Genomic DNA, 60,948 nt, shown 5'->3' on the forward strand with positions numbered 1-60,948 from the left:
GGGCTTTGTTAACTTCTGGGGCAGGCAAACCCTGACCTCTCGTGCCCCCCCGCAATAAGAACAACTGCTCGTTCCCACTCACTAACTTATTATTTGCTGCCACTGAGCTGTGCCTAACCTGGCTGAGCTGTGCCTAACCTCGGTCACCTGCGGGGAGAGCCAGGGGGAGCGGGGCCAGGTAACTCGCCCCTCGCTGTGGGAGAGCAGAGGGGAGATGCAGCCTGCCTGCATCCCCCAGGAAGGGCTCAGTCCTGCAGCTGGATGCAGTGTCGGGATCAGCGAGTGCTGCTGCAGCACGGGGGGGCCGAGACTCCCCCTTTTTGCTCCCAGCTCTGTGCTCCAGCTGTCAGAGGAGGAGTTTGGGCACCAGGCTTGTTTCTGGCACAGGGGATGGTCACCAGCACCTCTCCTCCCACTCCCTACGTGGCTCGCAGGGGCTGCAGGGGCCTCCTGCAAAATTGTGTTTGTACCAGCAATTTTAATAAAGGATTTGGAAAATAAACAGCTAGAGCAGCAGAGCACAGGGGATTTTTAATCCCAGCAATGTCTGCCTCAGCACTGAAACCTGGGATGCAACTCTTTGGGCAGCTCCTGAGTTTAAATTTGGGCTGTCTCCTGCTTCTGGACACCACCTTCTTTGCACCAGCCTAAAACCAAAGGCGATGTGCTCATCAGATTCATCTGAAAACTGATCGACACAGGCAGTGCTGGGATCCTCTGGGAAGAAAGGTGACAAAACCCCTCTCTCCCAGGAACAACGGTTAATTCATAGACCATTTCATGGCCAAGGATGAGTCCCTGGGTCAGAGCCCTGGCTCTGCTCTGCCTTTTCCCTGCGCTGCCAGCTCCTTCCCTGCTTTTGGCACCAGGAAAACCGAGTGCCGTCCCCCGCAAAGCCAATTGCCTGGTGCCCACCGGTGTGGGACCTGCCGAGGCAGCAGGGCTGAGCGAGGGGAGCACGGGAACAGAGCAGCGATGCACGGGAGCAGAAGGGCATTAATCGCCTCGCCGTGATTAGGGGCTCACTGAGCACAGGCTGCCTCAGGGCCTTTCTGCTCCCTCTGAGTGCCCCAGTTTGCCGTGCTCTCAGACAGATGCAGTCCGGGCGCACGCATGAGCCCTCGGTCCAGGGAGCACCGGCTGGTTTGCATTCCCCCCACAGGCTCCAGCTCCTTCCCACCCTCTACCAATTGCTACGGGAAGATGTGTCACCATGGTGGAGATGGCTGTTTCTTCATTGCTTTTAGTGCTTTGCTGCACGGGAGACCAGTAAAAGCAGAGTCTGCCTTCTGTGCTGTAAGTCACCTTTCTGGGCTGAAACTTTAGCCCAGCCCTGGGGACCGGAGCCTTCGGCCCATTCCTCATGGAGCATCGAGGCAGCGACAAGGGCTGAACTGAACACCAGGGAAGCAGGGCTGCTGGGAAACACCACGATGGGAGAGGCACATTGCACCACCGAGGGAGAGGGCAGCTGAGGCCACATTGTCCTGGGTTGCCCACCCACCTCAGAAAGTCAAGTGTCAGAGGATGCAGAGATGCTTTTTTTCCATCCTGGCATACACAAATTTATTCACTTGGAGCCATCCTTTTATTGCATGGAGATGGATGTGTACACACACGTTATTTTAACTTCACGGCTCTCCCATCCGTACATAAAACAGCCCAGGGAGCCAAAGTTGATTCATCTGTTTGCCACAGAAGATGGATCAGTTAGCAAATTATTTTATTGACCCGCAGCTCTGCTCAAGGTCATTTGTTTCAGTGGACAAGGCAGCATGCCTGGCATGGCAAACAGGGCTGAGGAGGGAACCTCCATATGAGATATGCATATCCAAGCCCCTGGGAAACTGGCCTCGTTGCGAAACCTTCAGCATCATGCTGGACCCCTTGCAGCCTGGCTGTGCTCGCTGGATAAGCTCAGCATTTGGGCTTTAATGCTGCAGCTTTCTCAGCTGTCTCGAGGCTTTTATCTCCGGCTGCTGCTGGGAAAGAAAATCCTTCCTTCTTCACCAAAATGTGGTTTGAAATCTTTTTGCTTTGTTCTTTAAGGACAATGAAAATAATTTCTGATGAGGAAGGGAGGAAATAGAATTAAGTAGCTCAATCCTCATCCAAACTTATCCCAGGTCCATAGCCCACAGAGACAAGACATGCACAGAAAACCACACTGCAGAAAAGCCAGGCGCTTCCCAGGCTGTTGATCTGCACCTAAAATCAGGCAGGGATTAAAATGTAGACAGCCTGGGGGTGCCTGAGGGGTTTCTCTGGCGAGGGCAGGTTTTGTGAACATCCCTGCTGCCCCACATCCTTGTGAGGTCCCACCGATGTGCAGAGACCCCTGGCTGCCCCTGCACATCTCCCCCTTGGCTCCTGCACTCAGTGTCCTGCTGCCCCGCGCGCCTGCCGGAGCCATCCGTGCTCCAGAGCATCTCTGCTTTTCGCTGTCCTCTCCGAGCCTCCGGATGAGCTGGGGCCTTGCTAACCTCCATGCTAACCTCCATTGACTTCGCCTAAACATTTATTAATTGATCGCTGCAGGGTTACCACAAGCTTCTGCTTGTGTTCGGGGGAGATGAGATGTCCAGAGAGTATCCTCGCATGAACTCCCGCCGTACCTCCATCCACACACGTTCAGTTCTGCATCTGCTGCTCTTGCTGCTGAAGTGGCTTTTAACCAAAGACATATGGGGCCCATTAACACGGTTTTGCTTGCTTGCAGAGCCCAGTCTTAGGAAGAACTGGCTGATTTCAGCTCATAGTTAAAAATCTCAAGCCTAGATAGAACTGGGTGCAGAAGCAGAGACCAGAGGACTGGTGCCAACCCAGCAGCTGGCTGTCAGCATCACGCTCAGGACAAATGCAGATGGGGTTGAATCTGCAATGGGCACAGACTAGATTAATTATAGCAAAGCCATTGGTGTTTCCTTTTACCCCACTTAATGCTGGGCCCTTCCTACGGTAGGTCTTGTCCCACCTGCAGCCCGCTCAGATGGTGGGGAAGGGAACTGGGAGGAGCGGATGGGATGCAGGGACGTCCATGTGGCTGCAAGAAAATTATCCCGATCAAAAGTATTTGGGCAGTACCTCTGCCCCTCACCTCTACCTCAGGAAATGGATCTAAAATAAAAGCTGGGCTTTCTCCATCTGGAGCGCCACCCTGATCTTCACACTTTTTTCTAACTTTACAAATGTGGCAGATTTTTTAAAGAAACAACAAACAAAAAAAAACAAAAAGGGAAAGTAGCACATCCCTTTGTGCAAGGCTTTCTTAAAATCCCTGTTAAGTTCCTGTACATGCTGACAGTTTTACAATTTACATGACAGCTGGCTTGCTTGGAGGAGATCTCTGTTAATTAAAATAACACAAAGGGAAAGAAGTGAAATCGTGTCAGCGGATAATTAATTCAGAGCAGGGCACCAGGCTGCACGCTGATCCCGCTAACAAAACTCTGCAGGAATTCACAGCTTTACTGGGCCTCGCCCCGCTGAGCCTCCCGGAGCTGCGCTCGCTGCTCGGTCCCTGTCCTCCACACTGGGCTGGTCCCATGCCCGGGAGGACACGTGTCCCTGCTTCAGAGCCATCGTCCTGCTGTGCCCTGGGTGCAAGGTGCTGCATCCCAGGGAGGTCAGAGCCATCGTCCTGTGTGCCCTGGGTGCAAGGCGCTGCATCCAGGGAGAGCCAGGATTCGGATATGTGCCTTCCTGAGGTGTCCAGGTCCAGTCCCAGCCCTCCTGCCCTCCTCGTCACTGGGGCTCTGCCTCTCCAAAAGGGATGTGTTCTGCTCCTGCCCCTTTTCTCCGAGCCTACAGCCATCCCTTGTCCCACGCGCAAAGGCTGTGGGAGAGCATCTCATCACCTCCGCCGCTCGATGCCTTTCCAGGGCTGCGAGCAGCCGGCAGGGACCCCGGCCAGCAGCCAGCACAGCCGAGGCCAAATCATTCCTGGCGGCAGCCGGGTGGGTTATCTCCGCGCTCCAGCCCCGCTCAGCCAGGGAGGCCATCAGAAATGGCTCCAGAGGCAGCCGCAGCCGTGCTGATGGAGATGAGGATGAGCTCTGTCCCTCTTGGCCCAGCGGCAAATCTGCAGCAAGATGAGCCGTTTCGGTGCCTCCCCAGCAGGATGGGATTTACGTAAGAAGCGAGGAGTGGGTGTGCGAGGGGAAGGAGGGTGAGCGAAGGGGGCTTCAGTGAGCCCCGGGTGGCTTCGGGGAGCCCAGGGGGGCCAGGGGAGCAGGGAAGGAGCTCCTGCAGGGAGTAACAGGATTTAGTGGGACAGAGGGAAGCAGAGCCAGCTGAGCCAAGCCCTTGGCTGCCGGCCGTGGCCCTGGGGCGCTGGCTGGGTGCAGACTGTGCCGTCGCTGCACTCAGCTCCCCTTCTTGCCACCCTGGTGCCCGTGGTGGCCCCTCGTGGTGCCACAAGCTCCGGGTCCCTGGGCAGGGACGGCGGTGGGCCACAAAACCGGCCACTCAGCAACTCGCAGCTGAAGTTCTGCTTAGTTAACTATTCTGCAGCTCGCTCTCGCTGCTTTAGTGTGCTGATCAGGCGGGCTTGGAGATGGGGAAAGGAAAAAAAAAACACAGAAAGGAAAGAGAAAGAGCAGCCCAGGGCTCCAAAGCAGCTGAGGTGTCAAAGACAGAGATTTAATGAATGTGCCTGCGGTTCACCTGAACAGATGAGCACAAGCTAGAAGGAGAGAAGGAAGAAAATGGAAAAAAGAAGGGATCATTTTTCAGATTGGCAGCTCCCCTCCCAGACATCTTTTAACAAGAGAGGAAAAAAAGGCTTTAAAGGGCCAGCCAGCTGCTTCCCTCCGCCGCAGCGGGGACCCGAGCACCCTGACACCTGTCACAGGGGTCGGGCTGGATTGGTGCTGTGGCTCCGAGACCCCTGTCCCCCTCTGGGGACCGGCTGCTGCTGGTGTGCAGGAGGAGCAGGGTGCTGTGGGGCCTGCGGCAGAGGAAGGGCTGGAGAGGCGACCTGCAGAAACGGCGGCGAGAGGAGGCAAACCTGTCAGCTCATCCATCACCCTGCGCCAGACCCTGTTTGAAGGCAAGCAATAAGTGTCTGTCTGCAGAATAAATTTGTGCGCTGAACATGTTAATAAACAGAAAGGGTTTGCAATAGCCAGCCTAGGTCAGTGGCACTCCACGCCGTCCGGAGCTGCCCGGGCACACCACAGGCACTCACACAAGCCCAGGCAGAGCCCCTGGGACATCCCCATCCCGCACCACCCCGTGCTGGGGCTGGGCTCCGTCTGCTCCATCACTTGGTCCTGCCTCGGGAAGTTGCACAGGGAGCCTGGGAGAGCTTCAGTTCTGGAGGTTGTTTGCAGTTTACCAAAAGGGAGAATTTTTCCCCCAGTGGCTCCAGGCAGCTCCTTTTCTGTTCTCCTTTGTAACCATTTCCCATGCATAAACCTACTCTAATCATGTCCAAGCAGTTGGCCATGGGTTTTATCCAATGTTTCTTTTTCAAATGTCTAGAGGGAACTATTTTAATAGAATTGTATTTAATACAATTGTCTTAAATTGTGTTAAATACCACGTGTAAGGTATCCCGAGCCAGCAGCTTCCCTCTGCTCCTTCATCCCGTGAGAAAAAAAGAAAAAACCCACGCAAGAATGTCCCTTAGAAAAGTCACGGCCAGCTGGCACAGGATGGGGAGCTGGGGGCACCCAGTGGGAGAGTGGGCAAGGACCCACCGCCATCCCAGTGTCCTGGGCAGTGTCCCCCTCTGAGGGCAGAGGAGGAGCCAGGGCTCTTCCTAAAGTCCCAGCAAATGTGGGATGAGCTGTTCAAAACTGCTTCATAAGAAGTTAATGCCTGTTCCCAACCGGGCCGGCTCCGAGCGCTCCCTAACCACGGCAGAGGAGGGAGAGATGCTGGCACCAGGCAGGCGATGGGCAGCGTTTCAGGTGCTGGAGGCAGGCAGGGCAGACTCCTGCACCTGCTGCATCCCCTGCCTCCCTCCGGAGCCGTAAGCGGCCGGAGCAGAAATGCTGTGCAGGTGATGAAGCCAGGAATGCTGCCTGGTCCTGGGGCACCACGGAGCAGCTGGGAGCAGCCTTGGTCCACACTGGGTTTGGTGCCGTGGGTCCCTACCAGGGTTCTTCTACAGGACGTGATAAAATCTGGCCGTTCCATACTTGAGCAAGCAGGTGGCTGGTGTAACGCAGGGTTAGCTGCGCTAAAACCTGCACAACTGGCTCTGGTGACTGAGCATCCCACCCCAGCTTGCAAATTAAGTAACAGGAGATTCAGGGCTTATTTTAACCTGCAGCCCCTGCAGCTGCATGCACAGGCATTGTTGGAAGAAGCTGCTTTAAAGGTGGTCACTGCAGACCCTGCCCACCCTTCACACACGGTGGCCCGTGTGGACCCTGCTCGCCCTCGCCCACCCTTCGCACGAGGACCAGCACCATGTTTCTTCCCACGTGCACACCGCTCCCAAGCTCTGTGGGCCTGTAGCAATGTGGGTAGGAGTACTCTAAAGTAAAATAAAGCAAAGCCAGCGTAGCCCTGGTGGTCCTGTCCCTCCTGGCTGGGTGCTGGGACCTCGGGGTCCCCCCCAGCCCATCCTTGGCTGCATGGCCAGCGCTTGCTCCTGTGCTGCGCCCAGCACTGTGCGTGGCTGCCGCAGTCAGGGCTATCTGGGTTTCTTCGTAGCTGCAGGACAACATTTTTGAAGGCAGGACTTTGATCTTATTTCCTAAGAGTTTCTCTTTCTTTTCATGTGTGTTTTCCCTGGGTTTTGTCTCATTACTCAGGTGAAGGCTGATGTCCCCCAAGGCGGCCGTGCCGCAGCCACGGTCCAGTCTCGCCCCCCACCGCAGCCTCGGCCGCCGTGACCCGGAGGCACAGGGATGGGGCATCGTTTCCTCATGGAGCAACTTTATCTATGGGCTTCTCCTGGGCAGAGGCTGCCAATTACGCTCCATATGGCGAGCTCTGTCAGATCAGGTTCTTGTCAGGGAAAACGCCGCACTGGGGTCCTCCTTCCCCCCTTTTTTTTTTTGCCTGTGGTTCCTTTTTTCTTGATGCTTTTAATGATTTTGTCAGGGAGCCCTAACGGTGGAGATGAGGGTGCTGCTCTGGCTCCCAGCAGCACCGCCATCCCCAGGGACTGTCCCCTGGCGAGTGCCAGTCACCCTCCCGGGCAGGCGATGGGGATGGTGCTGCAGCCTGGGGATGTGCCATCAGTGGTCCAGGCAGCTGCAAGGAGGCTGCCAGCCTCTCGGGATGTGCCATCAGCTCAGCCCCGGAGTATCAAAGTCAGCCCGGGTAAATAAGTAAATCTCGTCCCCTGAACATTAGCATTTCTTCTTAAAACAGGCCCAGCCTTCTCATAGCTGTAATCCTCCCCAACACCAATCTCTGATTAAAACTCCGGTGCTGAGTGAGTCGTAATCCTTGCCACCTCAGGGCCATTTTATTATTATTATTATTTTTTTATCCATTAAAACCTGTTTTCTCTAAATGAAATAAAATAGGGGCAGAGATAACAAAACTCATTGCTTTTTCAAATATATATAAAAGAAAGAAACATTTTGCATAAAAAAAAAAAGTTAATAAATGGCCGAGCCCCAACAGATGGGGGTGTGTGCAGAATTTGCATTTTTCAGATTAACATGCACGAGCGAAGATAGAAAACGCACTTGCCCCGGGGAAATAATTTGAGAAATCTTTGCATATTTTATTTAAAAGCATGCCGCGTTAGGCAGGGTAATAATGCAGAGCGATGGTGATTAGGTTAGGCCTGGAGGGATCGCAGCCTGGGACCTTCCCTCCTCTCTTGCTCCGTCTCATCCCCCCTCCAAGCCCCCCTCAAGCCCTTGGTGTTACACCCCGGACCCAGCCCAGTGGGGGGGTAGCACAGCAGTGGATTTAGCCCCATGGATTTGGGGTGGCTCCGTGGTCCCTGCAGCTCCGAGCGCCAGCGGCTGGGCACGGGATGCTCCAGCCCCACTCGAGGAAATCCTCCCTCTGTTCAGCCATCTCGCAGGTGAGGTGCCTCCCTGCGGCTCTGCAAATCCCCTGGGGTTGATGGAATTCTGCAGGGGTGGCTGGGGGGTCCCAGCGCCCTGAACCCACAGGCTGCTTGGAAAATCCCGGCTGCAGAGTTCAGGTCTGGCAATGCCGAGGTCCCGCTTCTGCAAAAGCGTTTGTACTGTCACTCCTGTTTGAAGTCAGGTAGTAAATCAAGGCTCATCCCTTAACTGCATCTCAGCCTGGGAACACCGTATGCGGAATATGCTTTAAAAATGCATGGCCTTTGTTGTGGGGATTCAGGCAGCTTAAAAGAAATTGGGTGATCTCTCATAAACTGCTTCCGCTGGAGCACTAACAGCCTGCTCATCACTTTTATACATCTTCAAACCTCTGGATCTGAAAGCACTTGACAAAGGTATTTTGTCTTCCACCCCACGGCGAGGGAAGGGGAAGGTGAAGCGAGCTGCACGTAGCAAGCCCGGAGCCGGGTGCCAGCGGCCCCCCGAAGCCCCCAGGAGCCATCCCACTTTGGGCTGCAGCGATGGGCAGCCTTTCCCCAGCACAGCACAGCATCGGCTCGTGGGGACCATGCTGCTCCGGTCCTGGGGGCTTCAGATCATCCTTTGGGTTCCTCCCTGCTAATTAATACCTCGCTCGGGCAAAAGCTTAGGCAGATGGATTTGTCCCTCCAGGAGCCCACCCCTCTGCAAAGCTGGAGCGGAGCCTCCGGAGGGTGGCTGATCCTACAGCTCCCATTAACACCGGTGGTGCGAGGCTGGTTTAAAACCTGCGGTGCAGAAGTCTGAAGATGAAAGTCCCCGCAGCTGTGCAGTTTAACAGGGTGATAATTGGGCAGCGGGAGGGGAAGGAGCAGAAATAGGAGGCACAGCAGGGGCAGGGGTTTTGCCACTGAGCTGGGGGCTTCTTCCTTGCTGTATGGGGGGGGGCTCGGCAGCTGCCTCTGCAGCCCAGGGGTGTCTGCAAGGTGGGCTGCTCTTCTGTGCTCTGCCCTTGCTGGGTGGGGAGTGGGCAAATGGTGCAGATCCTATGGGGCATCTTTTCACAGGGGGCTCGTCCCATTCCTGCTGATGGAAAGGTGGATGGAGGGAGAAGCTCAGAGACCTGTCCTGCTCGGAGATGAGCAAAGCTTTGCTTTCCTGTCTGGCTGATGCATGCCAAGCCTGCAGCTTCCTCTCAGGCCAGGGGTACGGGGCTGGGGGCCGTGCATCGCTGGCCTCACTGGTGGATGCTGCAGAAGCTGAGCAGAACCCAGCAGCAAAGGTAATGATGGGAGGAATTCTACAATTCTACCTAAAAGGGATAAAAGCACCAAAACTGGGGCCGCAATGTTGTTTAAACCTTGAAAAATCTTAATCTGTTCTTTAATGTGGGTCCTCTTCATTCTGGCGTTTGAAGCTTAAGGTCTTGTTTGTCAGGTCTCTTTCAAGGCGATGACATCTTGCAATCGTTTAAAAAATTCTTCAGCTGGGGGCTGCGAGGAAGACAGCCCCGTGCAATGCAAGAAAATCTCTTGGAAGTGGCCAAACCAGCCTGGCGGAGAGCTGGAGCGCTGCCCTTCCTTGCTCAGCCCCATCCAGGGCTTCCCAGGTGCTCAGCAAGCCCCAGCGCTCCTTGGAACCAGCCCCAGCCCCTCGCTGCCCACTGGCATCTTCTGCAGCCTCCAGACCTGCCTCCAAACGTGGCAAAAACCCCTCTTCCCTGGCAAAACCTGGCCCTTGGAAAGCTCCTGCCACTTCTCCGGCTTTGAAATCTGACCCAGAGCCTGACTCCCTCCCTGTCTGCTCCCTTTATTAATAAACTTTGAAGGGCTCCCTTCTGTCCTTAATGAGATTAGTGTTATTTTCATGCATTGCTGCAGGGCAAAGGACTGAAAAAGTGGCTGATCTGTAAACTAAAGGGTGCTAATCTATAGAGGGTGGGTCCCCCCGTTCTCATGGCCTCGGGGGCTGGGCGAGAGTAATCAATTAAAAGAGGGGATTAGAGGTGCTGTGGTCACCTACTTTATTGAGGTCACCCTGACACCCTCCCGAAAGCAGGCAGCCGTCCGGGTCCAGGCCTGTCACTGAGGCTCTGAGAAGAAAAAAGAAGCTTTAATCACCAGCCCCTGTTTACACTCTGGACCCAAAGGAGCAGTAGGGGAAAATCTGTTGTTAATATATTAATGGGCACAATTTGCTTAGTAGGTCTGCCTGGGCTTTGTAAATTAATGCTAATTTAAAGCACAAACTCACTGTCTTTCCCCACCCCCCCAACCCCCCAGCTTTATTCAAGCACTTTCATTTTGCCATGAACTTGGGAAGGAAAAAAATATGTAATTTAGCCAAATATGGTATTGCTTTTGCTTTGGTTCATAGAGGTTGTTTTAAACACGGATTATTTTAGGGTGGCCTGGCTCAGGCTGAGCATGTTGATACACAGTTCCAGTGTCCACAGTTGTGCATGTAAGAGATTTTTATGCTGAGCTTTTTCCTCACCTTGGGCAGCTTTGTGCAGGGGTCGAGTCGCTGCCCACGCCCTCCACTACCTGCTGGTTAAAAACAAGCCACGCTGCACTGATGAGGGTGAGTGTGGCACGCTCCCAGGATCTCGGTCCTTCCCTTTGGATTGCAAATCTGCATCTGGAAACAGCCCAAAGCCCTGACCTGCCTCCAGCCCATCGCTGGGGAGAGGAGGCAGCAGTTTGCATGCTGTGGGACTTGGGCACTGACACTAATTAAATGCCTCTTTGCAGTGAGCAGGAGCCTTGGAGCATCCCAGGCCGGAGCTGTGGCTGGGGACCACAGCACACCGGAGCCCTGGCTGCACCCCTCACCTCTCCTCTAACATCCTTCCCCTGGGATGTCCCAACCACCCCTGAGACATCTGCTGACCACGAGCCCAGTGGTGCTTTCCATCCCGGACAAACCGTGCCCTGACTGTGGCTGGTGTGGGTTGCAGGGCTTGGGCAGTGGTGCCCATTCGGAATGCCACAGTTGTCACCTGCAGGCATGGCTCAGTGGCGTTGCGCTAAGGCTCATCCACCCTGAGCGCTGGTGAGGAGCCGGTGGGATCCTTCACAGCTACCATAACGTGTCCCCTGACACCCCACGGCTCCCGAGCGGAATCCAAGCCCCCCCCGCTTCTCAGTGAGCTGATGCTTGGCTCCTCACCGCCATGTGCGAAGGGGATGTCAGCTTGGTTTTCTCCCAAGCCCCATTACTGTCTTGGTGATGGTTTTGGGGTGCTAAAGGGATTAGCAGCCCCTGCCGTCTGCCACGCGCGTCGGGCAGCCACGGCGCCTTGCTCCGGCAGATAACGTGGGAGCAGCAATGCAGAAGCGGAGACTGCAAAAATAATTACCTTAATTTCAAGACCAACTTTAGACAGAGGAGAAGCCTGATGTGACGGGGAGAGACAGCTCCTCTCTTGGGCGCTGGGGTGAATGTCAAGCCCGGAGAAAGGAGCTTTTCTTCAAACAAGGGTGGCAGCCTGCACCAGGAGCTGAGACCATGCTGGATCCTGCAAGGTTGCGGGTCCTGGGGTGCGTGGGGGAACGGCGTGGGAGCATCCTGAGTCACTGGTCCTAGCGGACACAGGACTGCTGGTCTCGGGGGGGGGGGTTGTGTCCATCTCCCCGTCCCTGTCCCAGAGGGGATGTTCCCACTCAATGTAGCCTTGTGGTTGGCACCAGTTCCCGGTGCGGCACCGAATTGGGAGCTTGGAGGCAACAGAGGGAAAACCAGCCGGTCTGGTGGCTCATGGCATGAACTTGGAAGACTCAAGTTAGGCAACTTAGCAGCCGCCATTTGCTATGAACACTTTATAGGGGTTTGTGTAAAACCAGAAGGAATAAAGGATTTCTTTGGGGAAAGCAATTAGAGGCTGGTTGGGTGTCAGCAGGGGCTGTGACCCACTGTGATCGGTGACAGACATTTGTTAAACTGTGTCAGAGATGGCAGCCGTACCCAAACCGTCCCACCGTGCTGAAAGACTCCCTGGGGCACGACTCAGCCCTGCAGCCACACTGTCTGCCGTGTCCTTACCACCTTCTTCCACCCCTTGGTGCAGCTCTGTGATGAAAATCAAATAAATTTCAGATCATTCATGTCTTTGCGCTTTTTCTTTCTCCTGTGTGGCACCGATGGCCTCACTGTGGGTGCCTGCAGATGGGCAGTAACACAGGGCAGCAGCCACTGAGGATGGGCTGGGAGAGCCTCTGGGTGCAAGGTCTCAGCTGTGGGATGTGGCCGGGGCCGGATCCTGCTCTGTGGTTCCCCAGGCTGCCGCAGTTATTCCCTGGAGCTGGAGAGGCTGCTGGGGACCTGGTGGCTTTTGCTTTACCCTCAGCATCTCTGCTGAGCCCAAGAGCATCAATGGGTTTGCATCCTCAGCTGGCTCCCAGCATCCCACCTCCAGCCCCCACAGGGTCCACACCAGCCTGAGACTGGGTGCTGCCCCCCTGGAGAAAGAGGGGCAGCCACCCCCCACTTTGCCTCGCTGCTTCAGCCTACCGCCTGCATCCAGCCCCTGGGAGGGGACCACCACCCTGCAGGGCTCTTGCTGCAGAAAGCCCCTTCTGGTGGGCTGGGGAGGACAGACACCCCTCCGCACCCCCTCCAGCTCTGCCGCTAAACCCTCCCCTTGGCAGCGGGTTTAATCCTCGCAGCCACAGGGTCCGGGCTGCATTGCCATGGGTGCTGGATTAGGGACCAGCCCCGCAGCACTCCTTTGTCCTCCCTATTGTGGAGCATTTTGCTCGCCTCTGCTTTAAACCTTGTAACCATTTTGCTGCCTTTTAAAACTGGGTTGAATAGGGGGTGGGATGGAGAGGGGTGGGGGGGGGAGGGGAGCCGAGGCTTTGAGGTTGAAGAGAAGCATTCAGGCTGCAGCTGCCCCGTCTCAGCACATTCCCCGTGACCCCCATGGGCACCATGGCGGCCACCGAGCATCACTGGCAACTCGGCCGCTCCGGGACAATCCACCTGCTTGCTCAGGACAAGCACTTTCATGCCTATTGGGATTAGAGATTTTAAGTGTCGTTCCGAATTGTGCGGATAAACAGTCTTGTGAAAACTTGTTATCGTGGCGAAAAGGCCCCCGCCACCACCCTTAGTCCCTGGCCTTTTGTTCGGGCAATTTTTATTGCCGGATTGGATTTGATGAGGTTTAAGGTTTATTCTTAGGACTCCATTGAAGAGCTGATCCTTTGTCTCCCGCTGCGGAGCGTGAAGAATATGAAACGTAGGCAAAAATAAATCTGCTTTTCACACGCACTAGCCCCTGGTACAGGCAGGGACCACCAAACGCAGCTGAGAGCAGCAGCATCCCTGTCCCTCTGCCCTGGCCCCCGGGGTCTGCTCCACACCCTCTCCCCGAATCCCCTCAGCCCCCCTGAGTGGGGACAGCCCCCACATGGCGGGTGGCCATGGCCACCCTTCCGAGGTGCAGGAGCCAGGCGAGGGCTGGTGCAGCCAGAATAGAGGTGCCAGGTCTGCAAAGAACCCAAAATGCGGCGGGGGGAGAGCATCCCTTCCTGCCCACCCCCTCCGAGAGCATCCAGCCCCACTGGCAGGTCAGTCCCTTAATCACTTCATTTATCACCAGTGACTTCGGGAGAGATTAATCAGCGGGATAATTCCTGAGGAAAGGTTGCTCCAGGGGCTGCCTTTCATTTGAGAGAAGCTCCCTGCAAGTTTCACCTTTCTTGCGGGGAACCTGCTCCGACACGCTCTGCACCAGCACCGCCGCGGCCACCCGAGCACCAGGGATGAACCTGTGCCCCGGGCTCTGTCCCCACCTTGTCCCCGCAGCCACAGGGCTGCTGTGGGGCACGGGGTGAGGCTCGTGCCCAGGCTTCGAGCTGGTGACTTCCAAGCAAGCCTCCGGGGCAGTTTTGGCAGTACCGGGAGCCGGCGGTAAGCGTCTGGCACGAGCTGAGAGGCTGAGTTTCTGGAGAGCCTGGAGCGGGAGGCAGAAAAATCATGCAAAACTTGGTGGATTGGGCTGGTTCCAAGCAAAAAAAAAACACCCTAAAACAACTAAGCCCAGGGCATGCAAAACCTGAGCAGAGCCAAACCGGAGCAGGGCTGGCCTGGAGGAGCACGGCCAGCTTCGAGCGAGACCTCTCCTGGTGGCTCCCACCATGGTCCCTGGATGTCTCCAGACTTGACCTCTGCCACTGCCAGGTCCCACAGCCGGGGGCTGCCACGGCCTCGTGGCATGAGCTGCTGAGGGGTCTGCAGCCCTGCCTGGCGCACGCCAGCTCACCGCGTGGCACAAGGACTCTCGGGCACAGCAGCATGGCTTCACTTCTCACAGCATCTTTTCAGCTGAGCCTCATCATCTGAATGCCTGATCCTCTAATAAGAATGATAAAAAAATATTTTTATAAGAAATATTAAGAATGATAAAACTAAATAATAAAGTTAGAGGGAGAGAGGGAAAAATGAGTGGTGGAGAGGAGAGGGAGGAGAACAAAGAGACGGCAGGGGAGCAGGTTGGGACACGAGCATAGCATCTCCAAGCATTGAGGATGCGAGATGTCCTCGGTGGGTACCCGCTGTCTGGACATTGGTCCCACCACAACATACCATGTCTGTGGGAGGGACAGCAGAGGAGGAGTCAGATGAAGGCTCTGTCTGCAGGAGGCAAGATGCAGCCACCTGAATTAGCTTGGCTGGGATGCCCAAGACAGTGCCGCAGGCTCCGGACACTTATTGTCACACTGTCCCACCGGGCAGGGCAGGCATCGTGCTGCTGAGGGCTGGTGATCCTGTCCCCCTTCTGCCACATCGCTTCCCATCGCTTGCATCTAGCAAGATGATTCCCTAGATACCCGGTGATGTTTGAGCTCCTCCTGTTTGGATAAAATATCTGTAATTACCCGCATGCATAATTTGAATTATTTCCACAGCACAATCCTAGCGCTTTGGACCTTACTAAGCAACTTGGCAGGAGACACCTTTGTCAACGGGGACAAGTGAGGTGGTGGCACTTCTGCTCCTGGGTGGGTGACCAGCATGGCTATCGGGTGACCACCATGGGGTGCCAGCAGCTCATTCCTGGCACCCAGAGAGGATCTTCCCTGGGGTCCCGAATGTACTTTAGGTGTCTGATCCCATAAAGAGGAATAGGGAAGGAGATTTCTACATCTGCTCTTAGACCTGCCATGGTCATCTCCCTTTTGAACCTTGGGGGGTGCAGGAAGATAACTGATGTGCCCCAGGCCTTTGTTCGTAGCTGCAGAGATGATGGATGCTTTCCCAAAAGCGACGCTGCTGTCAGAAATTGTGGGGCTGGTGGAGAAGGTACCGAGTGAGTTTCCTTGGCCCATGCTGCGCAAGACGTCAACTTTGATTCTTGTCATGGTCGATGGGCTCAGAACTGGGCTTGGCCAGGCAACAAGAACTATTTCATCAAATGTTCAAGGTTTTAAAACTTGGGTTTCTTCCAACGCGCAACCAAACGGAGTCCTTTTGAAAGTTTTCCATGGCGAGCCACCCCTGCCATCAGCGCATCCCACAGGGCTGGGGGCTGCAGGCAGAGCCCACCACGGGCAGCAGCAGCCTCCCCACCACAGGCAGGATGTTTTGAGGTGCAGCCCCCTTCCCAACAGGTCGGCATGTCCCAGCGATGAGCATTGCCAGCCCCGAGCCCCCCGAGCCCTCCCCGCTGCCCTGTGCACCCCGATGGCCCCAATGCCGCTCCGGCAGGTCCCTGCCTGCCCGCTGCCAGGCAGCATTGTCTCTGCATGGCGGGTTTCTTTCTGTGCAGGAGGGTTGTGCATCCCCTCTTAGCTGCGCTCAGCAGCCTTTCACTGTCACATCGCGTTATTTGCTCGACAAGAAGTGACTGGTGAACCTTCCCCCCTCCCCTTCCCCTGCCTGCAAAATTCCCGGTGGCTGCCTGGCATCGCCGAGGCACAGAAAGGGGGATGCTGGGCAAGGGGACCCCAGACCACAGCACCCGTTGCTGCTCCCCTGCCCAAGCAGCATCCGCAGAGGTGCGCGCGGGTGGCTCAGGGGTTGGGGAGGGATATTCATGGATTGGGAAGTAACATCTCAGCTGGGTTTCACCCTCCTGGGAATGGGGTGAGGTGGGCATCTCCCCACCCAGGCTCTTGACTGCTGCTGGTTTTGGGGGCAAGGGTCCAGGCAGGGCTAAGCCCCTTGTCCAGGGCACAGCACCCTCCCCCTGCAACCACATTTCCCCCAACTCTTAATTCGTTCTCCATTATTTTTGTCTTCCCCTCCTCCCCCTCCTCCGTCTCAGCTGCCTGATGAATGAAGGATGGGTTTTTAAGCCTTTTTTACCCCCAAGGCCCGCAGCGCTGGCTTGGCTGCTATCGCTGGGATAAATGCAGGCTTTTCAGCCTGGAGCAGCATTCGGCAGAGCCGCGCCACCCCCCCCGCGCCGGGTTATCAATCCCCGCTCAGCATCGCCAGCGTCGGGCTGGGTCCTCTCCACTGGGAGCCCTTTTCCTACCCTCTGGCCACAAGAAAGACCAGTGTGGCTTAATTCTGCACAGTATCAACACCAAACAGACTCAGCCCAGCACTACCGGCTTCTCTTAATTCGTCTTTGTATTCCTCGTTTGTCATGAATTTTTAAAAAGTTTCTATTTCTTTCCACGCCTCTGTCTTATCCACCGGGTTGCAGTGGGTTTGCTGGGACGTGTGGCATTGCAGCCCCCTCCTCGCCCTCCTGGAAAAAAACAAAGATGGAAAGTCAGCTTGGATCTTCCCCACCCTGGAAAGTTTTTGGATGGCTTAAGAACAAAAATCTCCTGCAGCTCAGCAGATGAAAGGGCCCGCGTGGTTATCAGATCCACTGGGCTCGGGTCCTGGCACAGCCCGGTGGCACGGTGTGCTCCCGCTCGCTGGCAGCAGCCGCTGCTCCCGCCGGCGTCACTCAAACGTGAAAATACAGATGGTGCCACTTGCAGGGCAGGGCTGGAGCCGTGGGGTGGAAGGAGACTTTTGGAAGGCAAAATAAAATGATCTGAGCCCTCGACGGACTTAAAAAAAAAAAAAAAAAAAAAAGTGCATTTCTGTGTTGTTTTGCTCTACTGCAAAATGCAGCCTTCATCCATGACTGGGAACTGGAAGCTGCCTTCTCCCTCCTGGCCCTGTCCAGGGAGCAGAGAAATTAAGGCAGGATAGAGGGAAGTGGAGATTCTAAGATGAAAAACACAGATAGAGCCCGTGAACACAGCCAAGCCGGGCTTGTTCAGAGCCAGCGTTTCGGTTTGAATCTAAACACAGATAAGCCAGGAGCCTCCCTGCACCCACCCCCACCAGAGCCCTCCCCTGCTCCCAGCTGCACGCAGCATCCCCCGGCCCCCAGGGAGCTGGGTGCCCACCCTGGCCATCCCGCGGGGGTCCGCTGCTTCCAGCCGGGCTGAGCCCAGCTCCCAGGGTCCACAGCCCCAGGGGTTCGTGTTGGGGTGGCAGCGGCAACACCACAGTCCCACATGTGTCACAGCTGAGCTGGAGCCCATCCTTGGCAGCCCCCAGCCCCATCCTGATGTGCAGGAGCCCCCGGGGCACCATCTCCTCCATCCCGGCCAAAAGGAGCCAGCAGACCACCGTGGCCAGCCCTGGGTAGGTGTTTCTTGGCCATCCAAGCAGAACCTTTGTTTTTAAGCCCTCGATTAAATGCTCGTGGACAGGCAGCTTGCGTGGCACTCGGATTATTATCCCCTTGGAGGAATAAAGTGCAGCATCGAGGCTCCTGGGATTCAAACCGATGGTTCCAGGGCTCGAGATATTTCAGTGCTGATGCTTAAAACCAGGAAGGCATTCCCTCCAGCCAGACAGCCACTACATCATGCAGGGAACGCTCCATGAAATAATGATGTACAACCGGCCTTGAGGCACTCTTTGCAGCTTGATTGGCCTCGATGGCAGAAGAATAACCGAGAGTTTATTGCTTCTCTTCTAGTGATCTTTACTCCCAGCTGTTTTCTCGGGGAGGCCTGGATCCCCGTGCCTCATCCGAAGAGCCACAGGCTTGGCGAGGTGCTGAGCACAGCCGGTTCCCGGGATGGGGCTCTGCTGTCACGGGGTGGATCCCTGCGGGAAAATCCCCCCAACCGCTGCCCAAGGCAGGCGGTGAGACCTGGGCACATCCTGGACCCCTTTCCCCCTCCTCCTGTGGGTGCAGCAAGCTCCTGGAGCAGCCCTCAGCACCCTCGGCCTCAGCACCCAGCCATACCAAACAAAGAGCACCCAGCCCCTTGGCACCGCAGCCCCTTCACCAGCACCCAAAGCACCCGGCATGCCCGTGCCGCGGTGCCGCACCTGGGCAAAGCCCCTGCGGCTGCAGTGATGCCCGAGAGCCGATTTCTGCCCACCGACATCCCTGCTGCCTGGGCAGGAAAAGGGGGAAAAGAGCATTTTTACGCAGAAAGTTGCTAGCAATCCCCAGCTCTTGGTGCCATTTGCAGAGGGCAAGGGTTAGATAGTTGCAGGTGATTTTTTTCCCCTTTTCTTTTGAGGAGCCATGCCGCAAATAGCCAGATTTCTAAGATTTCTCCGACATTAAAATGTAAATGAAAACAGACACGAAAACAATCTGAATTTCCAGCCGAGTTGCTCTTGCTTAATATTCTACCCCGAAGGGGGATGTGCGGAAGCAACAACATTTCAAAGGGAATCATTAAAGAAGGCAGGCTCAAACTGCGTTTTCATCAGATACCGTGGCAGAGCCGAGCACTCCAGGTCTTGCCCATCCCGCTGCTGCTGGAAAGGACGAGTGGGAAACAGCTCTGGAAAAAAAGAAACGTCCAAGCCAGGGCGAGGAGGACACGCACGCCAAGCCAGGGCTGCACCAGGGCATGCAGCCGCCTGCCTGCCCGAGGAGGGTCGTGTCCCAGCACGGTTCGGCTCCGTGGGACCGTGGGGGCTCCGGCTGCATGTGCATGGGGGCATGGCAGCAGCGTGACCTGCGCCATCCAGCTGGGACGATGCCCAGGTTTTAATGCATCCTGAGGTTTTAGAAATGCCCTGGAAGGGCAGTGGGTTTTGTGATATGTCCTGATGCATTAGCAGTACAGGTGTGAGGGGGAAAAGACCCCAATATTCCCAAACCTGCCTGCAGCCCCCTTCCACGCCGAGCTCTCAGCATCGGTGGTGCTGCTTCGCTCTGTTTCAAGCAGGAAGCTGAAGTGACTGTATTTATACCACCAACATAATGCATTTTAAATTACATTCAAAATATCAGAGAACAGCCTGAAAAATCATGTGAATCCTGGTTCAGTCATGCACCGGAGCACCTTGGGTAGGGAAAGGGCTGAGCAGTGTTGTCTGCATCCTCAGCGTGATACTTGCTGCCCCAATAAGCTGAAATGTCAGCAGCGCCCTGGCTCGGCTGGCACAGAATAGCTGAGTGCTGTGGGGTTTATATTTAGCTTTTGCAGAGGTCATCGACTGCGTAGAGGCTCGCAGGGTGCAGGAGCACCTCATCCAGCGCGGTGCAGGATGTGACCCCGATGCCGGACACAGTTTGTCACCCCACTGAGGGAGAAAGGACATCGGCTTCAGGGCAGCACTGGTGCAGGGCTGTGGGATGGCTTCGGCATCGCTGGTGCAGGGCTGCGGGATGGCTTTGGCATCACTCTGGGACAGTCCCCAAATGCTGCGGGGGGGCGTCCAGCAGCTGGGGTGGGTCTGTCTCAGCAGATGCTGCTGGAAGAGGAGGGATGTACGAGGCTTGGGGCCACACATGAGCCCTCAGGACCTGCCTCTGGCCCTTGGGTGCCCGCTGCTCGGTGCTGCTCTCCTGGGGCTGAAAGAGAACGAAGCCTGGCTGGGCAAGGAGCATCTAAGGGGCAGAAGCAGCAAAGGCATCCCATGCTCAGAGCTCTCTCCTGGCTGCCTGTCTGGGCATCCCACAGGCAATGCTCGCCAGGCAGGGGCAGGACAGGTCCTCTCTGACCCCTGCCCTGGCCCTGGACCCCCTCCCTTTTCCCCATTGCCTCCCCCATCCATGCTTCCCGGCCATCTGAAGGATGCTGCAGGATCCATGCTGCTCCGTGCCAGATAAGGGGCTGCGTGGAAAAGGCTCTCAGCCGCCTGGCTCACATGCCCACGTGTGGGACAGCTGAGCCGTGCCCAGGGCACAGCAAGGACAGAGCTTTTCTGCTCCCCGCCACCCTCCTGGACCTCCCAGGCAGCAGCAGGTGCTCTCGGCACGGTGGCACATATGGATCCTATAAGGGCTGAGATCATCTCTCCAGGCAGCCTCACTCCTCCATACACTGGGGGGTGGTGGGAAGGAACAGTGGCGGTGGGACTGGGGGCACGGAGCCCCTCACTGTGCTGGGTGCTGCCTGGGTGCAGCGTTTAGGGTGAGGGGAGCAGCCCCAGCTGGGGTCACCCTGCCCGCCGAGAGCAAAGAAAAGCCCTTTTCCCGCTGTAAACCGAACACGTGAGATCTGGAAGTCTCCGAGACATAATAAACAGGAGATCCCAGGATGCTTTAAGTGTGTCCCAGTCTGGATCTCTGGATGTTAATGGCCTGAGATGATTAATTTTCTTTTGTACTTTCATGGCATCAGTTATCACATAATTTGATTTTATTTTTAAAGACTTTTTTTTTAAGCCCACAAAATACTGGAAGGAGTTGGGCTGGATTCAAATTACAAGGTAAAATATTTCCCTCCAAAGCTTCATAAATACTTGATTTTTTTTAATGCTATTATTTTAACTTTCAAAGAAAGGCAACGTTTGCCAAATCTTGCTTTGTGCAGTAAAACCAGTCCAGTGTTACAGGGATTTAATATAATAATAACTAAACTTTCAGAGGAGACCTTAAAAACAAAGGCCCCTGTCTGTCGTGCACGGAAATCCAAGCTCACATGCCCTGGGGTCTGCAGCTCCTTTTCCCCCTGTGCCGGGAAGCAACGACATGGCTCCCCACTCCTTCCCAGCCCCACAGAATGGCCTGATCCAGACCCTGCTGGCAATGCTCCCTCTGCCCACCGACCTGGGGGCAGCGGGGGGGAAGAGTTTGGAGCCAGAGCATCTCCTCTGAGCCACCAAGAGCCGTGTTACCCATCTGTGAGCTGATTCCAGCCCCTTATTCACCGAGGCTTGGGAATCCCTGGGGATGGAGATGCCCCCACCGTGGTCCTTGGGCACATCATCCCACTGCATCCATCCTGCGCCAGGCTGGGGCCGCAGCTGCAGAGGGAGCTGAGCGCTGGGTGCAAGGCTGGGTTTGTGGAGTTGCAGCCTCCCGGGGTGTGTGTGCCTGGGGGCTGAGCAGGGCCCTGGCTCCCCCAAGCTGGCCCAGGCTCAGCCTTGCAGCTTTTTGTGTCTTTATTGGTTTTCCCCCTGCAGTTGGTCAGATTTTTAATTAATTCCCAAATCTCATTTGGGCACTGGAGCTTGGGTGGGGTTGTGTGTGTGTGTGTGTAAAAATCTGTCTGAAGTTGATTTTGCAAATCAGCACTGGCCATCTCAACCCAGCTCTCGGGGCATGAGCGTCGGGGCTCCCAATAACTGCGGAGGAAGCCTCTTGCTTGCCGAGCAGATCCGCCACTTTGATCTGCTCCCGCAGTTATTCTTTCATTTCTTGAGCAAATAATCCGGATTTTCACAATATTTACCTTGGAAATAATTATTTGTGTAAAGCATTCGACCAAGATAAACAGAGAAGCGCTGGGTCTCTCTGCAGGGCTGGTTAAGGCTCGTGTTCCCCTAAACCTGCCCCAGCACGCGCTCTGTGGGCAGCGGCTGAGGTGGGAAGGGGGTCTTAAAGTCGAGCACGGGCACATGTCTCAGGGAACCCAGGGCTGGGGACAAACCTCCCGGCTGCAGGACAGACAGAAGTGCCCACTGTGCCCGTCAGGAACCGCTAACCCAGCCCCTGCGTCTGTACAAGGGGCTATTGCATCCCTGGGTTCCCACAGATGCAGAGATGTAAAGGAGAAGCAGGAAGGGAGGAAGGGGAGGGGGAAAGGTGAAGGAAGGTTCAAAGGCCTGCTACAGCTTCGGTTTTTCATCTCTGGTTAATCGCTGCAAGGCCTGAGGCAAAGTCACCTTTGGGTCAATACTCAGGTGTTTTTATCTGCCAGCCCCATCTGCCCGGAGCTGCCCCCCCATCCCTCCCGATTAGCCGGGGCCGCAGGGCAGGGTGCTGGGCTGCCCGGGCAATCCGGTCCCTCCGCTTCCAGCCACGCTCTGCCAGGGCAGGGGGTAAATCCTGCACCTCTGCTGTGCCTCAGCACCAGCTCCACGGCCACAGGGAGGGCAACGTGCTGGAGATTATAAAAAGCGAAAAGGCTTTTAAACCCAGCGTGAATTAACTGCCGGTGCTGGCCCGGCGCATCAGCAGCCCACGCGTGCCCGGGGATGCAGCAGTGGCAGGAGGGTGCCAAGACCCCTGCCCTCACCCTGTTGCCCACCCACGCTCCAGCACCCTGCGGCGAGCACTGCCAGCGCCTGGCGAGCTTGTGAAGGGAAATAAAGGAACAAATCCACCCGGGGCTCAGCTCTTTCACCTCCAAGGCTTTTATTGAGGTGCGCAACATGCCCACGATCACGCGACGGGGATACAACACAGGCAGCAGGCGCTGGACACGAGCGAGGAGGGCGGCAAGGCAGCCCCAGCCTTGCAGGGATGCTGCTGGACTCCCCCGGCCCCCGGCACGGGTTGCTTTGAGCCGTGTACTCTTCCCCACCAAACGTCCTTTACAGAAACAGAGTTTTGCCCATCTCCTCACTTTAGCTACCGGCGGCAGCAGCCCCAGGCGGGAGCAGAGCCCAGTGCCAGACAGGAGGATGCTCGGGCAGACCCTGGCCCCATGGGTCACTGCCGGCTCGGCCGTGGTCAGTTGTGGTGGTGCAGGAGCATCTTGCGGTCGGTGGAAGCTGGGACCTGCCCAGGCTCCAGGCTGAGCCATCCCACCATCCCGCCGCTGCGCCCCGGCAGCAGAGCGGGGTCCTGGCAGAGTCATGGCCACCGCTCAGCTCCGCTCCTCCGACGCAGGATGCAGTTTGGCTGGGGCAACGTGGCAGCTTGGAAATCTCTCGCCACCCTCCCTTTGCAGACAAGAAACAAAATTAGTGCCTGGCTTTGCACAACAATTCCAGGTCCCCTCCTGGCTGAGCACTCCCCGTGCAGCCAAACCGCCCCCGCCGCTGCTCCTTCCACATCAGCAAGTTAAATAGCACACGTCATACTAACACTTAGTAAAATACAGCAAACACACACAGCATCTCCTTTTTAATCTCTATTTAAGAAGCCTGTGCTTTGTACTCCGTATGCAGTCCTCACTGGGTAAAATGCAGATTAGAAAAAAAATATTTTCTTTGCTTTCCAATGATAAATTAATATAGACAGCAGCAGCACAAGTTTGCAAGCAGCTTCCTGATCATGCACCGTGTTAAAGCATCTCCCACGACAGACAGATGTGCACACTGGCTGTGCGGAAAAACCTAAATTAACTTCTGTAATACTAAATCGAAAAAACACATATTGGCTTTCAACCAGTTGACACTTACAGTTATTTTTAAGCATTCTGAGGTGACTTTTCAGAATGATTTTTTTCCTCCCTCTCTCTCTCTCCATCTCCCTTGCATGAGTTTAGATCTTATCTGCAAAGCTTTTACACATGCCTCGGTGCACCGGGGTGCGTCCGGCTCAGGACACCTTGCTCGCACTGGCAGCACAAGACACGTTTAACAGCGGCCGGGCTGGCTCGGTACCGGCACAGCGGCGTAGGTGCGATGCGGGGCACAAAGCGAGTTTGTGCCTGTGCCCGAGCCTGTGCTGAAGGGCTTTGCCCAGGTACATTTAAAAGCTTCGCTGTCCCGAGACCCTCCTGGTCTCATGTGTGGTTCAGCCAGGCTCGTACAAAGGATCATAAATTAGATTTAAAAGCTGAGCCTCGTCACCCTGGGCTCGGCAAACCCCAAGGTCCTGAGGTTTACCCAGCCCAATGCCGCATGGTCCCCAGACCGGCAGGACAAGGTGCAGAAGAAAAATAATTCCCATGCAGAGGGAAAATGGAGATGAATGCTTCGGGGACTCTCAGCTACGCTGGAGAGAGATGGGAAGGACAGCGGGCACCCAGGCGCCCAGCAGGCGCTGTGCACCGGCATGTGGCACGGAGAGGCCACCAGCCAGCCCCGCGCCGGCCGGGGGGCAAGGGCTGGGCTCAGGGGCTGGGGGCAGCCGCCGCGGTGGGGCACGCCGGGCCCTGCTGCATGCAGCGGATCAGCTCCTTGCGGTTATCCAGGATGGTGTCGAAACTCTCCTGCAACCGGTTCTGCTGGTCCACGACTTTCTGTTGGAGGCCATGGATCCAGCGCAGCAGGGCCAGGCGCCGGTACATCACCAGCTGGATGTGGTGCTTCTCCTTCTCCTGCTCCTTGAAGCGCTCCTTGTCCTGGAGGTGCTGCACGGCCTCCGCCAGCGCCGGGAAGAGGGTCCCTGGCTCAGGCTCGGCCGCCCCTGGATGTGGTGGGCTCCCAGGGATGGGGGCAGAGGCTGGGGTGTCCCAGGCGTTCCCACAGGTGCTGTCAGGGCTGTCGATGCTGAGGGAGCTGCTGGCATAGCCGTTGTCCTCCGCAGGGGAGCTCGGGGGCTTGCTGCATCCCCTGGCTGCCTCCTCAGCAGCAGCGTTTTGGTCCCCCGCCCCACCGACCTCCGCTCCCTCGGGGGGGCTGCGGACCCCCGGCTTGGGGAGATGGGGCCGCGCGGCGCCCAGGCTCGGGGCGGCATCCCTAAGCCGGCCCTGGACCATCTGTCTCTGCATTAATAACAGCAGATTATCGGATGGATTTGTCGTGTTTTCACTCCGGCTGGAGCCCTCCTCCGGCGGGGACCCCGGCGCTGGCTGGCTCCAGTTCTCATTGCTGTCACACACCTCTCCCACGAAGTTGGAGTTGGAATCCTGCCCGTGCCCGGCCCCTGGGATGGCCGTGCCCAGCACCGGGCCCCCCCGGAACGGGGTGTTTGGTGGGCAGACGGCGAACATCTTGCCGTTCTCCTGCCTGCAAGAGAGACACGGAACCATAAGGCGTCTGTGGGGCACCTGGGCTGGCACGACCAGGGCTCCGACCAGCTGCAGCGGGATAAAATTGATTTGCTTCTCTTTAGAGCTACTGAACCCAAGTCACGGGCTCATCCTTTCCCGGCATTCGGCTGCTGCTCTCAGCGTGTCCCCAGGCAATATCACCCAGGGGCAACTTCTCACCTGCTGCAGAAGCTGAGGGCAGCCCCCCCCCTCCAGCCCAAACCTCCCCAGCTCATGTGGCCGCCCCTCGGTGAGCACTAGGGGCCATGCCGGGTGCAGGTGCCCACCCGCACGCTTGGTGCTTGGGGTAGGTGCGAGGTATTCAGGGCTGGGGAAGGTTTGCTTAGAAGGAGCTGGTTTTCCGACAGCAAGAAAATGTATTTAAGCAGGTGAGACGGCCTGGGCTCCTCCGCACACACCCTGCTGCGGGCCCTGGGTCTGCTCTCCACCAGCGGCCAAACCAGTAACCCCGCTGGGCTGCTTCCTGCCCTGCAGGACTGGGAGCAGATGGGACCAGTGATGGGAAGGGTAACCCCATGCTCCCTGCCCATCTCTGAGCCCCCTCCCAGCGAGGACACGCTGACAGGGCTCACACGAAGCAAAGCCCAGGGAGCATCCCGGCCGCATCCCAGGAAGAGGCAGGAGGGGCGCGGGACATGGGCTGCGGCTGGCAAGGGCTGGGAAAGTGCACAAGCGGGGTTGGGGGGGGGAACAGCCCTGGCCGCATCCCCCCCGCTGCAGACCCCACAGTGCTGTGCTGATGGCCAGGGCAGGAGGGCTCAGACACAGAGGTGCTGCTTGCAGCGGTGAGGATGAGGATGGCGCATGGAGAGGAGGGCGAGAAGCCGGTGCACAGCCGGGGGGTCCCGCAGGCCTGTGCCCCAGCAGCCCCCCCGCAACCCACCATGCAGCCCCTTGTGGGGCCGGGTGCATGGACCCAGCACCAGCCCCGCTATCACCCGCCCCACACCCCCCCCGCACACGCGTGGGGTCGTGCTGGGGGGGGGGGGAGCGCAGACCCGGGGGGGGGCACCCTCAGCCCCACACATTGCCTGGTGGGGGGTGGGGGGCGGCAGGGCCCCATGCCCGCACTCCGCCGGGAAACATAACGGGGAGCAGGGGGGGGCTGCGACCCCCGGGCCTGCCCGCCCCCTCGGCAGCCAGCAGCTCCGATGTGCCGCGATGGGCGCCCCCCCCCCCCCCCGACCCCCCCGGCAGCGAGCCCTTCCCGGTCTTGGCCCCCCCCGCCCCCCGGCAGCGCGCCCCCCATCCCCCCCGCCCCCGGCAGCGCGCACTCACCGCCCGCCCGGCCCCGCCGCCGCCGCGGGTGGGAGCGGAAGCGGCCCCGCGTGGGGAGGCGCCACGGCCGCACTTCCGACGGCGCCGCCGCCCCGCGCTGCCCGGCCGGGGGGGCTGGCCCGTGCCCAGCGCCGCGCACACGCGATCCCCCCCGGTGTCAGGGTGCGTGGGCTGCGGGGGGGCCGTGGGGCCCGTGCATCCCGCCGCGGGCAGCCCGGCTGGGTGTCGGGCACGGTGACCCCCCCCCCCCGCGCTGCCGGTCGGTCCCGTGGGGCTCAGCAGGTCCCCGTGGGGACGAGGGGGCTGGGGGCGGGGGGGCACGTCCTCAAAGGGGCCTTTCACCCCCCCGCAGCCGGGTGCTGGGAAAGGAAGCGCCTCAGCGACATCAAACGTGTCCCCCAGCGCCAGCCCGGCGCGGGGCGTCACATGCGGCACCACGAGTGTTTCGGGGGATAAAAGAGGCTTTGTGGGGTCGGGGGTGGGGGTGCTGGGGGGCTGGCAGCCGGGGCGGGGGCAGCCGGGGTGCCGCAGAGCCCCTGTCACCCACGGAGGTGCCTGGAGTGGGAGTGGTCCCATCCCTGGGTCCAGCCGGTGTGGCCTTGGCAGCATCCCAGGGTGGCTCTGGGACAAAGGTGGCACAAGCCCAGTGTCAGCCCAAGAAGCCGCAGCCCCCCGAGGGCTCAGCACCTCCCAGCCCCCCCGCGAGGGGGAGGACGGAGGGGATGAAGGTGCTTTCAGGGTGGACAAAGACCCTCTCTGAAGCTCTGGAGTGTCGGAGGTGGGACATAGGGGAGAAACACTGAGAGCAGATGTTCCCCGGGGACTTCACGAGGGTTGCGAGCAGTGGAATGATGCTAGGAGGTGATAAATAAGTTCTTTTCACTCCCCATCTGCCTGCCAGGACCCCAGGGCAGCCTCTCCCGCTCCGACAGCCTCGGATACCTCTCTCATGCAGGAATCGGTGGGGCAGGACCCAGAGGCATAACTGGGGCGCTGGGCTGCAGCACTCCTCCTCGGAAAGCCGGAGACAAAAGAAACAAAACTTTCCCGTCACACAAGAAAGGCAGAAACCAGCTCGGAGGTGCCTGTGGATGGGCAGGAAAGGGAAAAGTTTGGGCAAAGAGAGGGCTGGGCTGCTCCGGGCTGGGCTGTGCGTCGCTCCGGTGTGGGCCTGAGCTGGAGCAGCATCATCCGTGCCATGCTTCACCCGCTCAGCATTCCCAGCAGCTGTGCGGCACGGCGGGGCCACGAGCAGAAGATGGCAAGTTGGACCGAAGTGTGGCTGGTGGGGCAGGAGCGAGCTTTGCTCCCCCTGGGCGCCACACGTCCCCACCCCGTGGGGCTGGTGGGTGCAGATGTGCCGGAGCCCGTCACAAACCTGCTGCGCTGGCTCCAGCTTACTGGTGAGGACATCCACCACATTCGGGGGGGTTCCCCCCAAAAATGCCAGCTGTGCCAGGTGCGCCAAGGGAGCCAGGAGCGGTGCTTGCAAGGCTGGTCTCGCTGGGGTTGGGTTTTGCGCCGGTGCAGCTTGGGTCCAGCCCAGTGCCCCCAGCCCTGGGATTATCCGTATTGGATGGAGAGCAGAGGGATTTGCTGCTTGCAAGGAAAACAGCTCCCTGCGAGCCAGCCGTTCCCTCGGCCCCGCTGCCCCTCACCCTGAGGATGCTGCCAGTGGGGATGGCTACGGGCCCCCCCAGCTCGGGGTGCAGGAGGGAGGGGACACAGGGACACAAGGACACGGGGAGGGCTGGCTGATCCCTTCAGGCTCAAGGGGAAAGGGAAAGTTTGGAAGTGAAGGGGGCTTAGTGATGGATTTCAGAGTCGTCTTCCCCTCCCCTTCCCCAACTTTGTTCCAGAAATAAATTAAAAGCTCTCTCTCCAGGAAATTAAAAATCATTTAAGAAGACTGAGCACGGGACCTGATGCGCTGGGGTTTCAGAGCTGGGTGTCCTGGGTGACACAAGTGCACCTTGGGGCTTGGAGGGGAGCGGGGTGCTGGGGTGACCCCACAGAGCCGCCCCAGATGGCACTGGCACCACATTCCTCCACCAGCGCAGGTCCCTGGTGGCCGGGATGCAGCCCCCTTCCCCTCAGCTGAGCGTCCTGGCTGCGGGAGCCCCCTCCTTGCAACCAGGGGACTTCCATGACTGCTGGGGCCTCACACCAGCGGAGACCCAGCACCACTGCAGGGAAACACTGGAGACGGGGAGCCTGGCACTGGCCGTCGTGGAAATCATCCTTCAAACCCTTCACCGGCTCCCCGTTCCCTGCACTCATCCCGTGCATGGGGCAGGCAGCCGTCTGCTTCTCATCTGCCGTGCGTCCCGCTAACCGATGCAACGTGCCACGGGCTTTGAACAAAATTGGTCCCAGAAGAAGCCCTCGTGCTTGGCCCCGTGCCCGTGTGACGTCAGCCCCGTGTCACGGACGCGGCGAGTGCCCGACCTCTCTGCCAGGAAGGTGGCACCGCGGAGCTCAAACACCTGGTGCAGAATGGGTTGGGGGCTGCAATGCCCACGGGGGGACAGACCCATGCATGGCCACGTCCAGCCCCACCGGCGGGGACCCAGATGGCGGAGGGAGGGGAAAGGGCCTTCAGCATCACGGAGGGGCTGCCTCCTCCTGCCCTGAGGGCAGGCACCCCGCGGCCTTGCCAGGGAGCTGTGGGGTGCCGGAGCAGGCGAGTGCTGGCATTGCTGCTCCCCAGGTTCCACCTGCAGCACCTCTGCTCAGTATGTGTGTGCAACGCATGCACATGCACACCCGCTGCATGCCCACATGCACGCACTGCACACTTGCTGCACACGCAGTGCGGGCACACCAGCGCTTGGGCTGGCCGAGCAAGCGAGTGTTGGTGCATGGGGGGGCTGTGTGCGGAGGGAGGCATGTGGGCTGGAGGCTGCAGTGCTGGAAGGACATGAAATGTTTTTTTGGAGATTTCCACATTCTTCCTCTCCCTGGGCTCCCAGTGGTTCCCATCTCCCACCCTGTCCTGCACTGGGCACCGGCCTGGCTGCGCACCCTGGGAGCTGGGCAGGGTCCCTGGTGCGGGCGATGGCTGTGGTGGGGCTGTGCTCGGCCACGCAGCGATGCTGGGACGGGCTTGGCCAGGTGCCGTCGTGGCCAAGAGCACCCTGGCACTAGCCCACCCAGGACACTGCTCACCCAGGAGCCACTGTCCCACCAGCAGGCTCAGCCCGGGACCCAGGTGCTGAGAGGGGGAACCCGTCCCGAAAGAGTTAAGGGTGATACATTGCAAAAAAGGAAAAAAAAAAAATTACAAAAGAAAAAGTGCCCTGAACCACATGCGACCTAACCTCCCCAGCGGCTCATCTGAGTTTAATAACGGAGGAGGGAAATCTCCCAAAAAGCTCTCAGAGAAATTAAAGTAAACAGCGTGCTGACCTCCAACCCCGCGCTGCCCCGCCACTGACTCGGCCGGCTGCGGCAGCCACCGGTGGCTCGGCATTCCGTGTAATTGTAAACACATTCCGGTAAATACAAGGGGGGTGGGGGGCACTGGGGGGGCCCGGGGGAGCCGGTGGCCAAGCGGGTGCAGCTCTCCATGCAGTATCTGGGGACCGAGCATTGGGACAGCCGGACAAAGCCATGGCCATGGGGGATGCTGTGGACTGATGGCTCTGGGCTGGTGGCAGTGTCACATTCCTGGCCGCGGGTCTGACGTTACTGGTGGGAACAGGAGCCACTGGGACCATCGAGCTGCCCCGTGGCTGCAGGGCTGGGGCTGAGGAGCCTCATGTCAGCAGCGCTGGTGGGTCCTGCCGATGGAGGGAGCAGGAGGGGGAGGATGCTGTAAGGGGTTTGTCCTCTTGGCCTCACAAAATTTAAAAACAACGGTCTTATTTTCATAGATTTTGGTCAGTTTTGCAGGCTGAGGGAAAGAAAAGCAACCCCAGGCTGTACAAGTGCTGGCACTCCTCTCCGGAGAGGGGCCAGCAAAGCCACTGGCCTCAAGGGGGGGAAGCAGAAGCTGAGCCCTGTCCCTTGGCACTGCTCCATCCTATCCTCATCCCTGTCCCCATCCCCATCCCCATCTACTTTCTTGTCCCCATTCCCATCGCCTTTCGTGTCCCCATCCCCATCCCTGTCCCCACCCCCATCCCTATTCCTGTCCCCATCCCCACCCCACCCCCATCCCTGTCCCCATCCCTGTATCCATCCCAACCCCATCCTATCCCCATTCCCATCCCATCACCCTCCCATCCCCATCCTCTTCCTATCCCCATCCCCATCCCCATCCCCATCCCCATCCCCATCCCCATCCCCATCCCCATCCTCATCCTATCCCCATCCCATCCTCATCCCTGTCCCCATCCCCATCCCATGCCTGTCCCCATCCCATTCCCATCCTCTTTCTATCCCCATCCACATCCACATCCCCGTCCTCATTCTATCCCCATCCCATCCCCATCCCTGTCCCCATCCCCACCCCTGTCCTGTGGTGCCCTCCACGCGGCATCCCATCCCATCCCATCCCATCCCATCCCATCCCATCCCATCCTGTCCCATCCCGTCCCATCCCATCCCATCCCATCCCATCCCGTCCCGTCCCGTCCCGTCCCATCCCATCCCACACCATCCCACCCCATCCCCTGCCTTCTCAGGGGTCTTGCTGGGGCAGTCACCACTCAGAGGCGGGGGAGGGGGCAGAGAGGGCTGGATCCTGCGACCCCCCCGCCACTGCCCTGCAGCCCCAGAGCCCGGGCTGGCCCTCACCCCCACCATCTACCTGCAAACCAAACTGTGTCCATCACAACCACAAGCAGCGACAGACGCGCTGGGTTTGGTGAAAAATGCCAGGAATCTGCAGCCGGGTTGGATTTCAGAGGAGCCAGGATTCCTGCAGAGGCCAGACCCTTTCCCCGGGACTGGAGCTCAGAGCCCGCTCCCCCAGCAGCTCCCAGCCCCGAGGAGCATCCCTTGGGATGGCACCATGAGAGGAAGAGGAGGATGTGGAGGAAGGGGAGACGGGCCAGTGCGCAAACCTCCTGCCAGAGGGACAAGCCCCCGGCGATGGGGACCCAGCTCTGCCTGGGGACACGCATCCCTGTTGGGAGAGACCCCCTCGCCAAACCTCCTTCGTCTTTGCTCCCCTAACTCCCCCCAAAGGGGTTGATCCTGGTGGGGAGATGTGCTCCGCCAGGAGAGGGGAGCTGGCGTCCCGCAGGTGTTTCCTCTGGGATTTGTCTGCTGCTGAGCTGCAGAAGGGGAATGCTGCTGCTGCCTCCACCTCTTCCATCGGAGCAGGACCCAAAACTCACCATTTCCTCTTGGCCTGTGAATCACTAATAAACTCCAGACAGAAAGGTCTGATGAGGAAATTGTTTGGGAAATGGAGAGGAAGGGGGAGCGACGGCGCTCGCCGCCTGGGCTGGTGGCTTTGGGTGGCTTTGCCCATTGGTGTCACCTCCCCGAGCTGTGGCATCGGTCCTCGCCTCAGGGTCCCCGCGTCTGCTCCGGCCAAGGGCCCCGTCCCAAGCCCAGCCCAGGGGCTCTCCCAGTCTGGCTGCAAAGTCCACCAGCAGATGGTTTTGTCTGTCTGCGAGGATTTGGGGATGAAAATCACTGTGTACATTTAAGCGTATATTTTTTTCCTTGATCCCTGTCCACTGGCTGTGCCAGGGCAGCGGTGCTAAGCAAAATCTCTCCATCATTTGATACCTGCGGCTGGGCACTCACCAGCCTCTGAGCCTGAGACCCTCAGCTCGAGCCCCCAGCACCCCCAGACTGTCTCCTGCCCGAGCCAGACCCTGCTCACAGCCTGGCCGTGGGGATGCTCCGGGCAGGAAACTCCTGGCTTCCAAATAATATAATAACGGCAACAACGGCTACAGGTTGCAGATTCCTGCTCAGCGTGCATTTGGGAACGGCTGTGCTGTCACCCTCACCAAAAACTAAACATTTCAAGCAAAACAAGCCCCTGCAGCGAGGCTCCTGTTCAGAAGGGCTGCTGTAATTAATTCAGAAGGGCTGGTGTAATTAATTCAGAAGGGCTGCTGTAATGGGACCTATATATATTTCACATATATATATATAAATAAAGCGCCTATCACCGTATCGTAAACATTCTTTGGAACCGTTCTGACCGCAGAGGTAAGAACCTCCTGCAAACCATCCGTGCCGGCGCTCAGGCCAGCACCGGCCCCATCCTGTGCTGGTCCCCAGCCACATGTCCCACAGCCCAGACCCCTTGGCAGTGATGGGACCATCCCCATCCCCTCCCTGCAGATGAAACGGTCACGGCAGCGCTGGTCCAACTGCTGCACACTTGTCCTGAAACAGAAACGCTCCACATTTGGACCTCATAATGCAAAAAACTTCAGGATTTTGAAATTTCAGTCTTGGACACAAATCTGATACATTCCATAAATGCTTTAATTTATCCCTTCGTCACAATATTTGATAAAAGGTTTCGTTTCAGCTGCCCTGCTTTGATTAATAACTGTAACAGATTCTAACCTGAAGGAATCATCTTATATTGCGTTCATGGAAATTAAATGTTTGATTGCACATAGTCAGAATTTTCTGATGCGGAAACTACTCCACCAAAGAACTTTGAACAAGCTCTAATCAAAAAACATTTTGGTGTTGGTTTTTTTTTCTCAGCTTCCCCTTCACCTATAACAAGTCCAAACATCTGTTAAAATTCAATCAGAGCAAAACTGGCTGAAAAAATTAAAATTCAGAGCGTGCAATTAAATGGCCATCCACGTTGCAGCCAGGTGGGATGGCGGCACGCAGGCTCGGCACGCAGGGGGTGGTGTGGGCAGCCCACGCTGTGAGGGAGCGGCGTCCCACGGGGGGTGCCCACCCCCCCGGCCCCTCCTGCCCCCGCCACGTGCGTCCCTGTGTCGTCATACGCCGGTGCCGTCGCAGGGCTCCATGGTGGCAGCCCATCCATCCATCCATCCATCCATCCATCCATTCATCCTGGTTCCCTGCAGCAGGAAGGGCTTTGGCAGCAGAAGGCGCCTTTTGAACTGAGCAGGACGTTTTCCTTATGCTTGGAATCCTCTCCTTTTTAATAAGAATAAAAACACTGGAATGCCGAGGGTGGGTTCATTTTCCTTCCTCTCTCTTCCTTTTTCCACGGCAGGGTGATGGGTTGAGATTTCCCTACGCCATGAGTGAAGGCAGAGGGATGGAAAGCAAGAGGGAGAACCCAAATCCCATGGGCATTTGGGACCAGGAGCACTTTTCTGCAGGGATGGCTTGAGCGGGCGGCCGGCAGCCGCTGCTTTTTGGTGACGATCCCGGCCGTGGCTGGGCTCCTCCATGCCGCAGGTGCCCCTGTGCCAGACAGAGAGCAGGGGCATGTTTTTGAGGTCGGAAAGCAGAGTTTTCAGCAATTAGAGCGGCATGCCAAGATAAACCCCCACTTCCTGGCGGGCCTGTTCCCATCAGCCATCGTCCCAGTGAGACGGACCCCAGCGAGGGGCTCTCCTGGCGGGAACAGTCCGGCAAATTCTCTCTGCATGGGTGAAATTCCCTCTGCTACCGAGGTTATTATCTCCGAACAGGAACCAACAATATCCTTTCATTTAGGCACTAATTTGAACAATGTGCGCTGGCCGGGGGAGGAAGGGCGCTCACTGCTCCGGAGCCTTTGAAAAATCCAGGCGGGAGCCAAACCAGAGGGAAAACAAAACCCTGCAATGATGCGAACGGCTTGGCTCGGCAGGGCCAGTGCCCCAGGCTCCAGCTGTGCCAGCTGGGTGACACTGGGAAGAGCTGTGGTGCCACCAGCACTGGGCATGGCACAGGGACACTCGGGGCACCGAGCACCCGCATCCCAGCTTGTTAGTGGGGGAAAATTAGCATTCAGGCCATCCTGGAGCTCAGAGCCCTGTCCTGGGCAGGCGTGTTTTGCCCACTGGGGAAAATCACCTCCTCTGCTTAACCAGCCTGTTCAGGCTCGTAATTACAATTTCCATAGGGCTGGAGGGTGCAGTAAAACACTTCTAAATTTGTTCTATCATAAAGCTCACACTAGGCACCAGAAAAAGTTGGAGTGTGTAATTGATAACTATAAAAACATTTTAATTTCCGTTTTTCAGAAGCAGACAAGACAAACACAGCAGGGGGAAGGGAGCACCCACTGACAGCACACGCGTCCCCTGCAGCTCCTCACACCACTACTCCAGCAGCCAGGGGCTGGTGGCAGTGTCCCCCTGGCTGCGGCCACCTCACTCCCTGCTGTTTGCCGTGGGACCAGTGTGATTTGCAACTGCTCCCCAACAGGGATCTCTGCTGGCACATGGCCAGCAGCAGCAGCAGCCCCATCCCTGTCCCCATCCCCATCCCTGTCCCCATCCCAACCCCATCTCCATCCCTGGCCTCATCCCCATCTCCATCCCCATCCCCATCCCCATCCCCATCCCCATCCCCATCCTCATCCCCATCCCCATCCCATCCCCATCCCTGTCACCATCCTCATCCCATCCCCATCCCCATCCCATCTCATCCCATCCACGTCCCCATCCTATCCCCATCCCATCCCTGTTTCCATCCCCATTTCCATCCGCATCCCCCTCCTCATCCCCATCCCATCCTATCCCCTTCCCCATCCTATCCCCATCTCATCCCCATCCTTGTCCCCATCCCCATCCCCACCCCCATCCCATCCCCATGCCTGGTGGGTTGCAGCATCCTGTTCCCACTGGCCGTCCCAGTGATAGTTCCTCCTGGGCAGACCCTGCAGGGGCTTGCAGGGGAAGGCGAGGCAGGGGGGGGATTTCTGCTGTATTTACTCTTAGTGTAGCCGTGATGAATATTTACACCCGTGTGGGGAGAGCAGCGCGTTCCCCGACGGGGATATCAGTTGGAACATCATCTAATTGATTACATGGAAATTGCTCCTGGTGGAAAGGGAAGCCCTCGCCTTGCTCTTGGTGAATTAATTTAGCTTTTGCCATTCTTCGCTGTGCTCAATTAATCTTGTTAAAGTGATATAATTTTAGCTCGCACTTCACACACAGGGGTACCGGGGAGGCCCTGGCTGATAACGACGGGAGGTTGGTTAATGACAGGTAACAGGGGCTTGGTCTCATATGGGAGAGGGGCTCCTGCCTGGTGCTGCCGGCCCTGGCTCCCATGTGTGGGATCAGCCCCGGGACCCCAAGGCGCTGTCCCTCCAGCCAGGGCCACCGGGATGCAGGATGCCGGGTGCCGCGGCTGGGACGCGCGGTGGGTCGGGTACCTGAGCTGTCCCCAGCTCCGCGCTGAGACAAAGAGCATCGTCTCCCGCGGCCCCCAGCAGCTGGTGCGGGGGGACGTAATCCCACAAAAGTCCTGCTCTGGGGGGATCAGCGGGAGAGGTGAGGGGCACGCCGCCACGTCCCCGCCATCGCTGCCCCACTATTGACTGCCTAAACAGTTCTTTGGTGATTACAATGTAAATATAGCTTTTCATGGAGTAAAGGCCTTTTATGGGATCCGCACACACTTAACCACTTAACCCCGGCGACAAAAAGAGCAGTGAATTAGCTGTTTAGAGGCTGCTCGTGCAGAAAAGCGGGTCCTGAATGGGATTTGGGGATCTCTGTGTATCAATTGCTATGCTTCAGGGGCCCTCAATGGGGCTTTTGGCGTTCGAGCATGTGCCAAAGGGCTCGCGTGGGTGTGGATGGAGTGTCAATAAAAAAAAAAAAAAAGAAAAAAAAAGAAAAAAAGCAGCTGCTTCTCTCTAATAAAACAATGATTTATTCATAGCGACTTGGGGAAGGGGCGGAGGGGGGGAAACAGGGAAGTGCCAAAGCGATGCTCGCCCTGCTCAGTGCCCCAGCGAGGCTCGGGGGCTGAGCCCGCCTGTGGAGCGGAGGCACAGGGACCCCCAGAACAGCCCATGGGGACCCCCACGCAGCCCAGGTGGCAGAGCCAGCTCCTGCTGCAGCCCCAGCCAGGTGGCCGGGGTGTCCCTGTGGCTCCTTGGGGACCCTTGGGGGGGTGCAGGGGCCAGAGGTGCACCCTCTGCTCCCTCCTTGCCAAGTGGCATCTCTGCAAAGCCAGGTGGCAGCCAGTGCTCCCCCCTGCCCCGGGTGCACTGGAGGGGCTGTGCACAGCCAGGGATGCAGGGACCCACGCGGGGCTCGGCGTGTGACCCCCTCCATGCTGAGAACGAAGCATTTTGGGATGGGCATGGGGGAAGAAGGAAGGCTGCGCTTGGTGCCCTGGGTTCAGTGCGCCCAGGCTGCCATGGCCATCCCCACCGAAGGATGCTGCAGCCGGGACAGGACCCTCGTCCCCCTGGGGTGGGCAGCCTGGGGTGGTGGGGGGTGGCTGAGCCCCCCCAGGCTGGTGATCGAAGGTGCTGGGCTGGTGGGCACATGGCGGGGGCACCGGGCGCAGCCAGCCCCCCAGCTGCGCCTGCTGCCGAACAAGAGCAGCCTTCATGGAGCGGGGGCCGGGGGGAGCAAACTCAAAGCAGATCTGAAATGAATGGCCTGAAACGAGGGGAGGTGGCTGGACAAAGCCAGGGCTCTGAGTGGGAACGGGGGGTGGGGGGATGAAAAAGTGGCAGCACATGGCCAGGTGCGTGGAGGGACAGAGGCCGGCACCAGCACAGGCACCAGTACCAGCACCGGCACCAGCCACGCTTCTTTGCGGTGGGACGCGGGGCCAGGGCTCGGAGCTGGGAACGGCGCCCGGCTGTTTGCTCACATGGAGCAAAACTCAGGGGGTGCAGGGACCCCGGCACAGCCGCTCGGTGTCTGTGGCAGGAAAGCAACACCGGAGAGACACCAGCAGGTCCCGTCCCCGTCTCGCCAGGCCACAGACGGGATCCCACTGAAGTCACGAAGGGCTGACGAGGGAGCAGATCAAGTCAGGCTACGGGCCTATTTTTAAGCTGGTGCAGATGGAGGGATGAAAGAGGAGGGGGGAGGCAGGGTCGGAAGACAAACAAACGCCAAGCAGATGTTGGAGCGCTGCTCTTCCCCTCGCAGGATGCGTATGCGGCTCCCGGCAACACCAGCTCTGCTGGCCTCGACCCCCAGAGCCTGGGGGACCACGGTGGGGACCGGGCTGTGATGTCCCCTCCTGCTTGTCCCCCATTGCCAGGGTTCACACCGGCACCCCAGAATGGTGGCGCCACATCAGTCCCATGAAGTGCTGGGGCAGGCAGCTCCATACCGGGCTCCCGGGGTGCCCCAGGGGGTCGTGGGGACATGTCCCACCATCCTCACCGGTGCCTGGTGATGGGGACAGGCAGTGATGGGCTTCAGGAGCTCCAGGGAGGCTGCCCCGGTGTGGTGGTGCTGAGCCCTGGGGTGACTGGGCAGTGCCAGCGTGCCCACCAGGGCTGCCTGTGGGTCTCACCGGTGGGTCCCTGCACTTGAACCACGAACACCCCGCGGTGCAGCTCTGGGGATGAAGCTGCCGCTTTAGGAAGCAGCTCCGGTGCCCGGCTTGCCCCAGCCACCGCCCCCACCACCCTCCGCTCTGCCAACCCAGCACATCCCACCGTGCCCTTCTTTGATGCCCGATGGTTTCTCCAGGTCCTGCTGGACCAGGGTGAGCACTGGCACCGCCGTGGGGTTCACTTTCTGTTCAAGCCGGAGACACCGGCAGTGCTGCTCACGGGCTTTTAGCAGGAGCCATGGTCAGGACCCAGCCTGCGCAAGGACAGATCTCAACCCTCCAGACTTCACCAGGGTCTGGGGCCGCGGTTCTGGCCGATGAGTATCAAACCCAGCTCCTCCAGCACGGCTTTTGCCCCCTGCGGATGTTCGGGGGTCTTTGCCAACTGCATTGACCCCAGCTAATCTTTTCTTCCTTCCTTTTCTTTTCCCTGTCTGGCAGAAGGGGATGGGATGGGGTGACCGCGGTGGGTCCGCCTGGGGGCTGTTGGCAGCCCAGCAGCGGCAGTGACACCTCAGGAGCTGTTGTCATACCTGGGGGCTCATGTCACCCCTTCGCCGAAGATCACACAGGCTCAGCAAATCCGTAGGTGGAGCAAAGGCTACCAAAATCAGGCCGGCTCTGCCTGTGAGATCATCCCCCCGGATGCCTTGCTCAGAGCTTTGTACTTCGAGCATCGCCCTCACGTCACGCAAAATAGGCAACACATGGCAAGTATAATTGCCTATTGCTTTAATTATCTTCTTTACATCAGCGGGCTGGATGGTTTTGCATTGCCTTTGGTTGGAGCGTCTGCAGCTGTGGCTGGTGGAGCCGGGATGTGCATCCTGCGGGAGGTGCCAGCTGTGCCACCAGAGCTGGGTGACATGGAAAACATCCCGGATGCCAAAACCCCTGGGTGGGTCGCTGACAGGGCTGCCCTGCAGAAGCCTCGAGCAGTGGCACCAGCCCACACCACCACCATGCCAGCCAGGAGCTACAACCAGGAGAAAGCCAGCCGGAGTAGCAGCTCCCGTACCTCGTGTTCCCAGGCGGGGATGGGGGCTGCACGAGGCAGGATCAGGCCCTTGTGCTTCATCCAGGCTCGCTGGGCTGGGGAGCAGGAGGAAGGAAGGAAAAGCCTTTTTTTTTTAATCTGGTGTTTAATTGTGAAAGGTTGGGGGTTTTCAAAGCCCTCCTTCAGGCTTCGTGTAAAACAGGAATGTGGAAATACCACCTCTGCGTATCCTGAGCAGCCGGGGAGGTGCTGTTAGCACCTGGCTGATTAATTATCCTTTTTGCACAGAAATGCGCCTCTGTGAACCACGGTGGCTGGGAATTAGGCAGTGCAGAGAGATGCTGTGGCGCTGGCTCGTGCTGCCCTCCAGCCAGGACCTTGGGGCTGAGCATGGCATGGCACGGCACAGCATGGCACGGCACGGCACAGCGCGGCAGTGGCACGGCACAGCATGGCACGGCATGGTGCAGCATGGCACGGCACAGTATGGCAGAGCAGCCACAACCAACCATGCCAGGATGCAGCAGGGTGCCCGGGCTCTCTGTGGCATCCCCCAGGGCAGAGGTGAGGGCTGCAGGCAGCTTTTGGGGTGCCGGGTGGGTGCAAGGACACAGTGAACGTGTGCAGGTCTTGTCCTCCAGAGGGAACGTGTCTCTTGGATACTGATCCCCCATCACCGCGTGCGCAAACATCGTCAAATATTGAAAATCAATCGGCCACTGTAAGCGAAGCAGCACAGAGCGTGTTGCATGAAAACAGCCCTGAGGAGCAGAGAAAAAATATTAGCTAAAATAAAATTAATCTCTTGCAAAGCTTTAAGATTCGCTTCTCACCCCTCCCCCCTGCGCCGCAATCTTTTATGTCATTTTCTTTAATTACAGCTGGTTTAGATCTCTGCTGCCTGGAGAAGCAAAGCTAGACTTAGCCATAAATTGGGCTTCTGGATGATACAAGAGAAAATAATAACCCCCAAGGACTGAACATCTGTCCACACGGAGCACGCGCAATGTTATAATTAATATTAATGACTAATAGTTAGTATGGAATAAAACTTTTGCTTTACAGGTCAGCTAATACACCCAGCCGCGCTGCAAGTCCCAGAGCGAGACGTTTTCCATGTCACGAGCTTGGCTGGACTCTGCACATCCAGGAGCCCCACGGCTCCGCTCCGGGGCTGGGGGTGCCGGGGAGCACGGCGAAGGGGGGTGCTTCACCCCCAGCAATAAAGCAGCACGTGGGGCATCCCACCCAGGCATGGCCCCAGGTGGCGGGGAGGGAGGATCTTTGCCAAACTTCCATTTCCCATTTGATGTCAGGTCGTTGATGAAGCGCGGGCACCAGAGGTGCGCTACAGCCGCTCTCTCGCAGGAGGAACTTCGTCAGGACCACGGTGCCGGCCGAGGTGGATCCAGCAGCCCCAGGCTCGGCCCTGGCAAGTTAAGGCTGGGGGTCAGTGGCCACAGGGCTGGGTTGAGGAGGGGACCTGGCACCCAGCGTGGCCGGTCTCCCTGCCGGCTCTGCCTGCTCCCACCACACAAGGCAACACCTCGTGGGCTTTTTCCTCCTCTCTGCTGTTATCTTTTTCTTTAGGGAGGAAAGCACTTGCCTGTTAGTAATCTCAGGAAGGTTTGGGTTGGAGGGGACCCTAAAGCCCACCCAGTTCCAGCCCCCTGCCCCGGGCAGGGACACCTTCCACTGGGACCAGGCTGCTCCAAGTCCCGTCCAACCTGGCCTTGGACACTGCCAGGGATGGGGCACCCACAGCACATCCCAGTGCTCCACCACCCTCACAAAAAAATAATTTCTTCCTAATATCTCATCTAAATCTCTCCTTTTTCCATTTAAAGCCAGTCCTATCACTGAATGCCCTTGGAAGAAGTCCCTCACCGGCTTTAATCGAGGGCTCTTTGTTTTCTTTTACTATATTCCTGCATTGTATTTCTGTGTTTTCTTGAATTACCTACTCCATTTCAGTGAGACTATAGACATTGCTGCCCGTTGTTGCTGCTCTGTCTTCTGTGTTTCCTTTTCTAATAATGAAGAACCCAAAGGAAAAGAAACAGAGGCTGGAAACATCACCTGCTCCCTTCCAAAACCAAGCGCGTGCTAAAGACGTTTTCAGGGGCCCAGACCTGTGCCCCATTCATCACTCCTGGAGAAAGGATGCACCAGCTAACGAGCAGGTCGAAAGCCAGAGAGGGTAAATAATTGTGACACCCTCTCCATCCACACTTGCGTGGATGCCTGGGGGGTCTTTGTCCTTTAACCCTCATACTGGGTCTGGGACAACCGATTAAAGGTCCAGGACGGATGAGGTGCGGAAGGTCCGTGCTAAGAACACACAAAACATACAGCACACTCCTTTTCATGTGTCCACTCTGACATAATTCTTCACATGTTGGAAATACAGATGATTTTAGCCTGGGTCCATCTGGTTTCCCAAATAACCTGTCTATTTGATAAATAACATAAATTAAATTAGACAAGACAAACAAATAGTTTTTTTTCTCTCCCCCTTTCAGTCTCTTGGCAAAAAGGAAAAAAAAAAAAAAAAAGGAAAAGAAAACATAATTCAGTGGCTGCCTTGAGCCCCTGAGGAGCTGTGCGGTGGTGAAACCTATGATTATAAACGTGGTTGCAATGTTAACCTTTAACACGGACCGAGGGCCGCTCCTGCCTTTGCTTGTAAGTTCTTTTTTAATTTCTTTACTATAATTTAGGCTCCTAAGAGCTCATTCCCCCTGCAAACTCAGCAGGAAATCCGACGTGCTTCGCAGCTCAGCCTGGCTCCCGCCGTGCAGCCCAGGACCAGGAGCTCGGATCTGAAGGGCTGCATTCCTCCCGCCCCTTGCACAGCTAAGGGAAACTGAGGCACAGAGCCACGGCCTCGTTACAGCTGCCTAAGCTGGATGGAAACCCTGGTGTCCCACCACGGGGCAGCCACTTGTGCATCTCATGCAAAGCCAAACCCAGACATCACCCGTCCCGGCTGCGAATTAGCCCAGAATAGGGGGTTAGGGGGAAAAAGCAGCGAGGGGAGCGGAGGGAGCTCTGCCTTCAGCCCAGGACAGCCCTGCAGAGAGGCACCACCACCCCGGAGACCCTTGTTCCCACCCCCTCGCCCCTCTCTGCCTTGAGCCTTAGTCAATCCCTCCTTCCCACTCCTGGCACTTCCAGCAGCAACAAGGGGGGGGGATTTGTCTCCCCATTAGCACAGCGGCATCGCCTCAGTGCCAGGAGGGGCGAGCTGGATCGATACTTGAAAATGAGAAGCCAAAGCTGAGTTAATGTGCCAGACAGGAGGTGGGGTGGGGGCAGCCCTGGAAGAGCCGGCCGGAGGGATGAGATGGATGAGAGCAGGTCTGCGGCACAGGTGGGAGCGCAGGCAAGGGTCAGCCCCAACGCTGCAGCTCCCGTCCCCGCTGGGGAGATGGATGGTGGCACAATAAGCAGCAAAAGCATCTCAGCTCGTGGTTCAACCCCTCCTGCGATCGGGATTTCAGCTCCTGGCCTCCTCAGGACACAGCATGGAAAACACTCCCCTGGGGTGCAAGGCAGTGCCTACCTGCAGCGTCGCGTGCACCCCGAGCGGGTGTTGGGGGGAAAAAGAGTTTCCCCTGAGCAGCAGTAACCAGAACCCTTCCCATTCCATGTATTTCCATTTATAAGCTCTTCAGGCCCAACAGTGTTTTTCTACTCTTGGCTCCAAAACAAGCAAATGTATTTTGAAGGGAAAATTTTAAAGGGAAAGCAAAACAAATGCCATCGTTGCAGTTAGCGGATGCAGAGGAGAGGCCAGTAAAACCACCAGGACAAAGCCAACCCTCTAAAAGTGCTCTTCAAGCTACCACCTTCTAATGCAAAAGTGCAGCAATTACAAGTCTACATAAATTTAATCTTTCACAGTGCCATAGAGGATGGAAAATTCTAAGAATTTCCCCTTGAGTCAAGAGTACAGTTTAAGCTTTAATCATTCTTCCTTCCCCTTTTTGCTAGAGGAAAAGCATTCTCTTGCTGCTCTCTAGTGGCAGGCATTATTAGCAAAATTAAGAGAAGATGCTGGATTTTGCAGCTTCCAATATTTTCACCCAGTAAATCTGTGCTGAATTAGTACAGCTTACAAATCAGTGCAAATGCTGTGACAGAGAATTAACTGGATATCCAGATATCAAGAAATATCTGATAAATGACCTTTCCTCCTCCTTCATTCTCTTCCCTGAACCTCCCATCCCAAATCCAGGTATACTCGTTATCAGAATTGCTAGAATGAACTGAAATAGGCGTGCCTCGAGACAACAATAAAGGAAGTTTTGTCTAGGAGCAAACAAAATCAAAACTATTGAAGCAGTAAAAAGAAACATTCTTCGGGCCAAGAATTTTATGCAAACCCTAAGCGGAAGACTTGAGAATTTACACTCCAGTAAACACAGGGGGGTTGCTTTTGTTGTATTCCAATATTATTGCAGCTGTTCCTAGTGAAGGGCTTCACTGTGGCTACAGAAGAAAAGCAGCAATAAGGGGAGGGGAAAAAGAAAACCAAAAAAAAGATAAGTAAACATTTTGGAAAACCCCCACATACACACAACTGAGTGAAATCCTGCAAATTAATTCCAAGTGCCTCCAAAATTAAAAACACTTTTTATTGTAAAGTTGCACTCCAATTAGAACCATAGTTCTTTATAAACATAATATACAGTAAAATATTTTACATGTAGCACACCAGGCTTACGCTTATGATGTTACAAAATTTACAGTTCAGGATCCTTCACTGACAGCAACTTACGTGACATCAAGTTCCTTGAAAGACGTTTAAGTCTTACAGAGCAGGCCACTGTGGTACCATTATCTGGTCTCTAACACATTCAGCATGTGATCAGAAATGCCAGAAGTGCTGTATATCCTGTCTCAAGCTGCTTTCACACGATTTAGAATAGTTGTGAATTATGGTTCCTTATTATCTAATTTCCTCGTTCTAGGGAAGCCCTTCGTTACTAGCTGTTCTGAGATGGACGATTTCCCTTGGATGAGTGTAGCTTGCATGAAAACAACAGAACAAATGATTTAAGAATCTTCTGTTGGGCCAAACTAACCCAACTTGGGCTAACTCCCCCCTTCACAAGGCAAATAAACCACTCCAACACACCTCCTTTTCCTCTCCTGCTTCTGTTAATCCCATTCTTCCCCCTCCACACATACACACATTCATACACATGTCCAAGAATATAAACAACAATAAAAACTTGGAAAGAAATCATTATCGTACTGTCTCATAAGACGGGGATCTGTTTTAAAAGTATACGCTTCAAGCATAAATTAGAGTTTCTTGAAATGTCAAGCTAATAAAGGCTTAACGTTAGAGAAGATAAGACATTGGAGGTAGTCATGGCTACCTTTGTACTGCAAGTATAAGCAACATACGTCCTGCCATAGTCAACACTGCTTTCTTCTTACACAAAACTGCAGAAATACTTTCTTCACCTGTGCTTTAAGCTAACTGCAGCATTTCTGCATCATACCTGTCACACAAATGGCATTTTCAGATGGCACCGATACCACTGAAGTACATGAGATTCTGTGACAACAGTATACAGTAGCCTAAGTTTCCTTAATGCTTGGGAAAGACGAAGTTAGCATTTCATTCCAAGCCAGGCATGGATTTTGTGCTCTCATCTGCCATGGAGCACTGAGAAAAAACAAAGGAGAATAAACAAGACCATACCCTGGAAATTACTGGAACTTGTGAATTAAGTGGCAGCACAGGAACGTACAGCGATTTGTTTACCTTCCTGGCAATTGCTAGCAGATTTGCAGAACAAACCACAACTGGCAAGGAGACAACATGCAAAGAGACGAGATGCAAACTCTGGCCCTACACAGAAATATTCAGCTCTCCAAGTACTGGAATATGCTTCGGCTTTGACTCGTTTCCTCGGTGTTGTCTACCTTGGGCCGTTTGGCCAGAGACGTTATTACTGCAGTAGGACCCCTTTTCTTCACCTACAGGGGACAAAGATACATTGGAATATACAAAATCTCCAGAAAGTTTAAATTCAGAATTATGAGGGAAGTATTTGGTGTGAGAGCACATACTAGGAAATCACAGAGAATATTTATAACAGCAACGCTCTTAACTGCTTGCCAGTGCTTAGCGCTTGTACATTCAAATAATCTGCACAACTGGCAGCACATTCCACACAAACCTTTACCTGAAGTTTTGATTTCTCCTTTGCCTCTTCACTCTTGTCTGGGGAAAGCGTATGAAAGACAAAATTCCTTGAATTTCGAGGTGCGTTTGGATTAAGATCTGACATTGCTGCTAGTTTCTGAAGGACGGCTTTAGGTCTGTTCAAGAGAGACCCATTTTTTATCTGAAAAACAAAGAAATCCGTGTTAAACCATCGCATGAACAAAACACTGCCTAGTAGGTTACTCTGAACAGAAAAACTACTCCCTCCTAAAACATTACTCGCTACCACACAAACCAGAGATGGGCAGAATCTGCTGTGTTCTACAGGTGCAGTTTGGAAATACCATTTTTCAGAACCATTACCCACCTGCATGTCACTGGCAGGTCTGAATGTTTCAAATGGGTTCCTGGGCAGTAGCACCGTGTCTTGTACCGCTACTGCTGGGCTTGCTAGCAGAGACCAAGAGGAAAACGTCAGTTTCCAAACTTCACTTGAAATAACATAATTTTATATCAAACTGAAGAACTTAGAATTGACAACAGACAATAAATACTGGGGGGGAGGAACCTGCACCAAATTATACTATGAGCCATACAACTGATAGATGACTGGCAATTAGTTCTATTAGTCAGAAGGGAAAAATCTGGTTTTGAAGCAGCTTTGCCCACTTGAAGGCATGTTTTTGTCACAACCAAGGAAAACTTAAATTTATTTTCGCTACATTACATAGTTTTTCCTGAAGTTACAAACATCTGGAGAAAATGCTGAATGTCACTTACAGTCCACTTCTCTGTGACTTAAAGGCAAGCAAAGGAAGAATGAAAGACTAAACAAAGATGCAGAAGAATTTATTTCCACTCTACAACATTGTTTTCAAGAAGTAATATACTACTTTATTAAAAAACGCACCAACTATCATCAACCTTGCAGTTGCATATTTTCAACACTTTTAGAACTTTTTCAAGTTCTGGAAGACAAGAGCTCAGACTGGTGTAAGAAAATGAGACATGAGTTTTCTGATCCATGGGCTGCTTCACTGAAGACCACAAGTGACAACTGGAAGTTAAACTTTGTTTGTCACTTCAATAAAAAGTAAGCTTACCTTTCTTCTGTAGAGATTTAGCAGTTACTTTTTTTGCTAGTTTCATGAATTGGCTGTCTTCACCAATTTCTTCCTCCTCGTCTTCATTTTTTTCCTTCTGTAGCACAGAGAAGACACTTCAAAAAAGTTCGTATTAAGAACGAACACTTAATTCGGTATTTTAAGTAGACCAAGTCTTTTCATTATGTAAGTTAATATATTCAGTTTTATTTACTTTCAACTGTAAGAGTTTATTGCAATTTTAGATACTTATAATCCTCATTCTATTGATGAGCAGCAAACCTGTAGCATCACATTCAGCTGACAGCTGACCTAATACTGAAACTTCTAAAACTCGTAGTTATGCTCCCAGCACAACAGACTTATTCCACCTTTGAAGCTGACTTGTTTCAGAACATAGTTGTTTTGCCTCTCCCTTCTGAATTAGCTTCTCTCTCTGTACAATACTTGTAGAAGAGAAAGAACAGAATTCGTGATGAAAAACAAAGATACATTTATGAACAGTATTTTTTCCAGATGAGGAACTAACAATCTCACACCTAGCAATGGTATAGAGTGAGCAAGATACCTTTCTTGAATCTAACTAATACCTGCTCACGAAGCCACTGTTCTCGTTCAAATCGCTCTTTCCTCCACTTCACTTCCGTCTCATCAAGCTGTTCATTTTCATCATCATTATCTGAATCTCTCTGAAACAAGTCAATCTGTGAAGCATAATCTGGACAAAGAAAAAAATGATTTAGCTGCGATTTTGAGAGGCATAAAATATGTAGGCTAGTAAAAAAAACCCCAAACATCACAAAAAAAACCCAACCAAAAAGACACACACCCTAAACCAATTTATGTCTGAAAAGACTTTAATCCTGAAGGACTACTGAGTGCTATTTCATACACACACACTCTCTTTCCAACCTTTCATCCCTATTTACTAACTACAGATCAGAAAGGCACCTATGTTTTTCCATCTGAACCTCCTCATTCTGCCAGGGCCATCACTATGCAGGTCACCATCAATGAGGTATTTCTCCTGGTACAAGCGTAACTGGCGCTTGTCATCGTCAAGCATTGCCTTCCTATCAACACAGAAGAAAGGGAGCAGGTTAGTCCAGACGAGATCCAAGAGCCATGACTTCACAGGCAAAAATATACCCTAATACTGTCACTGACAGGTGTAGTTTCTGTACTTGATTTCCTAATTCCACTTCATTAGGGAGTTCCTCGTCAATAATCTCTTCTTCATATTCATCCAGGTCTTCACCATCATATTCATCTTCACTGCCCACATCACTCCCTGATAGCTCTGCCTCATCTTCCATGAAATCCTGCAGTTTTCTACAAAAGAACATTAAAAGAGTTCGGTTTGGTAGACCAATAATCATCACACGCATCTTCTGAAATCCAGGTTTATCTTTTGACACAAAATTAACACTATCATCATTTCTCATTTAGGATATGTCTTTTCAAAAATTGAAGATGTAAGACTTTAGTTCTCACACGTTTACATACACAGCCTGCCAACATACATCAACTAAAATTATTGTCATCCAACAGATTCCTTGCCAGTTACCTACCAAATGTGATGGCAATGATAACTGCCAACTAGACATTTTACTTACTAGAACAAATATATATCTTAAGACATGAGGAATGACAGCAATACTCTTGGCACCCTTTATTTTGGTGTTAAATAAAATTTGCATTCCTTTCATCATGGCCTTTTCATTTCTATGAAAAGAAAAGAAATTCATCTATAATGAAAATTATACTGGAAATCCTCTATAACCCATCAGCAACATAGTTAGACTCACACAACATGCCATCACCAAAGCAAAAAAACCCAGCCAGCGTCAACACCAAATAAACATTAGCTACTAATACTGTATGGTGAATAATTGCAGACTAAAATTCTAGTGCTATTTATATTCTGACTGGCAATTAAGATACAAAAAAGATGTACTTACAGCTTTTTCCTCAAGCCCTGTCTATGTCTCAGCAATTCTTCTTCTTCATCACTTATTTCTGCTTCTTCAGCATCACTATCTTCACTTTTTTTATCCTGTCAAAGAGAAAGTTTTCAGAAATTAAGGAATTTCTGAAAGTGGATTGCTTTGTAACAGCTTCTTCGGTTCTTCAATCAATAAACACAGACCAGAACACCAGAGATTTTCCAGAGCTTTTGCTATGCCAAGATGCATTATAAGATATCATAATATTAAGTTATCATAACACTAAGGAGATGAATGATCCAAACATTGCTTTTAAAAACGTTTCAGTAGTTTGTTATGGAAGTTGCAACACTTTGCCTTATAGTTGTATTAAAAAGAAAAAAAGCCCTATGTAGACAAATGGAATTCTTAGTCAGAATGCTGTAGCAGTCTCCTTGCTCCATCAGTTCATACCTCTTCACTATCAAAGGCATCATCATCTGTCAAAAGCTGAAAATCATCAAGTTCTTGCTCCTCCTCACCTTCTTCTTCCCTAGGGGAAAAGTAAATGAAAGAAATACACGTTTTCATTTCACCTCCAATGACGGCTTCACAGTAATTCAAGGCAAAATTTCAACCACCACATCAGCTGGTCTCAGACAATTACAGTCTCCCAACAGCATTTAGCTTTACGTGCCCAAAATCCCCATTAGCACCGATTTTTAAGACTTCAGGTCTTCACTTGCAGAAACTGTGGGACAAGTACTAATGTCTGAGTTTATTTTCCTCTAAAATTCCTCTTGGATCTTCCTAACATTCCCATTTGAGAAGCCTCATTATCCTTTTGTCAGGCACCCATACAACTTTCCAGTTTAATCAGTGGAAAAAACACAAGTACCCAACTTACATCGAGCTATGGTTCCCGTAGTTTGGCAACGGCCCAGAAGAGAACCCCAAAGTCCTACATTCTAACAACCTTCCCTCAGTTTGATGAAAGCTCCTCAACACTTCTTTCACTATCAGTGACAAAGAAGGATTTCTCTTTACAGTAGCTGTGGGCAACAGTATATGCTGCCAACTTAGAGAATGACTGCTAAGCAATTTGCAATATTCCTCCCCTTCACCTCCCCCCCAAAAAACAGGCCACATTTTTGCTTACAGCATTTTGATTTTGAACAAGAAAACACATTAAGAGTGAAATGAGACAACTACCACTGTATGCTTTTGTAAGTTTTAGGAAGAACAATGCTAACCTGTCTGTGGGAAAGGAGCCTGAACAAAGCGCTAGAGCTTCTGCCATTGGATCTTCTATGTCACTGTCTTTTTCTGCCTTGGAAGATACTGAAGATGCCCATGTTGGAGAACCTGCTACAAAAAGTAATAAGACGGCAACTTATTAGACAGATACATTTCTACTCTTAAAATGTCAGAAAGCATCCTAGTTAGCACACTCCCAACAAAGGCAAGAAATTGTTAGAGCGCTCAGAAGTCTTGGAAGTTCCACATTCTGCATCAGTGCCCAGAACGACCCAGAAAAACGGGTACCTCAGCATAAAGCTTATAAATCCAGTAACCCACAAAGCCGAAAACTGAATTCAGGACATACTCTGAGACATAAATTTTCCTGAACAAAGATTGAGCAATTCTTCCATGTTCTGCTTTTTGTTGCTGCTGGTATTTGGCACGTGTTCAGCTTGACTGCTAAACTGTCCCGAACACAAGTCCAGTAATTCATCCATATTGGCATCCATCGCATTCTCATCCATACTAGCCAGAGTCAGCTGATGCTTTGAGGACTGGTATTTACTCCTATGTGGTCCAACATTCAAGAACCTAAAAGACAGACTGCAATTAGAAAAATCTTGCTGGTCTGTAGGTCCTATTTCTGTTAAAAGGCACAAAATGCCATCCTTTACATCTAGTACTTACCCATCTGCATCAAGCAGCTGGCTCTGAGTGTCATCTTCCAGAGAAAACTGAAACTCTCCAGTGCCTGGAAATAAACTCTTAGGCTCAGGAGAGGCATTATACAGGTCCTGGGAATCTTCTATGGGAAGAGAAGGCTCAGACATCTTTCCTGAGCTCTAGTCAAAGGCATACAAAAATATTCAAGTTACTTGTTTTGCAAGCCTAGAATTCAAAAGCAAGAATGGGATAAACCAGTTAAGCTATTTTAAAGGATTAGCATCGTGCAGGAGTCAAGTATGTCCACACTGTTCTGATAAATCATAGGAGGTCATTCACATCAGCTGTTGTATGACCCACGTAAGTATGCTTAAAAATATTTGCAATGTACATATTTTAGATATAAAAACCAGATTATGGCATCCTTTATTTGATGTTTTAGAATGGAAGTTTTTAGAATGTCGTTTTTAACCATTCCAATGTGGAGACATTTTAAACTCCCTGGACAGTTTGCTTTTCTGAAATCTTATTTGCATAAAAGCATTTGCCTAGATGCCGCCTTCTGGTATTATTTTTTTTTTAAACAGATCTGACAGTCAGGATAAAATACATTTATTCACTACTCACTGGGAATAAGACTGAGAACCTTACCTTAGAAGCAGAGCTGATAAAGCTTGTTTTGAAAAAGCCCGGAGAAGGTGACCTGAAACCTCCTGCTGCAGGTAAGAAGTTCCCACCACGTGATGTCTGTTTGTTACAGGGCTGATACGATGGAATCATGGAGCCAATAAACTCAAAGCTGCTGTTATGGCTGTTCTCTTTTGCTAGTGTTGGTAGAGAAAACGAGTCATCATCCTCTGAAAAAAATAAAATTAAGTACAGCACTTAAAAGAAGTTAAGTGATCCAGTAAAACCTCAAGATCCTGTTTTGCAACACTGACACGTTGCTAAAAATTCATTTTTTTGTGCTCACGTTGGATTTCTTTCTTCATAGAGGATGCACATTACACTATTTTACTGAATTTCATCTTATTGATTTCTGACCATTTCTGTATTTTTTTGCAGTATCATTTTGAACTTTATTTTTCTCTAGCTTTTTCAAGCTCTCTCATTTTTTTCATCAGTCTTATAAACTTTCATAATCACACTGTATACAGGTGATGAAATAAGAAAAATATTGAATACCAGTCTCAAATCGAAACTTCTACATAGGCCACGTGACAAAAATGCTAGCTATAATAATTCTACTTTACCTAACTTGGTAGGTCCTTTGTCTGCAGATTCTTCCATTTCAAGTTTCTCATCAGGAAGAGAATATCTGCAATTCATTAAATAAAATTTATTTACCAATATATACAAGATGAATTGCTGTTGTCTGTCAAACCTAACCTAATTGCAAAAAAAAAAGGTAGCACACAAAAATACATTTAATACACTTTGATTAAGACACAGATTATTCCACTAAACAGTCATTAAGCTTTTTTTAAAGAAAGCATTTATGAATGCACATATAACTACTGAAACAAGACAGAAAATATACTTTATAGAACTACTTTAAATAAAAACATCTATGTGTACTCATCAAATTTAAAATTGCTCAGGCACCATTTTTAAAGCTTGGCTTGTTTTGGCCTATTTACCCCATTTTTGAGGAGCTGTCCTTAAAAAGCATCAATGTGGACTCTGTTGAAGGTGGTTTGGGGACAGAATCACAGTGCACAGATTTCTCTAGCTTTTCTCCATCGATCGATTCTTTGTCAGTTTCTTTATCACCATCTTCAACATGTTTCTCTTCTATATCTTCATTATCTTCCTCTGCTTCATGAAGCAGAAATTCCACATTCTAAAAAACAGCCCCAAACATAGCACAGATACGGTGATTATTGTTTTGGTCTGTCAAGTGACTCACATACTTTTCAAGAAAATGTTTTAGCATATAGAGGATGAAGCTGAGTGACATTGACAGTTCTTAAATGCACCTATTCCACTCTCAGACGCTTGAGAGGCACTTGAAACAGCCAAGATATTCTGATCCTTTTTAAAAAAGGAAAGGCCATGGCAAACCCTACCCCAGATTGCGCAGGTGACCTCAGTTTTTCCCCTGCTAGCAACGAGCCAAGGTTTTATAAAAAGAGAAAGTAGCACCAGAATCTTTTATACACTTATATTTGGTTTTAACACTGCTTAGACAAATAAGGAAAATACTAATATTTTTATGGCAGTTTTAGACAATCCAAACGCTGAACATGCTCACCATAGCAACTTTTTAGCTTCTAGGAAGAATTTTTGGCAGTTTCTCATATTAATAGTGTACTAACATCTCATTTCATTGGGGAGAGGTAGCAGAATTGAGAAGCTGACTAGGTTATGTAAAAATGCTGCATACAGACCTCATGATTGCCTTCTTCCTCTTCCTCAGACTCATCTGTCATCTCTTCCTCCTCCTCCTCTTCTTCCTCTAACATGTCCTCGTTATCCAGTTTAAACAATGCTTGCCGCTTCTGGCGTTCCTCAGTCCTGCGCAGTTTCATGGCCTCCTGGAGTTTAGCCTTCAGCACTTGCAGCTTTTCACCTGGACAGAAACGAACACATTAGATGTATTAGATGCAGTGAAACTTCAACTTCACCGCCTTCAAGCATCCAATCTAATGTAACTACACACATAAAAAGGGAATTTAAAAATTACTTGGGTTTAAAATGCTTTTATGAATTGATCTGTAAGAGCTAGAGCAGTTAGTTTCAATGAGCTCAATTTAGAGAGACAACATGACCTCATGAATTATCAAGATTCCTCATTATCCATAAATGCTACCAGTGCAATGCTCTGAATGAGAATCAGGTCTGTCTCTCCACTGTGTCTTTCGGGAACAAGAGCATCCAATTGCCATGGGCAGATGTGCTATATAGCCCATGAATTAATGAAGAGCAGCTAAAAATAATGCATGCCCATAGAACTCACCAAATAATCTATTTTCTTCAATAGATACCACAGGATAGTCACTTTCCACACGTATTTTTGCTTGCAAATACATACAGTTCTATTAGAAGCTGCCGTATAGAAATAAGTAAGCATGAGCGAGATCTAACAAATGGTAGTAGTTCACAAAGAGTCTAGGAAGTTACATTCAGAGGGCTGATGGGAAACAACATTGCGGATGTTTCTAAAATGTTCTGGTACAGATGGGGAGAAATCCAGAGAACCAGTCACAAAGATTTGACTGAGGCTGTTCTGCACTGGCCAGTGCTATTTCAGAGGTCTACTGATTTCACAGACGAAGATCCCTTCATCTGTACTTCATAGGGCAGTACTGGGAAAGGGGGAATGAGAGAGGAAAAAAAAAAAAAAATAGACACAGCATTTTCCAATTCAATCATCATCACTTCTTCTCCCAAACCAACCTGGCTTTGTGTGGACAGTTTCATCCAGGCTCTCTGCAGCTAGCACTGCTGGTACCACATCTGCTTTCAATTCCTCTTTCCCTTCAGATGTAGTCTCCTTACAAATAATGTTTATGCTTATGGTCTGTTCAACTTTGGATTTTGACGTTTGAAGAGTGTGCTTCAAGAAACGTGCTTTCAAGGCTTCTAATTCTTAAAACACATATTAATTAAATTTCAAAATGCAAATGAAATTCATTTGATAGCATTTAAAAGCATTGAGTGTTGAAGCTGTACCAAGAGTAGGTCTTCAGAATTTTTTTTCCAAAGGAAGTCAGTTAAAAACTCTAAATGTCCAATATTAAAACATTTGCAAAACCATTCTATGTGACTAATAAAACAATAAAATACTACAGAATATTTTTGCTGTAACTTGTACTTAATGGATATTAGCTATTATTAAATTACCTCACTATTGACTATGATTTATCCACAAGACTTCAATCCACTTCCAGTCTAGCCTTCCAGCCACCAGGCAAGTCTAAGTTTCTGTTAACACATATATCTAAAGCCAGACTGATGGCTGTCAAAAACCACTGTTTCTTGGCAGGGGTCAGTTTCCTCCAGGCACAGAGGTAGCATCCAATCCAGACACTCTCTTAACACCTTCTAATCCATCATAGATTTAATGGAATTATAAAATTGCCTAGTCATTTGCAATCTTTCCCTGAAACATGGTCAATTATTTAATACTGACGAATAGATGTTCACATTCCAGTACCTAAAAAGACATTCAAAACGTTCTTGCTACAAAAGTAAATTTTTCCTTGCTATCCAGCCTTGCCTTTTAACAAAATCTGTAGTAAACACTCTGGAATGCAGGCCAGTTTTGTTTCCAGATAATTACTGCATGTCTCATTTTTGAATCAATTTGAAAAAGTGCTCCCATGTGCTTTAAGTACCAACATAATCCACTACAGCAAAATGGAAATAAATCATTCATCATTAAATAGTTATTACTGAGCACTCCTTCAAGCTTTCAGATATCAAGGACTCGGAGCTTCCTTTTTAAACATTGGCTGAAAGAATAGGGATACCAACATTAAGCAAAGAATCTGTACCAGTGAGTGAACACACCTGACTGTTCTGTCACCTAAACACTTCTCGGAGATTTTCCAGTTAAAGTCAGATCAACTCTGCTTACTTGCACAGATATGACAGGATTACAACAATAAAAGCAATACCTTTATTGGAATCAGGTTCCTCAAGGTTTATGAAGGATTCATTGCCAGAGCAGATTCTTGGCTTGATGGACAGGTCTATTCCCAGTTCACGAAGTTTATCCAACTTGGACCTCCTCGCCTTTTCAGGTTGTGCCACCAACCCAGGCCCCACTTGTTGATTACTTTTTTCACTTCCTAAGTCTGGTGCTGTTTTGTCTCTTTGCTCAAGGGCATCTCCTTCAACTGCTGGAGGAATTTCTTTCTCTTTTCGTTCACTACAATCAGCACTTAGGAAGTTAGAGCACTGTTGTTCTTCTGTATTATTATCAGTCGTTACAGTCCTAACGGTATGAGAATCATCACTGTCCTGTCTGGGCTCTTCAGCACAGTCTTCTGTTAAGTTCTTCCCTACATCAGCAAGAGGCTGGCTCACAGTAGCATCAACATCTCTGCTAAGGCTTGTTCCTGGTTCATTAGCTGTTGATTGATTGCCTGCTATTCCCCCATCTTTGCAATCCGTGCTCAAGTTCTTAGTGCCTGCAGATTCTTCATTTAGGGATAGCTGGTATTTAGCGGACCTAACGAAAGAAATGTATCACGCATGGCTATTGTGAAAGGGGAGAAGAGGCTGAGAACAAACTCAAAGAGAAAGAAATCACTTTCTAATTATTGTCATTAATTTGTAGGAAGAGACAAAGGACAGGAGTCTGAAAAACTTCATTTGGAGGAAATAAGGAAGTGTAGAATAGTAAGCAGTTTGTACCAGTTGGTTATATTATCACAGTATAAAATTCTGAGAGATTTTGTGACCACGGTAGCTGAAGTATTTTACTACACATTACTCGAAATAATTTATATACCAAGTAAAATGTTGGGATCCAATGTAAACCACATTAAAGTAACTTTGCATGAGCATGTTACTTCACCTGGAGTTACTACTAGACCCTGATTGTTTCAATAGCACAACTGTGTCAGACATGCAGCACTGCCTTATGTTAACAGTGACATATTCCTGGTTTCCAGGTGTTCACAGAATTAAAGGAGCCTAAGGAAGTTTCTTAATAAAACTTTCCAGTCAAAGCAACAGCCACAATCACACCAGAAAAAAGCTGTAACTGTACACAGAGCAGGTGCATGGGTCATACAACCCCTATAGCATGCAAAAGTCTGGTTATCCTCAAAAGCAAAGCTGGGATTTCCATCAAAATATATGAAAAAATATGACAAAGTTGAAGTACTTACTTCAGTAATGCCATGGCATTTCCTTGACATACTGGTCGAGGTCTACGCTTGAAGAAGTCGTGAACGCTTTTGGTCTCAGGCACGTGATACGGGAGAGACACAGATGATTCTACCAGAGAAAGGAGGTGAAAAAATTTGAAACGTCACCAGAGGCATTTATTTGACATCACTGAAATTCAGAGCTTGACACAAGTATTTTACAGCAAAGACATCTGACTGGGCACAAACAGCACAATTCAAACTTGAATACAGCAAACACTGCTGTCTGGGAAAGAGCTCCAACAGCAACAGTCTTGGAGGCCAAATTTACAGTATGTCTATGGATTAATTAGGAAATGAACTGTGATGTTAATATATCAGAATGGCAGGACTGGTTTCAATTTTATTACATGCCTATCAAACTCTTCAAACGTTGCACTAACTTTACACAACAAGTTTACAGGTGCAAGTGTTTGCACAATTTTTTTTTCCCATTAGTTACAAAGGTATCTTTTAACAGGTCCTTGAATAAGTCATGCTAGGTGAAAGACGGTTCTAACCTTTCAGGTAAATTCTTTACATTTCTTTCCTGAATTTCTTAATAGTTTATACCCCTCTACATACAAAGAATTTAAGTTTTACCTCTTATAAGTCGTTGGGTCTCACTGTGTAGTTGTTTAATGGCTTCTTTACTTAACCTTGCTGCTTTCCGCTCCTTAAGGAAAGAAAAGAAAGTCTTCTTAAGTCAGGAAACAAAATATAGGACTATGTCTGTACTTTCTAAACAGCTTATTTTTCTATTTCAAACAGAAAAAACTCAGAATAAAGCAGCCAGTTAAAAAATGGAAAGATTAAAAACAAGAAATCAGCAAAAAACATTGGACAGCATGCATACAAAAAGCATTTAAGACACTACAACAAACAATTAAGAGCTTTAAAAAGATGAATATTTCACCTTCCTTTTTGGTTCTTTTAATACAGGTTCCTCGCTGTCATCATCAGATACATGCTTGTAGCCTTCACCCTCAGAAAATCGTTCTTTGTTCTACAGTGCATAAAGAGATTCATTTATTTGGCTAGAAACACGGGCACTACCAAGGGCAAACAAGTTAAAGTAAAAAATAATAGTACAGAATCGCCACTGGTCAGCAAACCCAAAAAGTATTCCCATAAACCAACAAAAATCCCACATAATACTTATGGTAGATTTCCAAAGCTCCTACTACAGCTTTATAACTTGCCAGGACAGTGTCCCTCCATCTTTAAGAACAAAAGCAGAGGACTAGTCTCTCCTCTCACAGCAGAAGTTCACCATTGTTAAGAAGTTTTAATACGTGTTCAGGTACAACACTTCCCACTGACGACCAATAATCTTGTATCACTATCAAATGTTACCTTGTATTTTTTTAGTTTGTTTTTCACTGCTGCTCGTATTGATTCTATCGACTCTTCATCCTCTGGAGGGTAATCCTTTTCCTCTTCTAAGCCATTATCAAAAAGTTCTTTGTCATCAAGAAGACACCCACTGTCATTAAAAGGATACCTCTCACCACCAACTACCTGTGAATAAAGTATTTATGTAATTCATTTCAGCAGGTCCCCTTCAGTTCGTTGACATTAATTTAAGTTTACTGTCAAAAGGTCTTGGTGAAAGAAGTTAGAAAAAGTACATGCCATCTTTACAGGACCCTGTGTGTCCTGTAAGCCAGTCACATTCACTTTATAGCACTGCAAAGCTGACAAGGTAATTCATGGAGCACTGCTCCCTACGTCTACAATTAGCAGGGAATTTCAATAATTACTGAAGACCAAAATGGCTCAGAGAGAATAAATTAACACTTAAAATACACACTTTATAAATAGCAACAATACGAAATCTCCCAAGCAGCCTTTTATTTAGACCAGAATTCCAATGTGAAAGTAGACCAAGGCTTCTTCCAGAAACTAGCACAGCAACGTAGAGAAAAGCTGAAATACCCATCAAAGCAGTTTCTGCAGGTAACAAACCCCCAACAAACCCAAAGAACGCACAGAATTTCTGCCTGGCTAACAAGCACTGACATTAAATCAGCAAGTGTTAGGGTTTTTGCTTTCTTTGCAGATGAAACTGAGAGACTTATATGGTGTTTCGTGGATTCCTGTGGATACCATGCCTGCTATAGGAATGTGAACACTAGCAATGCTGAAGCACTGAAACGTAACAACCAAACGCAGCAACAAAATTGGCTTAGTTGAGAAAACAGATGAGATTTTCTGCCAAAATATATACCTCTGTTCTAGGCTTCTTTTCTTTCTTCAGTTGTTTAATGGACTCTGTTCTTCTCTTTTCCTTTCTTCTTGATTCTCCTACAGCTTTTTTTGCTGTCTCTTCTTCAAAATCATGTTTACGTTTTCTGAACTTTTCCCCAGATTTTAGGGGTCTTTCCTCTTCCAATTCCTCCTCAAGCAAGCCAGACTTTCTGCTTATTTCAAGGTTTTCAGTCTGCAATTTGTCACCAGTGTCACTGTCATCACTGTCTTGCAGGCCTTGGTGAATCTGATGAGATTTCTTGTTCCTCTTGGCAGTAATACTCTCTTTTTCCTCTCCATTTTCCTTTTCTTCACCCAGAGTATCGTTCCACACAGAAAAGCCACCTTCCTCTCCATCTTCACTCTCACTGTCCTGAAGCACCTTCCTGTTTTTTGCTTTTTTACGCACTAAAACCTCTTCCTCTGAATCTGACAGAAGAAAGAGAAGAAATGATGCATCCTATGGAGAGGAAACCTCCACAAGTCAATTAACAAAAAATCAGTTAAACATGAAGTTATATATCTTAAATCTCACAGGTGTCAACAGCTATAGCGAATTAGTTTGAACTCAAGTTTTCAAAATCCACTTCTCCCTGTGGTGCAGTATGTAACTGACCCAAAACGATGTTACAGATTTTTAACCTTAAAAAAAAAAAAAGGCAAAACTGAAAAACCTTCACTGATAAGATTGTGAGTTGCCTTGAAATAGCAGTAAAACCCACAGTAACTAAACACGTGCATAGATTAAGCAAATCATAAAAAGGAAGGAAATAATCAATTAAGACACTCACATCCCATTTACTGTTTCTCTTTCCACAACTCAAAAATTGCTTTTCAGAGATTTAAAGATGTCTGCCCACATTCTGAGCAACAAAAATAAGGCAGTTTGGATTCCTACAAGCCAAGCAATGATAACTTCCTAAGAAGATATTTATAAACCGAAAAATGCACCGTTGAAGGCAACCACCACCAGGCACAATTCACAGAAATATTACAGACCTCTGTCATCAAGAGACGCTATCTCCTTGCTGAAGTGTCCTGGAGAGGCTGTTTCACAGCTGCCCTGTCCGCTGTCAGAGTCACTATCAAGGGTTTTCTGCAAGTCTGAATTCAAATCTTCTAATGAAAACTACAAAGCAAAATGAAATTTTCCTTATTGTAAGTGTTGTTTATGTAGTAATGACTCTTGGTGTCTAACTTTGTTCCAAAAATGGGGCTAACCCCTTACACACAGTGATACCGGAGGAATTTTAACAGTGTGCTTAACTGTAAATGTTGCCACTGTGTATCCCAAGACGTGGCCCAGCTGTAAAGTGCTGTATAATGTAGTTTAGCTACTAGTAGAATGCTGCATTGTATAGTTTAGCTACCAAGTAGATAAGAACTGGCCCAAAACCAAGACATGAGCCAAGAGTACTGAAACACGGCCAGAAGAAGAGAAGGTTATGAAAGGATGAGAAAAAGAAGAGGAAGATTATGAAGAAGAGGATGAAGATGTCCCAAACAACCACCAGAGGACCCCCGACCCATCAGGCCACACATGCATAGTAAGAATGTAGGTATAAGTAGTTGATGAACTGTAATGAATATGTTAATAGTTTCTCAGAAGTGTCATTAATATGTATATATCAGCCGTATAAAGATAAAAGAGTGAACAAAGTCAGGATGCATGTTGGGTGGCACTTATCCCCTGTGCATCCAGTGCCGAAAATAAAGAATTTCTGCCTTTTAATGCTTGAAACCAGGTATTAAGGATGTTTTGTCTCTGATTTTTCAGTATCAATAGTAACATACACATATCCTTACATTTTGACAGTTTATTGGCATTTAGATGAAGGGAGATTACATCAACTTTTACTAAAAGGTGTGCTTGCACACAGAAAAAACAAATCCACACACTGGCAGATCTCCATTATATTATTCAAAACCATTAGAATGAAAACTTTATTCTCCTACAGCTGCATTTCACCTAAATTAATTAAATAGAGACCAGAAGGCACTTCAGGCGCTTCTTTAGGAAGGCTCCCCCGTGAGGGTGCCCAAGGCCGGTGTGCGATGGAGGGCCCCCCCCGCGTCCGAGGATCCCCCTCCCAGCTGAGGCCCGCGGGGCCGTCACAGGCCTGGCGCCACTGTCGCGCCGCAAGGGCGGCGGGCCAGCAACGCGGCCGGGGCGCTCGCAGCCCTGCCCGGGGCTGCAGGCGCGGCCCGTGGGCGATCGGCTCGGGCGGGGACGGGACGGGACGGGACGCGGATCCCCTCCCCGCTGGGCCCGGAGGTACGACCCCGGTAAGCGCATCCGGCCCAGCATGCACCGCGCCCGCCCGGGCCCCGCACCGCCTTCCCGGCGTGCACCGCGCCCACGGCCAGTCCCCGCACCCCCAGCATGCACCGCGCCTATAGGGATAGGCCGAGCACAGTCTTCCCAGCACACACCGCGAGCATCAAGGCGGAAGGGAGAGCCGCCCGGCATGCTGGGAACCGTAGTCTGTGGCGGGAGGAGCCAGCTCTGTGGCGGCACCGTACCGCCCAAAGAGGCGCCGCCGCCGCCGCCACTTCCCTCGCGGCCCCTCCCAGCCCTCCGCCGCGCCACAGCCAAAGCAGCCCCGAGGCCACAGGCAAGCCACAAGCTGCCCCCCCACTGGCGACAGCCAGCCGGTTGCGCGGAGCAAGGCGAAGCGGCAGGACTCACCTCAGCGGGGGCCGCCGCCATAGCCCCAGACCACCGCCGCCACCCGAACACTTGGCTGCCCAACCGCCTAGGGCACGGCTTCAATTCTTCGCGCGCTGTTCTGGCCCCGCCCAGCCCAGCAGATAGCCAATAGATGTCCAGTGCTTCCCCAGGAGCCCCGCCCCTCGCCTCTTTATTGGGAAATGTACAATTGTGGTCCCGCCCTCTCCACCTGGTCCAATCATTGCTCGCGCCTCGAGGCCACAGCACGCCTTATAAGGCCGCCCGGCGGCAAAACTGTTTCCTACTCCCAGTTAGGGTAAGGTGGCGGCGGTACGGCCCCGTGGGGCCGGCCG

General features: G+C 52.4%; 2 protein-coding genes across 3 annotated transcripts; both read right to left on the minus strand.

Annotated features, from left to right (window-relative positions):
- Positions 1 to 22,482: 22,482 nt before the first annotated feature.
- Positions 22,483 to 26,442, minus strand: C3H1orf216 (chromosome 3 C1orf216 homolog). The gene is made up of 2 exons (XM_056333210.1): positions 26,315 to 26,442; positions 22,483 to 24,992 (listed from the first exon to the last, which is right to left on the minus strand). The coding sequence occupies exon 2, from the start codon at positions 24,974 to 24,976 to the stop codon at positions 24,155 to 24,157; it is 822 nt and encodes a 273-aa protein (XP_056189185.1). The 5' UTR covers positions 24,977 to 24,992; positions 26,315 to 26,442; the 3' UTR covers positions 22,483 to 24,154.
- Positions 26,443 to 43,312: 16,870 nt separating this feature from the next.
- On the minus strand, positions 43,313 to 60,713 carry CLSPN (claspin). 2 transcript variants are annotated; one of them, XM_056332621.1, is made up of 25 exons: positions 60,614 to 60,713; positions 58,924 to 59,053; positions 57,905 to 58,353; positions 57,031 to 57,195; positions 56,591 to 56,680; positions 56,278 to 56,350; positions 55,657 to 55,765; positions 54,436 to 54,992; positions 53,213 to 53,404; positions 52,204 to 52,385; positions 51,454 to 51,656; positions 51,067 to 51,131; positions 50,465 to 50,670; positions 49,838 to 49,992; positions 49,515 to 49,741; positions 49,162 to 49,273; positions 48,383 to 48,461; positions 47,945 to 48,039; positions 47,151 to 47,315; positions 46,935 to 47,056; positions 46,574 to 46,701; positions 45,984 to 46,080; positions 45,248 to 45,330; positions 44,900 to 45,061; positions 43,313 to 44,690 (listed from the first exon to the last, which is right to left on the minus strand). In XM_056332621.1, the coding sequence occupies exons 1-25, from the start codon at positions 60,632 to 60,634 to the stop codon at positions 44,577 to 44,579; spliced, it is 3,981 nt and encodes a 1,326-aa protein (XP_056188596.1). In that variant the 5' UTR covers positions 60,635 to 60,713; the 3' UTR covers positions 43,313 to 44,576. The 2 variants fall into 2 exon arrangements, with proteins under 2 accessions (XP_056188596.1, XP_056188595.1); XM_056332620.1 differs by having other exon boundaries at positions 49,162 to 49,276.
- Between the last annotated feature and the right edge of the window lie 235 nt (positions 60,714 to 60,948).

This window comes from Falco biarmicus, chromosome 3, assembly GCF_023638135.1.
Source record: "Falco biarmicus isolate bFalBia1 chromosome 3, bFalBia1.pri, whole genome shotgun sequence".
NCBI lineage: Eukaryota > Metazoa > Chordata > Aves > Falconiformes > Falconidae > Falco > Falco biarmicus.

Excerpts from the sequence above, each read along its gene's own strand:
- CLSPN (XM_056332620.1), bottom strand. The coding sequence starts at position 60,634 with ATGGCGGCGGCCCCCGCTGAG. Across the intron at positions 56,681-57,030 it reads ACAAACTAAAAAAATACAAG|AACAAAGAACGATTTTCTGA; the intron begins GTAACATTTGAT and ends TATGCACTGTAG. Across the intron at positions 48,462-49,161 it reads GGCTCCTTTCCCACAGACAG|GGAAGAAGAAGGTGAGGAGG; the intron begins GTTAGCATTGTT and ends CTTTTCCCCTAG.
- C3H1orf216 (XM_056333210.1), bottom strand. The coding sequence starts at position 24,976 with ATGTTCGCCGTCTGCCCACCAAACACCCCGTTCCGGGGGGGCCCGGTG.